This window comes from Canis lupus, chromosome 13 (assembly GCF_003254725.2).
Source record: "Canis lupus dingo isolate Sandy chromosome 13, ASM325472v2, whole genome shotgun sequence".
Classification (NCBI taxonomy): Eukaryota; Metazoa; Chordata; class Mammalia; order Carnivora; family Canidae; genus Canis; species Canis lupus.
In genome coordinates, this window is record NC_064255.1 from 52,484,641 (window position 1) to 52,556,729 (window position 72,089).

The 72,089-nt window shown below is 34.0% G+C and overlaps 1 long non-coding RNA gene and 1 other non-coding gene across 3 annotated transcripts; one reads left to right on the forward strand and one right to left on the reverse strand.

Annotated features, from left to right (window-relative positions):
* Positions 1 to 15,979: 15,979 nt before the first annotated feature.
* Positions 15,980 to 31,691, forward strand: LOC112652316 (uncharacterized). Of its 2 annotated transcripts, none has more exons than XR_007401716.1 (3): positions 15,980 to 16,142; positions 26,410 to 26,481; positions 31,497 to 31,691. It is a non-coding gene; the product is annotated as an uncharacterized LOC112652316 (long non-coding RNA). The 2 variants fall into 2 exon arrangements; XR_007401717.1 differs by lacking the exon at positions 31,497 to 31,691 and adding an exon at positions 30,258 to 30,392.
* Positions 31,692 to 62,287: 30,596 nt separating this feature from the next.
* LOC112652383 (U6 spliceosomal RNA) lies at positions 62,288 to 62,392 on the reverse strand. Its single transcript, XR_003131409.1, has one exon. It is a non-coding gene; the product is annotated as a U6 spliceosomal RNA (small nuclear RNA).
* Positions 62,393 to 72,089: the final 9,697 nt, after the last annotated feature.

The window sequence follows — 72,089 nt, forward strand, 5'->3', positions numbered from 1 at the left end:
GCCATATGATGTTAATGTAGCCATAAAAGATTTCCTCCCTATTCAGCAGTAGATGCAGAACCACATCCATGAAGAAAATACGAGATAGGAATTCTTTTACTGAATAAAAAGGAGCAAAACACAGAAATACACGAAAACCCTATATATATTTTTTTACATATCTTTCTGGTTACTAAGCGTTCATACCAATATATTAATAAGTGAGTTTCTTGAAAAAAATACAAAATGATTAAAATAACGACTAACTGATAATACATTTTCTGTGTCTGTCACTGCATATGCTATTGACTTATTCAATCACCACAGCAAACCTTTAAGGAGTATGTAAATGACTCTTCTCCATATTTCTAAAATGTGAAAACAGCTAATACATTATTCGCCTAAAGTCATATTTCTGCAAGTGAAAAAGCCAGATTTGTCCTATCATATTTTTGGTTTTGTTAATTTATTGTTGTTTTGTTTCTTGCTATTTTTACTGGACATTGTCTCAAGATATTTCACTGTTGTACTGACTTGGCAATATATCACTTACATACTTTTTTCCTCTTTAAAAATTCGTTATTGAAGTACAGTTGATATACACTGTATAGTATAGTGTCAGTATAGTGATTCTGCAATTTTATGCAGTACTAGTGCTCACTATAAATGTAGTCACCATCTGTCCCTATACATCGTTTGACCATATTCCCATATCCTATACTTTTCACCGCTATCACTTACCTATTTTATAACTGTAAGTTTGTACCTCTTAATCCCCGTCACCTACTTCACCTATTTTTCTCACCTATCTCCCTTCTGGCAACTACTAGTTCTCTATATTTAACAGTTTCCTTGTTTGTTAATTTGTTTCTTCTTTTATATTCCACATATAAGTGAAATCATATGGTATTCATCTTTCTCTGATTTATTTCACTTAGCATAATCGGTCCATCCGTGTAGTCACAAATGACAACATTTCTTTCTTTTTCATGGTTGAGTAATACTCTGGTGTACATGTGTGTATACACACCACTTCTTTATCCATTTATCTATCAATGGATACTTGAACTGCTCCCTTATCTCTGCTATTGTAAATAATGCTGCAATAAACATAGGGATACATATATCTTTTTGAATTAGTGTTTTTTTTTTCTCTTTGGGTAAAAATATGTAGTAGTGGAATTATTGGATCATGTGGTATTTGCTTTTAATTTTTTACAAAACTTCATATTATTCTCCAAGGTGGCTGTACCAATATACTTTCCCACCAGTAGTGCACAAATAATTCATTTTCTTCACATTCTTACCAATATTTGGTATTTCTTGTCTTTTTGAAATTAGTCATTCTGACTGATGCCAGACGATATCTGAAATTGTGGTTTTTGGTTTGGATTGCCCTCATGGTTAGTTATGTTGAACTTGTTTTCATGGGTCTGTTGGCCATCTATATGTCTTCTTTGGAAAAATGTCTATTCAGGTCATCTGCCCATTTTTTAACTAAATTGTTGGGAGTATTTTGGTGTAGAGTTATGTAAGGTCTTTATATATTGTGAATATTAACCCCTTACAGATATCATTTCAAATATCTTCTCCCATTGAGTAGGTTGCCTTTTCGTTTTATTGATGGTTTCCTTCACCGTGAAAAAGCTTTTTCTTTTGGTACAGTTCCAGTAGTTTATTTTTTATTTGTATTTCATGCTTGAGGAGATATATCCACAAATATGTTGGTAAGGCTGAGGTCTATAAGATAACTGCCTATGTTTTCTTTCAGGAGTTTTATAGCTTCTGCTCCTACACTTAGGTCTTTAATCCACTTTGAGTTCCAAGCGCAAGGATGAAACTGGACCACTTGAAGTTTCATTCTTTTGCATGTAGCTGTCCAGTTTTCCTACAACCATTTATTTAAAACACTGTCTTTTCCCCATTGCATATATCTTGCCTCCTCTATCACAGATTAATTGACCATATATGTTGGTGGGGTTCTCTATTCTGTTTCACTGATCTATGGGTATATCTTTGTGCTAGTTCTCTTACCTATTTGATGTAAGTGAGAAAGTTTGCAGAAAATTGGTACATTTAGGCCTCTAACTTCTTTAAAATTTAAATTGTATTAATTAACATAATGTAATACTACTTTTAAAGATGAAGTTTAGTGATTTGTCAGCTGCATAAAACACCCAGTGCTCATTACATCAAGTGCCCTTCTTAATGTCTATCACTCAATTACCCCATCCCTCTACCCACCTACCCTACAGCAACCCTCAATTTGTTTCCTATAGTTAAGTGTTTTAAAGCTTGTCTCGCTCTCTGATTTTGTCTGATTTTATTCTACCCTCCCTTTCCCTATGACCCTCTGTCTTATTTCTTAACTTCTACACATGAGTGAAATCATATATAACTGTCTTTCTCTAATTGACTTATTTTGCTGAGCATAATACCCTCTCTTTCTATCCACATTATTACAAATGATTAGATTTCAATTTTTTGATGGCTGAGTAATGTTCCATTGTGTGTGTATATGGAAGACAAGTCTTTTGTCAGTACTCAGGCAACGTGTCTGGCAAATTCCAGTGTATCACATCTTCTTACTCACACACAAACACACACATCACATCACATCTTCTTTTTCCATTTATGTGTCAAAGGACACCTGGGTTCTTTCCATATTTTGGATATTGTGGAAATTGCTGCTATAAATATTGGGATGCAGGTGCCCTTTCAGATCACTATGTTCGTATCCTTTGGGTAAATACCCAGTAGTACAATTGCTGGTTCATAGGGTAGCTCTATTTTTAACTTTTTGAGGCACAATGATTGTACCAGCCAGCATTCCCACCAGCAGTGTAAGAGGGTTCCCTTTCTCTGCATCCTCACCAACATCTGTTGTTTCTTGACTTAATTTTAGCCATTCTGACTGATGTGAGGTGGTATCTCACTGTGGTTTTGATTTTTATTTCCCTGATGCTGAGCTATGTTGAATTTTTTTTTTTTCATGTGTCTGTTGGCCATTTCCATGTCTTCTTTGGAGAAATGTCTGTTCATGACTTCTGTTTATTTCCTGACTGGATTATTTTTTTCGTTTTATGCTACTAGCTTCTTAGACTTGTGTTCCTGTTTCATCTACCAGAGATAGAGGAAGAAGAAAAGCTACTAATTTAGACTAAATCATGGGCATCAAGGACATTGTTTGGAAATGTGGAGGAAACCTGAAACTTGGTAGAAAATGAGGGATGGCTGGGTGGCTCAGTGATTGAGTGTCTGCCTTCAGCTCAAGGCGTGATCCTGGGGTCTTGGGATCGAGTCCCGCATCGGGCTCCCCCACAGGGTGCCTGCTTCTCCTTCTGCCTATGTGTCTGCCTCTCTCTCTGTGTTTCTCATGAGTGGATAATATCTTTTGAAGAAAAGAAAATGAGCCCATCATCTCGGGATTTGTAAACTGTTTCAGCAGTGATACACTGGAAGTTGCCAGACATGTAGCCTTGAGTACTGACAATAGACTTGTCTTCTTGTACAAGACTGAGCTGAGATGGGGGGAGAGGGAACTGGCTTCATTGATAAATTTAACAACTGATGTATACCTTACACATTGTCCCTCCACTCTAAGATAGCAGTCTAAGATGAGTATTGCCTAAAATGGTAGTTCCTTGGAAAAGTTGAAGGACTTTGTTCATGTAATTTTCATTATATTCCCCTCTGGTTTTCCAGTTTTTTTCCTTCTTTTAATGGAAATATAGTTGACATATAACATGATGAAGTTTAAGGTATACAACATATTGATTTAATACATTTATATTGCAACATAATTGCCATTGTAGTGTTAGTTAATACATTTGTTGTGTCATAGAATTACCATTTCTTTTAACAGTGGGAATAACCAAGATTCAGTGTCTTGCAAGTTTAATGTTTATATTAGTTAATTGTCACTTACACCTTTTTAAAAAAAATTAATTCCAGTGTAGCTAACATACAGTGTTATGTGAGTTTTGGGTATCCCATATAGTGATTGAACACTTCCATATCTTACTCAGTGCTCATTAGTATGAGTGTACTGCTCTTAATTCCCTTCACCAGTTTCACTCATCCCCCACCCATCTTCCCTCTGGTAACCATCCACTTGTTCTCTGTAGTTAATAGTCCACCTTTTGGTTTGTCTCTCTTTTTTTTCCTTTTTGTTTCTTAAATTCCCTATATGAATGAAATAATATGAGTTGGATCATACGGTTTGTCTTTCTGTGACTTATTTCACTTAGTATTATACTCTCTAGATCCATCCATGTTGTTGCCAGTGATAAAAATGATATATATCACAATAAAATATATATTTATGTATAATTTATATAAATATATAAATATTTATATAAAATAATAACATATAAAAATAACATATATAAAATACACCATATGTTCTTTATCTATTTCATCTATAAATGGATACTTAGGCCACTTCCATAGTTAGTTTGGCTATTGTAAATAGTGGTCCAATAAGCATAGGATGCATATATTGCATATTTTGAATTAGTATTTTTGTATTATTTGGGTAAATACCCAGTAGTGGGATTACTGCATAAATCGTAGTTCTATTTTTTATTTTTTTTGAAGAATCACCATACTATCTTCCACAGTAGCTATGCTATTTTATATTTTATAATTGATTATATTCAATGCAGTTTAGTTAAATAGCCAATTAACCTCCAAAATTTTCCTTTGAGGTTATGCTGTTTAGATGCTGCTTATACATTATGTGCAGTCTACAATTACTGTGTAAGCAAAGTTATGGAGAGAAAACAAGTAAAAATTTCAATGAAGTAGTGTTGGTATATCATTTCATATACTTGCTGAATTCAAAGAACAAACAGAAAATTGTTATTGATCTCTCACCCTGAATACCTACAAGAAAGATTTAACCTTGATTTAGTTAGCTATATAATGATAACACTTTTTTTTTTTTCTGTTGCTGTTAACCAGAAAAGAAACTATAATGCATTATAGGGAAAAAAATAATTTAAAAGTGAATGTGTGCTTTTTCTTTAAGATATCAACTGAAATTAAAATGAAGAAATGTAACTGAGAAATGAAAATTTCCCTGTTGAAATATCAAAGCCTAATTTTCAGAACCCTGACCTTTGTTTTAACGTATTAAATCTTGAATAGCTATTATAATTCTTAATGAAATTTAGATGATGGATCTTGCTTTGTTGCTTCTGTTTATTATTCTTGTTGGCAAATAGAAAAATAGGAGAAAAACTTTGAAATATATGAAATATTTAAAAAGCCTATTCCCCAAGTTATTCCAGATGAAGTCTCAAAATTGGTAACCTGGAATATTAATACTTTTTTTTTTCAAAATATTTGGGTCTCTATCACTATGGGCTGAGTCTCTCCCTAAATATTTTAGTCATGACATAAGAATAGCATATATCCTCTAGGTTTAAAAATTATTACAATTTAGATAAATATTTAATGTTTGTAAACGTGTTTCTGAAAATACTTTGAAAAATATAGTCTACAAATATGTGATACTGTAAAAGTTGTTGAGATTTAGATTATCAATTATAAACAGGAAGGAGATGCTACCTTGGGGATCTAGTTAGGTAATATCAATGGTCTTTGAAATCACTGAAGGTGAAGGTACAATGAAGCTGAAATAGATCACCTAGATTGTCCGCACTGAAATTTTGTCATACTATGATATTGTCAGAGGAATGTAAATTGAAACACGTGGAGAAATAAAAATTACACACTACGGTATCCAGGATTGTGGAGACAGTAAACATATCACAAAAAGAAATGTGATATTTTAAGCACATTGTATTGGAAGTCTACAATCCTGGTCTGTATTACTAGCAAGGTCACCCTCTTATAGTTTTGGGTGACATTTTCCCACATATACAAATGGATTAGACTTTAACTTAGATTAGAAACACCATTAAGAGGTAAACTAGAAAAGAAATGTAAAATACCTACTTTTGGACAGGAATTGTATGTGTGTACACATGTTTAAGTGCAATTTTTCAAGGTTTAATATATCCACAAACACACATTTCTTTAGACATGGTTTCCCCTAGATCTTAATATATTTAAAATAGATTATCTAAAGTCTTTATAAGGATGTATGCGCCTCCTTACAGATCATCTCTATTGGTAACTTTCTTTCCTTGTATATGGACCATATATTCTGCTTCTTTGTGTGACACATAATTTTTTTGTTGAGAACTTGACATCCTGAATTTTATAACGTGGACACTCTGAAAATAAGATTCTTCCCCAGGATTTGTTTTTGTTGCTGTTTGTTGTTCATTCTTTAGTTCAGAAGTGGCATAAAAGAATTTTACAAAGTCTGTGTTCTTTGTCATGTGGCCACTGAGATCTTTGCTCCATTAGCTTAGTGGTTGGCTAGTGATTGGATAGAGATTTTCTCACGTGCCTGGAACCAAAAAATTTCCCAGTCTTTGCAGAGGGTTTTGTGAATGTTTGGTGGCACACTTTTCACACTCGGACAAGTAGTTTACAACTCTGCCTCAGTCTTAGATTTTTGCTTGCAGAGGGCCTCAAGATTAGCCAGAAGTAAAAGCTTAACATTGACTTATGTCTTTCCTGAGGATGCCCCAAACGCTGAGCATGCATGCAGCCTTCTAGATTCTCAGAAATGTGTCTGGGCTTTTGAAAGCCTTTATCCTCCTAAAGCATCTCATTCCCTCAGGTCTTCTATTGTTTGCCCAATTTCTGTTTATTGCCTCAGTAACTAAAACATCTACCTGCAGGTGTTTTTGACAAATACCTCCCAGATAATGGTTTTAGTGCAGGCTAAATTGTGAACCAAGGAAGACAAAGATAAGCATTTTGACTAAACTTCCCTAGGAGTTATGAGAGAGATGAAGTAAGGATAATTATCTGGGAAGAAGATCAATTCTCTTCCTTTCAGTACTGGTACTGGAAATGTTTTGTTATTTTCAAATGGACCACTGGGCTGGGAAGTTGGGGGAAGGACTAGTGTAAGGTAAAATGGTAATAAGACTCTATTCTTACAGATTTTCAGCCATTTTTCTTGAATAAGCATTTCTATAATTGCTATAAGCTTTTGGTTAGTTTCCAGAGTTACAAAAAAAGTTGATTCTTAACAGTTATTATCACTTTGTTCATCGCTTTTATGGAGGAGCAGATATTTGCATTTCCTTATTCTGCCTTAATCACTGATATCTTCCATTCCTATTTTTTCCCCTCTATTTGATCATTTTTAAAAAAACCTTGGAGTTTGCCAATGGACAAGTTGTATGGCATGTTCTTCATCCTCACTGTGTTTTTAATCATTTGATAAAAGCTTTACTCAAATAACTTACTTACTTGAATGTTTATTTTAACTTATTTCTTAATAACTTGTCATGGTTCTAATGCCTAGAAGTTTTTCATCTGATGTAGGAGTATTGACTCCACGTGTGATAGTAACATTCTCTTAATTTCATAGTAGAGTTTTTGATATAAAGATTTTATTTTCAGAATTGCTATGAAAATCCATCCAATTTCTTTTACATTCACCAGTTAACCTGTTTTCAACTTAATATGTAGTTAATGTAAGTTTTCCAAGATACAATATATTACCACCTACAATCCCTGACCACCATTCAATACCTCTTTATTTGCCAAATTTTGAAGTTTCTGAATAAATTAAAAGACGCAGGGGTATGTTACAAGAAAAATTCTGTTGTCATCCAAAAAAGTAACACAGAGGAGCATACAACAAAATAATTTATTTTTGTCTATTTCTTTTTGTTTTTCCTTTTCTTTTTGTAATCTCTATTTCATTAAGAAGAGGATGTATGCATCCTTGATTGTAACTTTCCATCCAGTTCCAATATTTTTCTGCATTTTGCTTAAATTTTATAAAGATTTTGTTAATAGATTAGTTTCAGGCATTATATATTTTCTATGAATGTTAGGCACTTTAGGAAGGAGCTGAAGAGCCTGTTAGCCACATAAAATTTTCTAATAAGTTTGAAAATGGAAAATAGCCTGGCAGATCTGTAATCAGTATAGAACTTGGAAGAGAAAGGAAAAAAGCAAAAGGAACAAAACTTGGTAGGAAATTATGATAGTTGTTTGAAAGGAAGATTGTTAAGGATGGTATACTTTAGAGCCCAGGGTCCTAGAAGACATGTGAGACAAAATTTAGGGATGCACTTACTGACATTATTTGCTGATTAATTGTAAGTAGAAAGATGGATGAGCCAAAGATCATGTCACAATTTATAATCTGAATAACTGGATAAATGACATTTGTATTTGTCAAGGAAGGAAATAAGAAATGAAATGTAAAATGCTTGAATGGTAGAGAAGCAGAAACAGTCCAGATCTAGAGATCAATGTGTGGCTGTTGAGGTAATGGTGGAATATAGTCCATTGACCAAGGGAGCTAAGGGAGGAAAACAGAAATCCCTAATGCTGGTCACATTGTTAGCATACGTAGCATCAAATTACTAATTCCCCTAGAATAAGCCACCCTAGTTTCTTTCTCCATTATTAAATAATAACTCCAATTCTTCCAGTTAATATGAACTTATCCATGACTTATTTTTTCTCACATTCCACAATCTGTTGGGAAATCCTGTCCTGTTTAACTCTTTGCTGTCCTGATCTCATCATTTTGCCCATATAATAATCTCACTTGAATTATTATAAAACAGCCTATTAATTGATTCCCTAATAGTGTATTTACCCTCTTCAAACTAGAGTATTTTCAATATAGCACCTAGATCATGATACCTTGCTACCCTGTGAATGATCCAAGAATGCCCACTCATTGGGTAAACCATTACCTATAGGATGCCTTATGAAGCAGTCACAGGCTTCAGCTATGTTGCTAATCATTTTCCCTGTCTGCCTTCACTCCTACTGGCCCACCCACATTGTTCTCTTTGCTGCTCCTTTAGTGCATAGCCATGCTCTGCTCCCTTGTTCTCTGACCTTGAAAATGCCTTCCCCTGGATTCCCACATTGTTCAATCCCTTACCTCTTTCAGATCTTTAGCCAAATGTGTTATATACTTTAACTTTGCAACCTCTTACATACCTTCACAATTTCTAACTTTCTTCTTTTATTCAATACTACTTCTCAGCATCTTGACCCTATCCATTTTCTAGGGCTACGATAACAAATTACCACAAACTCTGTGGCTAGAAACAACAGAAAATTGTTCTTTCATGGTTCTGGAGGTCATAAATCCAAAATCAATGTGTTGGAAGAATTGGTTCTCTTAGGAGGCTCTAAGGGAGAGTCTGTACAGTGCCTCATTCCTAGCTTCTGATGGCTGCTGCTAACCTTGGCTTGAGGCTCCTTAACTTGTCTCTGCTTCTGTGTTCACATAGCCTTTCTTCAGTATTTCTTTGTCCTTTCCTCTTCTTATAAAGACAACTGTCACTACTCTAGCACCTTTGCCCCCAATTCACAATGATCTCATTTCAGAATTCTTTTTTTTTTTAATTTTTTTTTTTTTTAATGATAGTCACAGAGAGAGAGAGAGAGAGAGGCAGAGACACAGGCAGAGGGAGAAGCAGGCTCCATGCACCAGGAGCCCAAAGTGGGATTCGATCCCGGGTCTCCAGGATCACGCCCTGGGCCAAAGGCAGGCACCAAACCGCTGCACCACCCAAGGATCCCTCAGAATTCTTAAGTTAAAAAAATATGCAGACTATTTTTCCAAATTATGTCACATCTATAGGTAACAGGGATTAGGACTTGGACATATCTTTTGAAGGGATACAAGTCAACCTACTACATTAACTTAGTATTAATTAATTAACATTATTTATTCATTCTGAGTCTCCCCTCCCCACTAGAATGTCAAATCCCTGACAAAGATTAAATATATTGTTTATAATTGCCTTGACCAATTTCTGGCACACAGTGGGAACTTAATAAGTACATGTTAAATAAATGAGAACAGAAAATGTGAACAAGACATAGGAGTTATTAATATCATTGGAATCAAAAGCAGAAGAAAAAGGGACACTGAGGGGCTCAGTGGTTGAGGGTCTGCCTTTGGATCAGGTCTTGATCCTGGAGTCCTGGGATTGAATCCATAACAGGTTCCCTGCAGGGAACCTGCTTCTCCCTCTGCCTTTGTCTCTGCCTCTCTCTGTGTCTCTCAGGAATAAGTAAAATCTTAAAAAAAAAAAAAAAAAAGTAGAAGAAAGAAAAACAGGGAAGGAGAATTTGAAAAAGAGGTCAGATTTGTATGAAAGTATACAAAAAAGAGTGAGGCCCCCTGAAGTCAAGAATGTGTTTGCATAATTAGGGAGTGGTTGGGACGCCTGGGTGGCTCAACGGTTGAGCATCCGCCTTGACTCAGGACATGATCTTGGATTCCCAGCATCGAGTCCCACATTGGACTCCCTGCATGGAGCCTGCTTCTCCCTCTGCCTGTGTCTCTGCCTCTCTTTTTGTGTCTCTCTTGAATAAATAAATAAAACCTTTTAATAGCATTTGGAAATATGTTCAAGTCTGAGAAATGTTTGTACTCTGGAATCCTAGTGGTTATGTTATTACCTCTTTAAAAATGACAGAATAATAAAGATCAAGAAGGAAATAATCTCTGTTACTAATTAGAACTTTAAAAAAAGATGTATTTACTTATTCATGAGAGACATTGAGAGAGAGAGGCAGAGACACAGGCAGAGGGAGAAGCAGGCTCCCTCTGGGAGCCGATGTGGGACTCGATCCCAGGACCTTGGGATCACACCCTGAACCGAAGGCAGATGCTCAACCACTGAGCCACCCAGACATCCCTGATTAGAATTCTTTGACCATGTTTTTTGGTACTATTCTTATAGAATTTTTTACCTCCTACACCCATTGGATTTCCAGTCTACTATACTGTATATGTTTGGTGTTTGATGAATAATGAATCCTATCAATATGTGTATTATCTCCAGACTCTTCCATTTAAACTGGACACAAGTTTTCAATCTTACTAGCTATATTCTGCTGATTTCAACCCACCTGTCCTGTTGTGATAATTTGTAACATTTTTCCCATTGACAGTAAGCAACAGAATTTAATAATTAAAAAAATTAAATTCAGCCTATTCTTAATAGAAGTATAAGTTATTTTCAGTATATATAAACAATCGCACTTCTTCAGGATGAAAAGCAAATGTAGATGTATGTCTTTTATTCAGAAGAAACTATTAAATATTGAACAATAATACAACATGACCTTAGAGTATCATTTGCCATTATATGTTTGCTTTTCTAGTAAAAAGAAACACTACAATATAATGTAACCAATTCAACTTTGACCATATGGATATGGGTTTATTATGTATAAATATTTCAAGTATGTTACCTTAAAACATTTCTGATTATTATAGTTTAAATATACCACGGTATGTAACTTACATACCTCACATTTTCCCTTGTACAACTTAACAAATGCAAGATTATCCAATATTTGAAAATAGTTTCATTCAATAATATACAGACATTGTATATTTAGAAAAGTAAATTACTTAAACTTTGCTGAAATTGTTGTTTCTTATTTAATATCCATTTACTGGTAATTTATAACAATTTATCATTACAAGAATATGATCCTAAAAGCAATCAATCTAGAAATATATGATTTTCTTTTTTCTCCTCAATTCAGATTCTATATCTCTTCAGAAAGTATTCCAATCTTCCCATGAAAATGTAGGTAGAAATTGTTTTGTGCCATCCTATTGGTCTAGAGAACTTCAGTGCCTAATCTGATACTGAAGGACAAAGTCACTATAAAAGAGAAAAGCAATTAAAATAATATAAGAGTTGAAAAATTGCTTCAGACGCTTGTTGATTTAAGTCAATATAATTTTACTGTAGGGTTTGGAATTTGATTAGAGGGGACATAATTCTTATTTAATTATAAAGGCCTTGGCAGAAAAGAGAAAGGAACTCAAAAACTGATAGCAGTAAGAGGTTGAACTCTCAAACTCAACTAAAGACAGTAGTATATTATGAGGAAAGAAAAGTAAACTGTAACAAAAAGTTCAAGCAGACAGTGAAAAATGAGATAAGAGACAGAAAACTTACACTGGACACAAAAACCTTCAACTATATGAATATAAAATTTTAAACTATTAATTTTACAATGCTTATAGACCCATCTAAAAAATTACTTAAAATAGAAAAAAAATACCAAAAAATGATCAGAATACTATTAATTTTTTTCCCTTTCTATAACATTTATTGATCTTGGATAAAACTAATACCAATAGAGCTATTGAAGTATACACATAAGCTATTTGTACCTAATATAACTGGGTATCTTTCTGAATACCAATTTTGTAAATATATTTTTATTTATTTATTTATTTATTTATTTATTTATTTATTTATTTATATTTGTATTCATCTTGTTCCAGAAATGACTGGAGAGGGAGTTAATATCATTTATATGTTATGCTCTTCTTTAAATGAAGTATTACAATATTTCATTAGCCTTCTGGTAGATCAGCACATCATTATAGAAGCTACCAGTCTTAAATCCATAAATACCAAGATTCTACTGGATTTGGTTCAAAACGTGCTCTTAATGCCTAACTTACATAGAGATTTTGGCTTACAGTTCATCTACCCTGAAACCTGACAATTCATAAATATGAGAACAAGCTAAAAACTGAGTTCACCAATAAATAAATTTGAAGGAGATAAAACCAGGGCAGTTTAGGAAAGCTGTAATTCATTCAATCAAAGAACATTAATTCAGCATCTACTTTAGGTTTGGGGCACTAAGGATATGATAACCAACATCTAGGGAGCGGCACCTGGATAACTCAGCATCTGACTCTCTGTTTCAGCTCAGGTCATGATCTCATGGGTAGTGAAATCAAGCCCTACATCTGGCTCCCTGCTAAATGGGGAGTCTGCTTAAAGATTCTCTCCCTCTCCCCCCCCTCAAATAAATAAATCTTGAATATTTAAAAAAACAAGGTTTAGGGAAAGATTCTGTAATGTAAATGGGGAATTAAAAATAATGAGGAATGGGCAGTCCGGGTGGCTCAGTGGTTTAGTGCCATTTTCAACCCAGGATGTAGTCCTGGAGTCCCAGGATCGAGTCCCACATCCAAGTCCCTGCATGGTGCCTGCTTCTCCCTCTGCCTGTGTCTCTCATAAATAAATAAATAAATAAATAATCTTTAAAAAATAATGAGGAAAAAATACCATGATAAAGAGGTATAGTCTTATGGGAGCCCATTGAAAAACTACCTAGCTTGCATTTAAGTTAAGTGGTCATCAAGCAAGAACTCCCAGAAGAAATTATATATAAACGAGACCTGAAGAGTCCAGTCATGGAAATGAGTAGGAACATCACCTCTGCACCAAAGGAAACATTATATGGAGAAATCTGGATGCTATAAAAGCATGTATATCAAAGAAATGAAAATATTTAGTGTGTGACAGTATGCTCACTTGGGGGCTACATGAGAGAGGAAAGTGGAGAAGTAATCTGGAGCCTTGTGCTAAGGAGTTTGGATCATCTGAGAGCAAAGATGTGTGAAACAGGGAAGTGACTTGATCAGATGGAAGATTTAGTAAGATTATTCTGGCTATGGTAACAAATTCATATGGTAGTTAATAAGGGTAAAATCCTTTTCTCCGAGAGTTAAATAAGTCAAAGGTAAAATACGTCCCCAAATAATAAGATGCATAGAGTAGAAACATTGAATTGGGGATCTGAAAATATAGATTAAGTCCAAATTCTGCCATTTACTAATTGTGAGTTTAACCAAGTTGTTTTCTATTACTTTAAATGTAAATCCATAAATGAAAAACATATACATTTTAATAACCTCATTCACAAAGTGGTTTTGAATAACAACACCTTAAATGTACTTTGGAAATCATTAACAAAATATTGAATATTTTTAGGAATATTATTATGAATAAAATATCCAAAATGCCTTTCAAAAAGGACAAGAGAAGTATGTTAAAACCCAAACGCTATAAATCTAAAGAGAAAAAGGAAAATATTTTTATACTTGAAGTTCTTTGAAATAAAACTATATAAGTGAAAAGAATTTATAAATCATACAAGTTAGAAGCTATCTATTACATAGACTATAAATATTGGCAATTTTCATTTATTGATAATTTTATATAACATTGAGACAAGGGGGCCCTCAACTATAGTTTTAATGTAGCTATTATATCAAGCATTTGGTTATAAGGGCATGTATGTAACAAAATTAGGTTATAATGAGATTAGTACCATGGGCATGATTTAACCAGCATGACAATTTGATTCATTTTTCCTATTTTTAAAATTAATTTAATCTTATTCTATCACATGATTTTGTAGGTTCCTTTAAATATTTTAAGAATAAGCAGATGATAAATAAAACCATTGTTTTGCATTATCATTTATTGAATAACCAAATAGAAGGAATTATATATTTTAAGAAAGGTTTAAACAGTTGTGGCTTTTAAGAATATATGAGATAAAAAGTAAGAATAAAATGGCATTAAGTAATATTGAAAATTATGGAATAGGATAAATTAGAAGATGGATTGGAAAATACATTGAGTCCTATTTGGATAAATCGAGCTTGAAATGCTTGCATGATATGTATGAAATCTACAAGGAAATCTTTAACAGGCATTTAGAAAGAGGTCTTTGGTGAAGAGATGGGGAAAGGAGGGCATAGATTTTGGCATCAGCTACCTAAAGGTGATATTTGGATTAAATGAGTTTGCAAATGAAGGAAACCCTACTTTCAAAACTTGGGAAGAAAAAAAAGTAGAGTAAATATGTCAAGTTGCAAAGGAGTATCTGACAGATAAAAACACAAAGGAAATCCAGTGTCATAGAAAACAATGGCAACGAAAATTTGAGGAAGAATGAAGAAACTTAGTATGGAAAGTAGATAAAATGAAAAATTAAAAATGACCATAAAATTTCAACAAATGCTTTTCTAAAAGAGGAAATTTTAGAGGTTCATTTCAACAGAAAAGTAACAAATGTACCAAAAGGAGAATAAGTAATTTTGGAATGTGCAGAGCAAAAGTGTCATAAAAAGAAATCGTCTTTCATATCAAAACAGCAGAAAAATCCACAAGTTTAGTGACATTTTATAGAAAGTACTGAAAGGGGATGCCTAGGTGACTTAGTGGTTGAGCATCTGCCTTTGGCTCAGGGAGTGATCCCAGAGTCCCACATAAGGCCCTCTGCAAGGTTAGGGTTAGGAAAGCCTGCTTCTTCCTCTGCCTGTGTCTCTGCCTTTCTCTCTGTGTCCCTCATGAATAAATAAAATCTTAAAAAAAAAAAAAAGTATTGAAGGAAGACAAAGAAGATTCTAGAGAAGTTTGGCTAAAAGACTATTCCAAGAACAAGAAATAGCATGAGATAAGCGCTCATCCTGTGTAATTTTTTAAAGATTTTATTTATTTATACACGAGAAACCCATAGAGGCAGAGACATAGAGGAGAGGCAGGCTCCCTGCAGGGAGCTTGATGTGGGACTTGATCCCAGGACTCCGGGATCATGCCGTGAGCCAAAGACAGACGCTTAACCGCTGAGCCACATCCTATATTTTTGTATATCTCTGTGAATATATCTATAAAATCACAATCTTCCCCTAGTAAAAATAATAGCTAATTTTCTGAAAGATTATTGTCTTTTCTAAGCACTTCATGAATGTGAGAGTTATTATTGTAGGTCCTTTTCTGGAAGCATAACAGGTTTTCTCATTTAGTCATCACAAAAGCTCTCTGGGGGATAGTACTAATGTCATCCTGATTTCATGGATGAAGAAACTGAGGCTCGAAGAGTTCAGTATGGTCCAACAATCAGCAGTGGAGGCATCCCAGAATCAGGGCTTGGACTATTAGTGGATAGTTCCGGGCTGCCTTCCTGATAGATTCCTTAAGGAGTTTACTGAGCTTTTTTTTTTTTTTTTTTTAAATCTTATCACAAAACTTTGGAATTAAGAAGCATTGATGGTTCTCTATTCTATCCTTGTTTTATAGACAAAGAAACCAAGACCTAGAGTGGCTTTAACTTACCCAGAGCAGCAAACACCTCACCTGGGAGCACAGGGCTGCTGCTCCTAATTTGGTTTTCTTTAACTACTATTTGAACGTCTCATAATTTTTGAACTTTGAATCTTACTTGAAGATTCCACTGTTAAAGAGAAGGTAAGAAAACCTTTTATGTCTAATAACACTGCAATATGTATGTAGTATGTAATATGTATGTAGCTTATAACTATCCTAAATATTTCATTTACCATTTGCATTTTGCTGCTGCCTACATTTGTTTTTTCCCCAGTGTGTCTAGATTTTGTGTGTATGCTTTATCTATATCAACACCAGCATGGAGAACCTTAGATCTTCAATTTTTGAGAAGACAGAGTCATACAGAGTAATCGAACTTTGAGTTATTATCTCATTTAGTTCCAAGTTTATAGAAAGAGTACATTAATATGGTTTTTAAACATTTAAAACAAATGACCTAGATTCAACACTGTGTTCTAATTCTGGCTATTAATGGTGAAACTTTAGGCAATTCACTTACATTTTCATTTCATTGACTTTCATAGGAAGAATGATAAAATAATACTTAAAATAATTAAATATCATTATACTAATATTTTCTATATATTTTTTAGGCTTTGCTGTAGGAAAATAAGCAAATGGATATGAATACTAAAGTTTTGTGGAACAGAAAACACATTTCAATTTAAAGTGTCAGAATGGGAGAATCGAAGAGTGACAGGCAGCAAATAGGAGGTCTATTTATTTATATATTTATTTTGAGTTTCTAATTTTTATTTAAATTCCAGTTAACATGTAGTGTAATATTAGTCTCAGGTGTAGAATTTAGTGATTCATCAGTTACATACAACACCAAGTGCTCATCACAATTTCCCTCCTTAGTAAGATGAGAGGCATTTAAATACGGTGCTTTCTGTTAAAAAAAAAAAAAAAAACATGTAAGTTATAAGTTAACAATCTTGTCTTAATGTTAAAGGCAAAGAAGATCATAGACTCTTAGCAATCAAAGGGTCTCAGAGATTAGTTTGTCAGCTTCTCTATTTTATAATTCTAGGAACTTTGAGAAATAAGGCCACCAGCCACGGTCTCACAAAATTAGAACTAAAAGTCTAGTTTTCTGATTTTTGATATATATGCATGCATGTATATATATTTCTTCGAGTGTATCCTATTGTCTCAGAGAGACAACACATTTAGTCTCAGTATCTAAAAGATAAATGACTGGTGACTATCCCATTTGGTCATCAACTCAGATGATTGACATGTTCAAAACTTCCCCAGGCAATACACTAGCAATGTCAGATAAGAGACACATCCACAGTACACATTAAATTGCTGAGGACTGTGGATTCCCTTAATAATGCAACATACAGTAATGTGAATGCTTGGTCAAAGTTCCAGTAACCTGAAACACTGAAGTCCATCCTGTGATTAACCAGCATCTACCTTCCAAGTGCCCTCAGCAGCTTAAGAAACATCAGTTGACACTTTGCCAGAGTTGATAGCATCCTCTCATCTGACAGAAAACAAAGAAAAATGTGTTTCCCAGATGTATTAATAGCAACATCTGGTTCTATCAATGGAGGAAAAAAAACATAATCCTCTGAAAAGCAAATGCGTAATATGTACTCCAAGGCCAGTACATATCTTGCATTTCAATATGACACAAGTTTCAGGTCTCTTATGATTTGGCTTTAGTCTCCCATCTAAAGGTTGCCAGCTGCAATAAGTGTTTAGAGTCAACCTGGGACCACAGATAAGTCATTCTAGTATGAATGTTTGCTCTTGCTGAACATCAGGATCCTACAAGCCAATTCAAAATGAGAGATGTCATTTTGCTTAAAGAAATTCAATTATAGATTCAAATGCATCTGCTGTTCATCACTTTTAATCATTGTCATTGTCTGATAAGAGAATGAAAGAAGGAAAGCTCAGTGTGGTGCTGACAGATCTCAGTCTCCAAAAGCATTCAATTTGTCAACTCTTTTCAGAGGGGAAAAAAAAAAATAGATCAAATGGCATCTTATGTGCCTTTTAATGACTTCGGCTTGCTGAGACATTTATATTACATAGTGCTAAAAATAAAAGAAATTTTACCTTTTTAATTTAAAAAAATGCTAAAGGAATGTACAAATCTTCAAAATGATCACCTGTGAATTTTAGGTTAAAGACCAACATAAGCATTGTAAATTTTATATATAATTAAGTAGTGACCGAAGAAATCTCTCAGAAGTGCAATGCCTGATTAGTAACCCATTTTTATCTTGAAGAGCTGGTGAAGGGATGAAAAAGAATAAGGTAAACATGTTAGGTTTTCTAAAAAAATTTCCCACAGATACCTTTCATCAGTTTTTAGATTTAAATTATTTTTCCTCCTAATATGTATTCACCTGGGTAGGGGAGGACTTAATATCTTCACATATCTTACTTTAATTATTTGCACAGGTTACTGTCTACTTTACATCTATGTGGAATCATGTTTACAACAGAAATAAAAATTTTAATTGGGTAATAGAAAAAAAGTTAGTATATGTCTGATGTGGAGTATCTGAAACAATAGCAAATTATTCACCAAACAACTATAGGAGCATATGTTAAAACAAAATCACTGAACCAAAAATGTTATTTTACTCACCATTTTAATTATTCCACGTCATTAAGACCATGAAGTTTACCCAAAACCTTGATTATAATTTTGAGCTTAATCCCAACAAAAAGAAATATGAAAATCCCAGAAGAATATTTGCCACATTAGTAAACAAAGCATCAGTTTCAACAATGTATATGCCAGGTCATTCATGTACACATACTAAAGGCTCACACAATAACAAGAGGGTAGTGGCTGTGAAAAATAGGTTTTAAAAATATATATATTTTTTTCTAATAGCTTTTGCAGATTCTGCAAAACCTGATCTGTAAACCTATCTGCAAAATAGAGTGCTGCATAATCCCAACAGAATATTAAATTGTAGTTAAGATCACAATTCTGGAAAAGAAATTACAAGTAAGATCAAAATCACTAAATGACTTGCTTGAAGCAGTGGTGATCAGTTTTAGAATAGAAAGCAGTTTGAGCTTCACATGTCAATGTGAAATCTAGGAAAAAAGAGATCTTATTGTAATATATTTTTACAATATTAATAGCTGCTGATTATTGAGTACATGTTATATTTCAGGTACTGTATTAGATCTTTCTCATTTATATGTGAGGGAATTAGAATAAAATATGTTCAATAACTTGGTTACTTATATAGCTAATAAGTACCATAAGAGGGATTTAAATAATTGTCTGGAATCTAAATCTCTACTCTACTTGTCCTCATTAGAGATCATATTGGAGTATTATACATAAAGCAGTTTTTTTTTTAGGTATTTCACAGAGCATTGTTTTGCCAACAAGGTAATGTTCACACCAACAAGATTTTATTCTTTCATTCACAATGTTGTCCCTGGACTGAGTATTTGGTGCAATGGTAAAGCCAAAACCCATGAAAATTGTCCATGTGGACTTTTTTTCTGTTTCATTGGATTTTTTTTTTTTTTTTTAGTAAAATGGATTCCAACTAAATAGTTGAATGCACAATTATAAATGGTGTAAGTGATATGAAGGAAATAGCATGTTAATTGAGGGGGAATAGTAGGAGAAATTTGATTCAGATTGAGAACCCAGGGAAAGTTGCTCTGAGGAAGTGACATTTAACCAAACACCCATTGGCAGAGCAGAAAAAGAGCCAAAGGAGGACTGAAGAAAGGAGTCTAGACAGAGAAAACAATGTCTGCGATGTCCCTGAATTTGAAAAAAGTGGGCTAGAACACAAAACAAAAAAAGAAGGGGACCTTAGTTCACCTTGATGGAGGAGCGTTTATCAGGTGATGAGACTCAAATAATTGGAACAGAAGACCGTTGTTATGACTATGAGTGAGAGGCTTATTTGTATCAACCTCTATGAGAAAGGTATTGGACGAAAGGGCAGAAAATACAGAGTGAAAGACCATACACGTGATTGTTTAATATTTAAACCATTTTGACAAACTAGGACCATCCAGCTATTTTTACTTAGTATTCACACAATTTTACAATGAGGCAGTTAAAAATTCAAGCACCATTAGAAAACTAAGTACACGCTTGCCTTAGATAGTGCCATCTATGTCAAACATACGCTACCAAATTTTGTGTGTGTGTGTGTAAATTGATTTTCAATGTGTCAAAGCACCTTGGTTTGAAATACTTTTAATGAGGAGCATAATTACAATGTTTTTGCTTAAATATGTTGACTTTTGCAGCATGTGTCATATGCACATGAAATTAGTCAAAAATTATTTAAAATATCACAAAGCCCATTCATAACCAATTCTAATAAAACAAGTGCAGTTTTAGTACTTATCACACCATTAATTATACATAGATTCAGATACACAAAACAAATAGAGAAAATACATATTAGTACTTAAAGTTATTACAATATATTTAAAATTTATTGGCTGAAAGAATAAGCACTTTGCTGTTTGCTTTAGGTAGTATGTTTTGTTGTTTGATGTACACCAATCTACACATTCAATGCAATCCCTATCAAAATCAGCATTTTTCACAGAGCTAGAACAAACAATCCTGAAATTTGTATGAAATCACAAAAGACCTCGAATAGCCAAAGAAATCTTGTAAAAGAAAAGCAAAGCTGGAGGCATCACTTCAAACTATTTAACAAAGCTATTGTGATCAAGACTGTATGAGATGGTATGGTACTGATTACAAAAAGAGACACATAGATCAATGGAACAGAATAGAGAACACAGACATTGATCCACGCTATATGGTCATCTAATCTCCAACAAAGCAGGAAAGAATATCTAATGGAAAAAACTCTCTTCAACAAATGATGTTGGAAAAACTGGACAGCAACATGCAGAAGAATGAAACTGGATCACTTTCTTATACACATAAAGAAATTCAAGATGGGTGGAAAACAAAAACCTGAGACAGGAAACCATCAAAATCCTAGAGGACAACACAGACAGTAACCATCTGACATCAGCTATAGCAACTTCTTTGAAGATATGTCTCCTGAGGCCAGAGAAACAGAAGCAAATATAAACTAATTGAAACTTCATCAAGATAAAAAGCTTCTGCACAGGAAAGGAAACAATCAACAAAACTAAAAGGCAGTCTATGGAATAAGAGATGTTTGCAAAAAAATTAAGAAAAAATAAAAAAAGAGATGTTTGCGAGTGACGTATCTGATAAAGGATTAGTTTCCAAAATATATAAAGAACTTATAAAACTCAATACCCAAAAAAACAAATAATCCACAAGAGTGGGCACAAGCCATGAAGAGACATTTTTTTCAAAGAAGACATACAGATGGCTAACAGAAACATGAAAATGTGCTTAACATCACTTATCATCAGGGAAATACAAATGAAAACTATAGTGAGCTATCACATCACACCTGTCAGAATGGCTAAAATTAATAGTACAGGAAACAACAGTTGTTGGCAAAAATGTGGAGAAAGGGGAGCCCTCTTAAACTGTTGGTGGGAATGCAAACTGGTGCAGCCACTCTGGAAACAGTCTGGAGGTTCTTCAAGAAGTTAAAAATAGAACTACCCTATAACCCAGCAATTGTACTACTAGGTACTTACCCAAAGGATACAAAAATACTGATTGGAAGGGATAATATGCACTGCAATATTCGTAGCAGCATTATTATCAATGACTGAATTATGGAAAGAACACAAATGTCCTTGGGTTGATAAATGGATAAAGAAAGATGTGGTATATGTATACAATGGAATATTACTTGGCCATAAAAAAGAATGAAATTTTGCCATTTGCAGTGACATGGATAGAGGTAGAGAGTATTATACTATGAGAAATAGTCAGTCAGAAAAGACAAATACCATGTGATTTATCTCATGTGGAATTTAAGAAATATAACAGATGAACATAGAGGGGAAAAGAGGCAAACCATAAAACAGACTCTTAGCTATGGGAAACACAGGGTTGCTGGAGGGGAGGTGGACAGGGGTTAAATGGCTGATGGCTATTAAGGAGGGCACTTGTGATGACCACAGGGTACTTTATGTAAGTGATGAATCACTAAATTCTACACTTGAAACTAATATGACACTGTAACTGGGATTTAAGTAAAAAGTTAAAAAAAAAAAAACAACAAAGCACAAAACTGTGCTCAGTAACCAAGATTTCCTATTTAGTAGAAATGTCACAAAAAGCTGTTCAGAGGATAATGTATGATTCTAGCAGAGGAAATAAGGTAAATGCAAAATTGAACAAAAATAATTAGCATCTTAATTGCTGGACAGAGATTTAGGGACCAAGACCTTTATGTCTATACAAATTCAGAAAGCTATATCTTGAGGCAGCTATCATCTATCTGAAAAAGATCTATTTTAGCATAGATCAATTATGTAGGGATGTCAATAAAGCCCATACAAGTGTCATTGTGAAGACTACATATATCTCCATTTTAAATCATTACCAGCATTCTGATACTTAGCAATCATTCCTAGGATATTTTGAAATAATGTTTCATTTTTTTTCAAATGCTAAAAAAATCTAAGTGGGTATAAATTTCTTATATTTATTCATTATAATCCCTTACAAAATAGCATATATTTTTCAGATCTGTATTTGTAACGGGAATCGCAATTTGTCATAACATGACTTTCTTAGTTTTACGGCCTTTAGCGTTCTCACTTATAACACATTCATAGCCTGATTCTCCTTGAGCCCTCATGAATCTTGATTTTACAGCATAAGCACAAATGCAATAGAACACGGTTCTCATTTAAATTATGTGAAATTGATATTGTGCTGCTTTCAAATGCCATAAGAAAGAATATATCCGGTCATGGCAAGGGTGTCAGAGGCAATGGAGACTGAAGCCCGTAAGAGAAAATGCTCTCTACTTTACCTTCTCAGGAACTTCAGTATCCTTTCCAATGAGCATTCTGATACTGTTTGGGTACTTCTAACACTGGATTTTATTACAAGTCATAATGCAGCCTTCTTAATAGAAGTTCACATAATCCACTGAAAGTACAGATGTTTTTAAATTGTCTACTCTTGCTAGAGAGCAAAAGTTTATTTGGAAGGGTCATAAAGCTTCCTTCTTCTGGTTCTCAGGATACCCAATTGCTTCCAACTTATTCTCCAATGACGTGAATATATCATATCTATCATTTCACAAGATAGAGAATCCGACTGTGTAAATAAGAACTTTCAGGAGATTAACAATGTGTATAGTTAAATCGGGGCAGCGGGGAATGCCTGTCAGGATCATCTCTTAAAGTTGTTCACAATATTGCAAAAGAACTGGAATCTACATTGCTGTTTCTCTTTTACCAGAAAATGAGATAGGAATGTTTCACACACACACACACACACACACACACACACACACACACACACAAGGAATGTTTTTCACTTAGAAGGACAAGTTTTGGTATTTGTAAGATTAAGGCTGAAACTGTACTCTGAAGTATCTAGCGATTTCTTCTTCGAGACTATCCAAATTATATTTAGTTGCTAAAATATTACTCCTATCATTTTACTGATGTTTAACCCTAGCTGGGTATGTTTTCATTCCTCTTATAAGTAATCCATCCAAAACTTCTTTTAATGTGATGGGAATTTAGGAATCACTGGAATCCAACCAAAGTTTATCATCAGAATTAAAACATGACCAAAAATATGATCGATTATACGGTTATACAAAAAATACACTATGTCATGTCTATATTTGTCAAGTGCAAAACAATGCTCTGAAAAATCAGATACCTTGTTTTTACCAATACTGTCTCTAGTGAGGGAGAGTGAATTATAAGGATTTGAATTTTAAGCAGATGAGTGTCTGAATCCTAGTTATAGTACTCATTACCTATGTGCCAACAACCAAGTTATTGAATCTATTTCATTCCAAATACCTCATCTATAAAATGAGAGTAAGAGATAATCAATAAAAAGGACTAACACAGCACCTGATAAGTGAAGTAGATCTATCAGGTTCATCTAAGTCTCCCTGTGTAAGCTTAGTACCTGCCTATCTGGCAGACATGAGTATGACTTTTCAAGCATAGAATGTTCTCCAACACAATATGGATAGTTCATCGGGCTTTCCCATGGCCTGGAAGAAATGTCTCTCAAAAACTGGTAGTTCTCAAACTGTGTATGAGGACCACCTAAGGAATTTTTTCAAACTTCCCATGCTGGTTAGGGTATACTTATTTTTGTAAAAACTGAATGTGCTTTACTACCCCTGAATTTCTATCAGGGTGAGAATAAGGTAGACTTGTTATCTCCCCAGGTAAATCTGAAGACTGACTCACTCCTACACTAGCACCATTTAAGACCACCTGCTCACAGTGGTCTATATCTCTTTACCTGGATGCTATGTTAAAACACAACTGACAGATTCTGATTATGAATTTGTTTCCTTGTGACCTGGATAATATAAAAGGTTACGGGTTGGAAGAACATGAGTTTTCTGGGTAAAGTTCTATCTTTCACAGCTAAGCAATGAATAAGAATTTGCTTTGTAATCTGTATCTAGTATAGTTAGTTCCCCAAGGCCCCTGAGTGGCTCTGTCATTTAAGCCCCACATTGGGCTTCATGCTCAGTGAGGAGCCTGCTTCTCCCCCCGCCCCCCGCTTGTGCTCTCCCTCTCAAATACATGATGAAAATCTTTAAAAATAATAATAATAAATCAGTCTCCTCAGACCAGATTCAAATCAAGTGTCAAGCCTAGAAACATTGAGGACCAGACCCTGGCTAGTAATGATTCCACAAGTGTTACCACACATTACCTTGCTTTGCCAAGTTGAGTTTTCAATCTGTCTTCCTGAGCTTTCTACTATTTCTGCATTTAATGAAGAGTGGATATAGTTATAGGGAGGTACCAAATCATTTGCATAATATTTTGATTTTCCAGTAAAAACAAAACAACTGAGTTTTATATTTCACCCAACATAAGCATTTAGGATAGTTAATATATTTTCTGAGGGGTGTGTGTACTTATCTAGTTGAATTAAACAGATTTTTAGATCTCAGACATGCTGATTGATGGGTGGCTTTGGAAGTCTATTTATTTGGAGTTTATTCTACTTTTAACTTCAGTATTGACAGAGTCTTAACACAAATATGAATCTTCTCGGGTCCATATCTTTAATCTAATTCTAAAGTTATTTCTGCTTTTAAAATGATAAGGCCAGTTAACACCCATTTAAAGAGATGGTCCATTGTCAAATTTATCCAAGATTACATTAATTCATTTAACCAGAGCATTAGAATTGTTTATATTTCACATATAATTTGCTCATATTAAATTTATATATACTATTTTGATTACAGTAATATAGCAAATACATTTTAAGCTATAATATTGCATAGTAAAATACTCCATATCTAGAATTTGGACAAAAATATATATTATCATAAATAAGATTGTGCATAATTGGTTGGGTATAGGGTAGAGTGGCGTAGATAGAAAAACTCTCCTATGCTTGTTAATTTTTTTCTAAATGTGTTAATTTTTTTCTAAATGTGTTTGGAACCACCAGTTAAGGAGAATAATTTCATTTCTTGGTGTGTGTGTGTGTGTGTGTGTGTGTTTAATTTCTGATAATCCCTTTTTATTTTAGTTAACCCCTTACACACTAAAGATTCTAGCCCCTTCCCTTATACTGGACACAGTATAAGGCATAGGAAAAATATCCAGCTCTCCTCTCATTCTATAATTCTGAGTTGAGAGCCACAGTTAGATCTGTTATTTTTCTTTCATACCCCTTGTCAGCAGAGAGCTCAACATTAGAAGGGAAATAGATGAAAATGGTACTGAGTGTGAAAGACTGGGATTCAAGGTCTGATTTTGCTTTTAATGCCACTTGAGTAAGTTTGGATATGTGATTTTATCTCTCCATGCTTCCATTTTTTCATTTGAATGAATAGAAAAAATAACATGGAATAAATAATAGTTACTAAGTACTTATTATATGCTAGTGAAATGCTAAACAATTAACATATGCATTTTTTATTTAATTCATTCTAAGGAATACAGAGGATGGGTAATATCTGATTTTAAAGAAGGGAAAGCTGAAAATCAATGATATTGATGAGCTTTTCAGATACCATAGAACTCAAAAACTGCAGTGCTGATTTTAACCAGGTCTGCTTCTTCCCTAAATGTATACAGTTCTGTTACTAATATCTACCTCAGAAATGTAATAGTGGTTGTATTTTTCTATAAAATATAAAGTTATAAAAAGTGGTAGCTATTATTGGAGCTTATAGACTCTGACCTGGTTAGTCTCTCAAGGCTGATGCTTGTGAATTGAACAATTATCAGCACCCAAGTTTAGGGTATAAAAATAAGATGAAAATTCTCTTTCCAGAACACAGCGCCTTTGGAAGATTCGAATTTTGGTAATAAGGAGACTGTAAACTGTGAAAGTCATTTAGACTAGGTAAGAGGATGCTATGATCAGTTATGTAGTTTAAAACATATGAAACTAACAGATCATGTACATGTGTTTGCTGTGCCTTATCAAAGTATTAAGAGAACAGTTGCATGAACTGTATCTCCAGTATATATGTATGTATATGTGTATATTTTAAAACAAATTACAAATTAGATATTGTCTGAGTTATGGAATTTGTGTGATGTAGGTATTTCTGTACATTTGTTATATATATTTGTTATATTTATTTGTTAATTATATATTTTAGATAATTTACCTATGTCAGAGAAAAAGTTTAGAATTATCCACTCCAAGACATTATTCTTTTGGATATTGGTATTTTAGGCCATTTTTGTTTCTATCATTGAAATTTTCTCCATTTTCTTTGCATTCTGATTCTAATAGAATTACTTCATTAAATAGCAAAGTACTCTCTTATTAATAAAAAGCTCTAGCAGGGGTCCCTAGATGGCTCAGTGGTTTGGCGCCTGCCTGCAACCCAGGGCGTGATCCTGGAGACCCTGGATCGATTCCCACGTCGGGCTCCCTGCATGGAGCCTGCTTCTCCCTCTGCCTGTGCCTCTGCCTCTCTCTCTCTCTCTGTGTCTCTCATGAATAAATAAATAAAATATTTTTTAAAAATTAAAACTAAAGAGCTGTATTAGCTAAGTGTGCAGAATTTTTTATACTTAACATAAACAAGGAAACAGCAATCAATGAAAATGAGCCTTTTAATCTAACATTAAAAGTAATTTATAGCCTCTTAAAAGACAAGAATGTACATTTCTTTGTTCACTTGTTATTTTGTTTTTATATTGGTCCTATGCTGAACTTCTGCAAATATAGGATTATATGTTTTACTTGTGAAGAGCGGTAAAGAGGTTGTTTAGTTAGTTAATAACAGCGTTAGTTCAGTTAAATTCAAGGTGGCCTTTAGAAAATATTTTCTAAAAGGGTGTGTTTTGTTAGCACATGATATATCAGAATATCAAAATCAGACTTAGAAGGCAGAAAAATAACCTCCCTGTGCGTCTAAGTAATAATTCTTACATTTGATATTGTGTGTGTATAAGATTAGCAGATCCAGAAAACACTCTAAAATGTCTTTTATAATAAATAAATAAATAAATAAATAAATAAATAAATAAATAAATAAAATGTATTTTATAGTGTTCACTGAAAAATGAGTTTTAGTACTACAGGGAATTTCTCTAACTAATGTCTCCAATGGAATTTTGGTAAGAAATCTTTTTTGTACAAAATTATTTTCATGTTAAATTTAACAAATAGCATTCTGTAAATGGTTTGAAATAGATTTTTTGTGTGTGTTCTTTAATTTTACTTGCTTTTATGCTTTTCTTGCATATGGTGAAATTATTTCTCTCACACCAAATTATTTAACTGAAATTAACTATAAACACCGGGAGATAGGACTCAGCATTATTTTTTTTTTCAATTAAAAAGAGGGGCTTGAGGATGCTATTTACATTCTTAGTCACCCTGTGCACTCAATTAATTATTTCAGATATACCACTTGGAGCCTGCCTAAATCCTCATGACTGTGATAGTTTAAAACAAATGTATTAAATAAAATTCACAACATCCAGTATATGTGCTAATTATTATGTTTGATATTCAGATAGGGAGAGATAAACAAGATACTTGGGATTAATTTACTATAAAAGGAGGGAAGTTTCCTTAGGGAATCCAACATATGAGGTCATGTGACCTCAAGAAGGGAATTTAGTTTAAAATCATTAAAAGTTGGAAGTGCTCCCACATATTTTTAAAGTAAAGCAAATACATTTTTCTTGAAGGCTTTCACCTTCTGTGGAATACCTAGAGCTAAAGCTTGAGGATAATAAGATTATAGTGGCAAAAGCAAAGCAACAAAAACAACAGTATATCATGAATGAGGGAAGAAAAAAGCCAAGGCTGAGATGCACAGAGATTTCAGATATTGAAATTATAAAACACATTGTTAAAATAGGTTTAAAACAACAAAAAGAAATTCGAATTATGAGCAAAGGTCTAGGAATTAAAAATCGGCAGGGATATATGAGTAAAACAAATATATATATAAATATTCAAAAAATTATAATATACTTTATAAAAATGTAATTATTTTTAGCAATGGACTAGGAGAAGGTATAGGAAATTTGTACCCTAAAAAATTGAGGTAAAGAAATTATCCAAAAAGCAACAGAGAGGGACACCTGGGTGGCTCAGTGGTTGAGCATCTGCCATTGGCTCAGGTCATGATACCGGGGTGCTGGGATCAAGTCCCACATTGGGCTCCATACAGAGAGCCTGCTTCTCCCTCTGCCTATGTCTCTACCTCTCTAGATTTGTCTCTCATGAGTAAATAAATAAAATATTTTTTAAAAAAGTAACAGAGAAACAGTTTTAAAAATATGAAAACATTGAGTAGAGACCTTAAGAAAAAAGAATATCTAAAGTACATCCAACTTAAGCTTCTGAAAGAGATGAGGAAACAAAACAAATACAATATTCAATAAGCAAATGAATGAGGATTTTTCGTGATTTATTAAATATAACATTCTACAGATTTGAGAAGGCTGCTGAATCCTCAAAAAAATAGAAAGAGAAAATATACACCCAGACACAACAAATTAAAATATAAAACATATAAGACACAAGGAAAATCCTGAAAGCAGTCAGAAAAAGACAATTAACTTCAGTGACATTGATATTAGGGTGACTCCTGAACTTTCCATCAGAAATAATGGAAGCCAGAATATAGCTGATGCATAAACAATGCAGGGGTTAGGGATGCTGATCCGCGTATAAGTTTTGACTTCACCAAAACTTAGCTACTAATAGCCTAATACTGACTGAAAGATTCACCAATGACATAAACTGTTCTTTAACACATATTTTGTATGTAATATATTTTATATACTGTATTTTTATAATAAGCCAGAGAAAAGAAAATATTAAGATCATGAGGAATATAAAACATATTTACAGTACTGTGCTGTATTCATTTTAAAAATTAGGTATAAGTGGACCCATGTAGTTCAAACTTGTATTGTTCAAGGGTCAACTGTCTAGTGGAATAACATCAATGCACTAAGAGAAAATTGACAGTCTTAAATATTACATGAAGCCAAAATACTTTTTAAAAGTTATGATAAAAGGATGTTTTAAACAAAGTAAACATTTTAAAACTAGCAAAAACTGAGAAAAGAAGAGTCTAAAGGATATACATAAAAGTATAAAGGAAATTACCTTAAACAGTCTGAAATGCATTAAGTAATATTTGGTAAAGAAATTGAGAGATGTGAGGATTAATCCAAGCTCCTAGTTTTGTTTTTGTTTTGTTTGTTTTTACAAATACTATTGCCATTTGGTTGGACTTGAAACAATCAAAGTGTGGGAACTGGTTTTGAGACCTGTTGAGTTTTGAGTACCTTTGAATGACCCATGTGCATGCCAAGTACACAGCTGTATCCGTAGATCAAAAACTCATCAAAGGCACTGATGCCTGGGCTGGAGATAAAATATGTGGTTAGTGTACATATAACTAGTTATTGGAATAATAGTCATGTATGAGATTACTCCAGAAGATGCAAAATGAAAAAGAAATAGTCTATGAATTGACATTGAGGAACTCCAACATTTAATAAAGAATCTTCCCTGTGAGGTAAAAAAAAAAAAAAAAAAAAAGTAATTTAGTTCTTTTTTACTTCAGTGAAATTCAGGTCATATTAATATATTTCTTTACCTAAAAGTTAATTCCAGTTTCTTTCCTTCAACAGGATTTGGAGCCAAACAATGCTCTAGAGTCCACACAGCTCCCTAAATTAGACACAAATATGAAGTATTACATTATTGGAAATCATTAGTCAAATCAATGAGCCTTAATTGTATTAATAAAATACATTAAAGAACTGATCCCTGGCTCATTTATCACTTCTCCAAGGAAAATTGCCAAGTCTACATTTCAGGATCTTATCAAAAGTTACTGATAAGCATTGGCACCTCTGGAATTCCCAACTTGGCATTCTAGGGAGGGAAAAGAAGTTCTTTGTCAGTTTAAGAGCATTTTGTAGGCCTCACCACCCAAGCTTAATGGGTGTGAGCTACAAGATGATCTACCTAGAAAGTCTACAACAGGATATCTGATTTGTAGACTATGCAGATGTAATTTTTTTTTCTTTATAAGAATTGGCATGCTCTTGTTATATTTTGCATCTTTCAAGTGCATGCCATCAGCTTCTTATTACCCTCCCTCATCTATTACACTTATCTTTCATTACTGGCTGTGCAGAATTTCTATTCCAGACTGCCTAATGTGATTGTTTTGCTATTGAGACATTTTGAATATTTTGTTCATGAACTTTGTGTAAATCTTTCTCCAGACTGGAATCAACACTACTACTATTTCAAACATCTAAACTTTAAAATATTTATTTAAATATCTCTGGTTAGTGCACTCATTTTAACAATTACTAGACTTTGGGACATATAGTTATCTCAATGAACTCAATTTCTCTTTCAGAGCTAAAGTACTTAATTTCTTCTTCAAGTATTTGGCAAATTTTATGTTCTACACTTTAACATATTTGCACTGTATTTCCCATTTATGTATGTATTTCAATTACTATTAATAGTCTTCTTGATAGGACCTAATGCGCTGCTATTCACAAATCAGGAAACAGCAAACCATCAATTATTAACTCTTCTGGTCAATTGGTGTATTTTGTTTTTGTTACCAATCAATTCACTTTTGGCAGCCATCAGATATCTAAAATTTGATAGCAATAGATAGATAGATTGATTGATTTCCTAACTGTCATATGGGGAAAAGCTACATTTACACAATCTATATATTTCATCTGTGATACTGCCAAACAGGCACACTAAATATTTGCTATCCTGAAGTCTTAAAATGTATAACAAGGTAGAAGCTAATTTGGTTGAAAACACTTCAGTATCTCACTTCAGAGTGATAGCCCTGAATACATGCAAACTGTTTTTATTTCTTTATTTGAAAGACAGAGACAGAGATAGCAACAGAGAATGGGGAGGAGAGGGAGAAGCAGACTTCTGCTGAGCAGTGAGCCCACATGGGGCTCAATCCCAGGGCCTGGAATCGTGACCTGGAGCTGAAGGCAGACACTTAACCTACTAAGCTACCCAGCTGCCCCCATACAAACTATTAAGAAAGGTAAATAAATATAATAATATAAATAAAGGTATGTCTTCTTAACCTATCAATGACTATTTCCACTCCTTCTTTTGAATAATATATTATGTTGGAAAAACACATGTAAGTTGTGTTAAAACATAGTTTGGGATGACAGAAGATTGTCAGCACATTTATAGATGGCATTATTAGAGTAAGTGGATGGTTGGTGAAGATAAGCACTGCCCTAATGTTTAAAAAACTTTGAGAAGTTGTGCTACGTAACCTCCTCTTCATAAAGGCATCACTTTCAGGAGCAGGAGATGTTGCTGGCATTTCTAACACAGAGAAGGCAGATACTTTGACAAAATGCAAGGTCAGAGGAATTTATCCCAAACGAAAGAACAAGATAAGCCCACGTCCAGAGACCTAAGTGAAACAGATATCATGACATGACTGATGGGGAATTCAAAGCAATAGTCCAAACCAGGCTTGAGAAAGGAATAGAAAATATCAGTGAGACTTACAACAGAAATAAGAGTTAAAAAAGTATCAGAGATGAAGAATACAAGAAGTGATATTGGAAACAGGTAATGAACACAAGACTGGAAGAAGCAGAGGAATGAGTTAGTAACCCAAAGACACAATAATGGAAAATAATGAAGCTGAAAAAAGAGAAAAAGAAGAATTGGAATGAGAATAGACTTAGGCAACTCTGTGACTCCATCAAACATTGTAACATTTGTATTACAGGTGTTCCAAAAGAAAAGAGAGAAAAGGGAGCAGAAAATATATTTCAGAAATAACAGCAGAAAACTTCCCTAATCTGGGAAAATAAACATCCAGATCCAGGAGGGGGAATTATCTGGTTTTGGCTTTTCTAAGTTATCAGATTTGTTAGTATACAATTGTTTATAGTAATATGTTGTCGTACCAGGCATTTCTATGGTTATCTGTTATTGTTTTCCATTTTCCATTTTAGTTTTTGAGACTTCTTTTTTTTTTCTTAATGTATTAAAGAATTGCCAGTTTTGCTTTTTTCTTTTTTTTTTTGGAAAAACTGGTCATTATTTTCAATGTTATGTTTATTCTAGTCTCTATATTATTTCTGATTTTTCCTTGTTATTTACCTCCTCTACTAAATTTCAGCTAAGTTTCTTCTTTTTCTAGTTCCTTGTGCTGTAATGTTATTTGCACTTAAAAAAAATACATTTATAGCTTAAATTTCACTCTAGCACCTGCTTTTTGCTGTATCCCATAGCTTATTGTATTTTCTTTTTCTTTTGAGACATATTTTGATCTGCCATTTTATTTCTTATTTGGCCCATTGCTTGTGCAGTAGTGTGTTGTTTAATATTTACATATCACATATTTAATATTTAAAATTTAAAAATTAAAGAAATTGTGCCAACTCCAGGCAATTATACTCAGTATTCATAGGCTCACTATGGTTAGGTGCTATTTTTATTTACACAGTGTCATGGCATTTAATAGATGTCATAATATTATTACACATTAGCAACATTGATAAGGGAATTTACAATTAATAGCTTTAAAAAGTTATTAACAGCTAAATTTAAAATATCACTAATTACAACTCTCTGGTGGTATTGAAGTGAGGCATGGTCATCTGGAAAGTACTTTATGTTGCTCTAAAGAAAGATATTATACATTTCTAAATATCCCATATTTAGAAATCCCATGTCCTGAGTGGCTCAGTCAGTTAAACATCTGACTTGATTGGGCTCAGCTCATGATTTCAGGGTGGAGAGATCAAGCCCTGCATGGGCCCCACACTCAGCATGGAATCTGCTTAAGATTCTCTCCCTCTGCCCTCCCCTCCCGCCCCCACTCACGTGTGCGTGCTCTCTCTCATTCTAAATAACTATATAGATAAAAATAAAATAAAAATCCCATATCAAAGACATTGAAGGTGTTGTTTCCTAAAAAGGTAAAAACAACAAGCAGATAGAGTACAAACAAAATAAAACTGTAAAATAAATTAACCATGTCCACTAATTATTAAATTTGAATAACTTGGTATTAAATGGGTACTTCCTTTAACTCATGTTCAAAACTCTTCAGGAACACAATATATAAATATTCTCAACACAGATACAATGAAGTGTACAAATGTATACTACCCGTATAGAGCAGAGAGACTTTGTGGTAGACTAATAATTCTTTGCAACTAATTAAGAGAGAAAATAGGGAAATGTAATTCCACTAGGGCTAATAGCTGCTGCTATCGCCTATTTTCATATTTAATTTTCTTTGCTCCTGAATGGCAATGAGCTTTTGACATTGTACTAAAAATAGATTTTCCTTTTGACAGGAATAATCTTCCCCCCTCCCAAAATAGAATGCTATTTAAAAAGAAGAAATAGTTCCTGAATTTTGGGTTGTATTTGTGTGTTAAGAGGGACTAATCTAGGCCTACTCTTGTTTCTTTCATATTTTGCCTTTTCTGTTTATTTTTTTAATTAGTTTTATGTTTGAGAATGCATTCCTGCATGTATATGCATTAGTAAGAAGAAGGACAGGCTCTGACTGGCAGAAAAGCATCTTTTATTCTCTACATCATTGTCCTTCTTCTCACCAGTGAAAACTATTATTTCCTATGGATCTCTCAACCATTTTCTATAAAATATTTGTAGTATTCATTCTGTGCTTCAAGTAACTGAGTGTGTAGAAACTTAATCACTGCCCAGTAAGATCACTACGTTAACATTTAAGGCTTCTGATGTTAAATGCATGTTTTAAAGCTGTTATCGCAGGCATCTTGATCTGTATCTTAATTCATTCCATGTTGCCTCAATGATTTGATTTTTCTTGTGAAATAATGTCTGGAAGTTTTTTTTAGAATGCTTGCAAATGATTTACTTCTTTCTCTTTTATCTATTAAATGTATATTGCATTCTGAAGGCTACCTAACAACATGACTGATACAGTAATTAATTTTCATGATGAACTCATTTTATGCAAGAAAAAAGAAGCTACATAGTAATATATTTAAACATTATATGAAATAAGGGGAGAGAACTCAGGCTAAAAGAAGAATTTAAGGTTCTTACTCTATTGAAATTTTGGGATTTATATTAGCAAATTGCAAAATGCCAATTAAAAACCTAAAATCTTACACCTAAAGATCTAGCAGAGTGTTATAAACACACTAGATGTTTTTTTTTTTACACAAGATGTTTAATAACTGTTTTACTAATGATTGTGCCTATGTATTCTTCCAAATGTTTTTAATATTAAAAGATGTTTTCTGTACCACCTGCGAAATTGTCTTATTTCCAGTATACTGTAGATAAAAAAAATAATTCTTTAGTGTTGATACCCTGAATTTATCTTCAGAAAGCCTTTCCATACAGAGGAAAATCTTTATTGATTTTGTGATTTAAGCAAAGGCCAATGTACTCAATACAATTTCCCACTGGCTTTGTTGAATTGTATAATATATTATGTCTTTTTACATTGTTACTACATATTACTTTTCCTAGAGGAATACATCAGCTTCTAGACTTTCAATTACTTTATATTATCTATAAAATACCTCTACAAGACTTTTTTTATTCCTTTTAAGAAAAACTACTAAAGGAAACCTCAATAATTTTCCTCCAACTTTCTCAAACTTCTTATTGGCCCACTTTGCCTCTGTGGGTTGCCTCCTTATGTTCCCAATCTCAAGAGTTCATAATTTTTTAAATCTATCCTACATTTTTCATTTTAGTCAAATAGCAAATTCCACTGATATCAACATAAGTCTATTTATAGGAGCAAACGCCCTTGAAAGGAGAATATCATTCAATGTGTTTGAAAGTTCCATGCAATAATTTATCAGAATCTTCTTTTTACTATTTTATTTTTTTAAAGATTTATTTATTTATTTATTTTAATTTTATTTTTTTAATGATAGACATAGAGAAAGAGAGAGAGAGAGAGACAGAGACACAGGAGAAGGGAGAAGCAGGCTCCATGCCGGGAGCCCGATGCGGGACTGGATCCCAGGCCCCAGGATCTCGCCCTGGGCCAAAGGCAGGCGCCAAACCGCCGAGCCACCCAGGGATCCCCCTTTTACTATTTTAAATAACTTTATTAAAAATCAGGAAATAAGAGTATTTTATTGATATTTTTCCTAAATGAACTCAAGAATATTTCAAAAAGTGCATGCAGGAGATGTCTATATCATTTTAGTAATAAGTACATGAGTCTTAGCTCTTAGCATTTTAAGAGCACATTAGAAGAGAATAAGAATAAAACTTGTAGAAACTGATGAATTTTAAAAATGATAATTGGTAATAGTCTTTTCCATTGGATAGAAACTTTCAAAAAAAGTCTGCAAAAGCGGTAAGACAATATTTTTTTTTGTTTTTTTGACATATAATCGACATACATCACTTTTTAAGTTTATGGTATACAGTATAATGACTTAACATATATATTGTGAAAGGATCACACAATAAGTTTAGTTAACATTCATCATCTTACATAGATACCAAGAAAAGATCAAGGAAAAATGTGTTTTTTTTCCTTGCGACAATAATTGTTTAGATTTAGTCTCATAACAACAACTTTCAAATATACCACAAAGCTGTGTCATATTATAGTCATCACGTTGTAGATAACATCCCTAGTACTTATTTGATGTATAACTGGAAGTTTGTACCGTTTGACCATCTTCATCCCATTAACCCACCCATCCCCACCTCCAATAAACATGAATCTGATCTCATTTTCTATGAGTTTTTGTTTTTGTTTTTACATTGCACATATAAGTGAGATCACTCAATGTTTGTCTCTCTCTCTCTGACATATTTGATTTAGGATAATGCTCTCAAAAGCCCATCTGTGTTGTTGAAATGGCAGGTTTTTAGTTTTTCCTTTTTCAATGCTGGGAATATTGCTGGGTATGTGTGTGTACATGTGTACCAATTTTTCTTTATCCACTTATCTATTTTTGGACATTTAGATTCTTTCCATGTCTTGGCTACTATAAATAATGCTATATGAACATGGAGGTGCAAGTATCTTCTTGACATAGTATTTTTGTTTCCTTTAGATATATCCTCAAAAGTAATATTTCTGGTCATAGAGTAGTTCTATTTTTAATTTTTTTGAGGAACCTTCATACTTTTTTTCCATCCTGGCTGCAGCCATTTACATTCCCACCAGTGTGTACAGGGTTCCTTGTTCTTCACATCCTTGCCAACATTTCTTATCTCTTGTCCTTTTGAATATAGCCATTCTGACAGGCATGAGATGATATCTCATGGTTTTAATTTGCATTTCCCTAATGATTAATGACATTGAGCACCTTTTCTATCGGCCATTTATATAGCTTGTTGGAAAACTGTCTATTCAGATTCTTTGCCCATATTTTCATTGAATTATTTGGGTTTTTCATTTGTTTGCTAGTGAGTTCTAGGAGTTCTTCATATGTTTCAGATATTAGTCCCTTATCGGATATATGGTTTCTAATTATTTTTTTCCCATTTCATAGATTATCTTTTCATCTTGTTGGTCATTTCTTTTGCTGTGCAGGAGTTTTTTAGTTCAATTTAGTACCACTTGTTTATTTTTTATTTTATTGCTTGTGCTTTATGTGTCATGTTCATAATATCACTGTCGAGATCCATGTCAAGGCACTTTTTTCCTGAAAAGAATATTTAGAAAATATGAACATATTCAAGAAAAAAAGTCCACAATTTTGAAATTTTCAAAATAGGTAAAGAGAATACATAAGAGTGTCCATTTTCAAAGTAACTAGTGGCTGATATCCAGGGAGTACTAGACTTGACACAATTGCTAGTATCTTCAAGTAACTGGACATGATCATAATAATAATCTAGATAATACTATTTGGAACCAACTATCAGACTTAAAAATCTAGCACATCCTTTTTTTTCTTCAGTAAAAAACAAACACATATTTAAATTTCTTTAGTATCAGTGTTTCAGGCTTGTTATGGACTGAGTATGTCTGTCCACCTCCCCCTACTCAATTCCTATGTTAAAAGCATAAACCTCAATGTGGTAGTATTTTAGGTTAATTAAGGCCTTTGGGATTTGATTAGATCATGATGATTGGGCACTCCTGAGTGAAATTAGTGTCCTTAAAAAAAGGAATCCAGAAACCTCTCACTCCTCTCTGCCATGTGAGGACACAGTGAAAAGATCACTTATGAACCAGAAGTGGGCCTCATACATGAATCTGCCTCCACCTTGACCTTGGACTTTCCAGTCTCCAGAATTGTGACAAATATATGTTTGTTATTTAAGGCTGAGTCTGTGGTATTTTTGTTAAAGCAGCTTATACAGACTGAAATAAGGCTTAAGCTCCCCCCGATTGATTCATTTTCATACTTTACCATTTTTGCATTTAGTAAATATTTACTAAGACCCATTATGTGTTGAAGGGAGAGAATGCACTGATTTTACCATGCTTTGTGCATAAACCAGATCCACCGCAACCATTAAATCCTCTATCTTTGTTCTTCATTGCTATTTCTACAGAGATTGAACCATTCTACATTCTTACCAGTAGTCCACTAGAGTTCTCTATAATCGTACCAACACTTGGTTTATTTACCTATTTATCCATTTATTTTTATTTTTATTTTTTTAGTAAGGGCCATCTTAACAGCTGTGAGGTGATTTCTTGTGGTTTTTATTTGCATTTCCTTCATAATTAAAGATTTTGAGATTCTTCATATACTTGTTGGCCATATGTATCATTCTTGGAGAAATGTCTATTCAAGTCCTTTGCCTACTTTTCAGTTGGGTTAGTGTGTGTGTGTGTGTGTGTGTGTGTGTGTGTGTGTGTGTTGCTATTGAGTCATAGGAGCTTCTTATATATTTTGAATATTAATCTTTATCAGATATATGGCTTGCAAATATTCTCTCCCACTCTGTAGATTATTTTGTCATTGCTAATTCCTTCCTTTATTATGTAGAAGCTTTTGAGTTTGATGTAGTCTCACTTGTCTATTTTTGCCTTTGTTGTCTGTGCTTTTGGTGTCACAAGAAATCATTGCCAAGCCTAATATTGTGAAGTTTTCTTCTGTGTTTTCCACTAGGAATTTTAGAGTCTTGGGCCTTACATTTAAGTCTTTAATATATATTTTGAGTTGATTTTCTAGTGTATATTGTAAGATAAAGATCCAATTTCATTCTTTTGTGTCTGGATATGTGCTTTGCCAAAACTGCTGCCTGATGAGACTATCCATTCCCCTTTGCTGTATTCTTGATAACATTGTCTAAGATCAGTTGACCATATGTACTTGGGTTTATTTCTGGGATCTGTATTCTTATATTCTTTCATTGTATTCTATATTCTTTCATTAGTCTGTATACCTTCCTTAGGTCAATGCTATGCTATTTTAATTACTATAGCTTTATAATCTATTTTGAAATTAGGATGTGTGATGCCTCCAGCTTTGTTCTTTCTCAGTATTGTTTTGGCTACTCAGAGTCATTTGTGACTCCATATGTGTTTTGGGATTTTCAATTTCTGTAAAAACAAATGCCAATGTGACTTTTATAGAGATACATGGAATCTGTAGATAACTTTGGGTAATATGAATATTTTAATAATATTAAGTCTTCCGATCTATGAACATGGGATGTCTTCCCATTTATTTGTGTTTTAATTTCTTTCATCAGTGTCGTGTAGTTTACTGTTTATAAGTCTTACATATCCTTAGTTTGAAATTTATTGTTAAATATTTTATACTCTTATGTTATTATAAATGGTATTATTTTCTTTAATATATATAATATATATATATATATATATATTTTATTGAAGTTCTATTTGCCAACATATAGTATAACAGTCAGTGCTCATTCTATCCAGTGCCCTCCTCAGTGTCTGTCACTCAGTCACCCATCCTCTGCTCACCTCTCCTTTCCCTTCCCCTTGTTCATTTCCCAGGGTTAGGAGTCTCTCATGTTTTGTCACCCTCTCTAATTTTTCCCACTCATTTTCCCTATAATCCATTTCACTATTTCTTATATTCCCCCTATGAGTGAAACCATATAATGATTGTCCTTCTCCAATTGACTAACTTCACTCAGCATAATAACCTCCAGTTCCATCCACGTTGAAGCAAATGGTACATATTTTTGTTTCTAATGGCTGAATAATATTCCATTGTATTCTAGACCACAACTTTATCCATTCGTCTTTCAATGGACATCGAGGCTCCTTCCACAGTTTAGCTATTGTGGACATTGCTGCTAGAAACATTGGGGTGCAGGTGTCCCGACATTTCAATGCATCTGTATCTTTGGGGTAAATCCCCAGTAGTGCAATTGTTGGGTCATAGGGTAGCTCTATTTTTAACTCTTTGAAGAACCTCCACACAGTTTTCCAGAGTGACTGTACCAGTTCACATTCAATGGGATTATTTTCATAATTTCTTTCATTTAATTCTTTGTTAGTGCACAAAAATGTAACTGATTTTCCATTTATATGATTATGTATCCTGCAACTTTACTGAATTTATTAGTTCTAATCAGAATTTTGTTGCATCCTTAGAATTTTCTACATGTAAGATTACGTCCTCTACAAACAGAATTTTCCTTTCTCATTTGGATGCCTTTTTTTTCTTGACTAATTGTTCTAGCAAGGATCTCCAGTATTTTATTGAATACACATGGTGAAGGTGGGCATCCTTGCCTACTTTTTCTGATCACAAATAGAGGCTTTGATTTCATGGTCTCTGATGATAAATTGCCATGATAAAATGAAATATATGTTCTCAAAAAGTCACAAAAATAATTTAACAGGTGGTACTAATATCAGTACACACAATGTGTAGCAGCAGTCCCAGAGTTTGAAGTTTGATTCTCTAAAGAAAATATCTGTATCCTCACTAAAAGAATTAAGTTTTCTCTCCTTCTCTTGTCCCTCCCCACTTTGGGGCACTTCAGTGTTTATCAACTATGAGTAAGTATGCTATTTAGACTTGGAGATATATACATAAGTTTATAGGTCATAGGCATATAGATAATCATACATTCTTATGTGAACTCTTAATTGAAATAATTAATTCCCCTAACCACAGCAGCATGCTAATTCCTTACCACACCTGTGAAATAATTTATCCCTAAAACACATGTATTCTACTAGAGGAGAATAAATAGGCTTGAAATAGGAATAAGCTCCTGAAAGTCCTAGGAACCACTTAACATGAGGCTTTGCTACTGAAATGAATTAAGTAACTTCTTCCATGTACCACTTGTTCTAGTTTCTCTGTGAAGAGAATAAGTCTATTGCGTGAACATTCTTTGGTGATAACAACATGAATCTAGTGGGAAAATCTACAAGTGTACTTTGATTTTTGTAGTGAGAGAGTAGAAAACTTTGTTCAACAATTCCACCAATGCATAACTTGAAAGTATTCATTTTCCAAAAGAATATAAATTTGCTGCTAAGAAAGGGAAATAACCATTGGATATCCAAAGTAATATGTGCCTAAAAATACTCTAAATTCTTTTATCTTTAGATAGATGCAGAATTTTACATTTAGCAAGCATACATTTATATTTCATATTTTAAATCTATTTCTGTAAAATATCCTTGAGCAATGTATTTAGTAAAAGTTGAATACTAGTCTTATTATAGCAATTATAGCAATAGTCTTATTATAGCAATATAGTCTTATTTTAGCAATTATTAAGAAAATCTTTCAGAAGGTTGTTGTAAAAGTGAAAAGGAATCATACTGGGGTCAAGTCATATTAGAGTTGGAATAATCATCCATATTGGTGAGAACTTTTTTCACACTCCTCAGTTTCTGTATAGAAATTTCAACTGGGCCATCTGGCTATTTGGGGATCATACTATATATTAGAAATCAATCAATAACATGTAGCACTGTGTTCCTGATTGTCACCATATAATATAACTTCAAATTTTCTGCAGTTCACATCACTCATCAATAACTAGTTAAGGAAAGCAATATTTATGGAATATTTTAGAAAATCTTACTATTCATTTTTTTCTTTAATATTGGCATTCTTAAAGTTTTCCATTCATAATAACTACAATATGAGACAAGTCTAAATATATACATTCCCAGGTACAAATCTAAGATATTTTTATTTAGTAGGTCTGAGAATGGATCTGAAAAACACCCTTTATATCAAACATCCTCACTGATAGTGAGGTAGGCCATTTACATACTATTTTTAAGAAACACTCTTTTGGTTTATTACTCCTTATCAAATAATCGGTTACTATGTTTATATTCTTATTCATTATTTTTATGTATTTATGAGAACAATTGACACATATTAGTTTCAAATATACAGCAAAATGATTCAGTTAACATCCATCAGATAGAATTAAACACTTTTTTTTCTTGTAATGGGAACTTTTAAGATCTACTATTGTAGCAACTCTCAAAGTTCATTGCAGTATTATTAACTATGTCAACATGCTATATATTACATTCTTATGATTTATTTATTTTATAACTAGAAGTTTGTATCTTTGACTACATTTTGATCACACCTTGCCTCTGGCAACACCATCAATCTGTTCTCTGTATCTATAAGTTTGCAGCTTATTTATTTTTTTGAATCCACATATAAGTAAAGTCATTACAGTGTTTGTCTTTCACTTTCTGACTCATTTCTAATAGCATAATACCCTCAAGGGCCATCCATATCGTCACAAAAGTCAGGATTTTCTTATTTTGATGACTATACTGTACTATTTTGTACATGTATGTATAATGGAATATTACAACTTTTTACAAATTAATTTGCAACTTTTGTATCCATTTATCTTTTGATTGACACAAGTTATTACCATGTCTTGGCTATTGTAAATAATATTGCAGTGAATATTAAGGTGCAGAAATAGTTTTGAGTCAGTGTTACCGTTTTCTTTGGATAAATTCTAGGAAGTGGAATGGCCGTATTACATAGTAGTTTTAATTATTTGAGGAACTTCTGCACTGCTTTCTTTGGTGACTTCATCCAATTTCATTTCCACCAGAAATGCCCAAGGATTCCCTATTCTCCACATCCTTACCAGCACTTGTTATTTCTTGTCTTTTGATAATGGTCATCCTAAGATATGTGAAATGATATTTCACTGTGCTTTTGATTATCATTTCTCTGAATATTAATGACGTTGGGTACCTTTCACATACCTGTTGGCAATTGATATGTCTTCTTTGGAAAAGTGTCTATTCAGATCCTCTACTTTTTAATTAGATGATGTTCTTTTGCTTTTGAGTTGTAAGAGGTTTTTTTACGTATTTAGATATTAACCCTTTATCAGATATATGGTTTGCAAATATTTTCTCCATTCAGTAGGTTGCCTTTTCCTTTGAATGATGGTTTCCTTTGCTGGGATAGTTTCCTTTGAAGAAGATTTCTGGTTTGAAATGATCTCATTTATTGATTTTTGTTTTTTTGTTTTTTTGTTTTTTTGGTTTTTTTTGGCTTTCACTTCTGGTGTCAAATCCAAAAAATCACTGCCAAGATCAATGTCAAGGAGTTTACTGCTTATGTTTTCTTCTAGGAGTTTTATGGTGTCAGATCTTACATTTGCATATTTAATCCATTTTGAGTTCATTTTTTTGTATGGTGTAAGATAATGATCCAGTTTCATTGTTTTGCATATAGCTGTTCAGTTTTCTCAACACCATTTATTGCTGAGACTGTTTTTTTCCCCACTGTATATTCCTGGCTCCTTTATCATAAATTAGTTGACAGCATATCATTTGGTTTATGTATATGCTTTCCATTCTGTTTCTTCCATCTATGTTTCTGTTTTTATGCCAATACCATAGTTCTGATTACTATAGCTTTGTAATACAGTTTCAAATCAGGAAGTATGATGCCTCCAGTTTTGTTCTCCTTTCTCAATATTGTTTTGGCTATTCAGAGTCTTTCATGGTTCAATGCAAATTTTAGGATTGTTTGTTCCATTTCTATGAAAAATGTCTACATTTAATCTGTAGATTATTTTGGCTAGGATGAATATTTTTAAAATATTAATTGTTCCAAATTATGAGCATAGAATAATACATTTCAGTTTATTTCTGTCATCTTCAATTTCTTTTACCAAGTGTTACAGTTTTCAGTGTATGATCTTTTACCTCTTTGGTTAAATTTATTTCTAGGTTTTTTATTATTTTTGATGCAATTGTAAATGAAATTGGTTTTTTATTTCTCTTTCTGATGGTTTGCTATTAGTGCATAGAAATGTAATAGGTTTTTGTGTATTGATTTTTGTGTTTCAAAATTTACTGAATCTACTTATTCTATTTTTTCTGGTGAAGTCTTCAGGGTTTTCTGTCTATAATACAATGTCATCTGCAAAGAGTGACAGTTTTACTTCTTCCATTCTCTTTGGATGATTTTTTTTCTTTTTCTTGAATAGTATCTCTATGACTTCCGTTACTATATTGAATAAAAGTGATGAGAGTGGGTATCCTTGTCTTGTTCCTGAACTTACAGTAAAATCTTTAAGTTTTTCACTGTTTTGAGTATGATATTAGCTGTGGACTTGTCATATATGGCCTTTATTATGCTGAGTAACATTTTCTCTCTATTCATTTTGTTGAGAGTTTTTATCATAAATAGATGCTAAATTTTGTCAAATGCTTTTTCTTCATATATTGAAATTATTGTATTTTTTATTCTCATCTTTGTTAATATGATTTATCACATGGATTAACTTGGGATGTTGAACCATTTTGCATCCCTGGAATAAATCCCACTTGATCATGTTATATTAACCTTTTGATATATTGTGAATTTGGTTTGCTAATATTTAGTTGAGTATTTTACATCTATGTTCATTAGGAATATTGGCTTTTTTTTTTTTCTTGTGGTTCTTCAGGTTTTGGTATCAAGTATACTGGCCTCATAAAACATATAGAAATGTTCCCCCATCTATTTTTTGGAAGAGTTTGAGAAAAACTGGTATTAAATCTTTTTTAAATGCTTCATAGATTTCACCAGCAAAGCTGTCTGGTCCTAGGTTTTTTTAATTTTTGTTTTGTTTTGTTTTTTGTTTTGTTTTGTTTTGTTTTATTCCTAGTATCATCTCATTACTAGGAATTACTCTATTCAATTTTCTGTTTTCATAATTCAGTCTTGGTAGGTTTTATGTTCCTAGGAACTTACCTGTTTCTTCCAGCCTGTCCAATTTGTTAGCATATAATTATTCATAGAGATCTCTTATGGTCCTTTGTACTTCTGTGGTGTCAGTTATAACATCTCCTGTTTTATTTTTTTATTTTATTTATTTGAGCACTCCCCCTTCTTTTCTTTGTGAGTCTAGCTAAAGGTTTGTCAATTTTGTTTATCTTTTCAGAGACCAGCTCTAGTTTTATTCATCTCTTCTATTACCTTTTTGCCTTTTTAATCTTTATTTTTTTTTTTTCCATTCTGATCTGTTATTTCCTTTCTTCTACTGACTTTGGGCTGTTTTTTCAAGTTCCTTGAGGTGTAAATTTAGGTGGTTTATTTGAGAACTGTCTTTTTATTGATGCAGGCATTTATTGCCATGCACTTCTCTCTTAGAACTGTTTCTGCTGCTTCCTATAAGTTTTGTTATGCTGTATTTCCATTTTCATTTGTCTCAATGTATTTTGTTATTTCTCTTTTGGTTTCTTTTTTGATCCATGGGTTATTTAGTAACATGCTGTTAAGTGGCTATTGGGACATATCAAAAGAACTTATCAGTATCATTTGTGAATCTTTAATGTGTGTGTGACTCTAGCTTTGAGAGAAATCAGAGTAAAGAAAGGAACGGAAGATTGACCTGTACAGTGTTTTTAAAAGCAACACAATTGATTCTAATATACACACTTCACATTTTAAGAACTTCTGTGTGCTAAATAATTTATATTTTTCTGAATATAAAACTGTGTCCATGTAGTTGATTGAAGTTCTTATGGAAATAATGCCCTGTGGCTTCAACAGCTATTACAATAGTATCCTGATGTTTCTCTCCAATTCCAATATGTGTATGTGTCTTTTGTTCTATCCTCTAAACCCAGAGCAATAGTTTAAAAAAAACAATTATACTTATACTTATTTTATTTTATTTTATTGGGAGAAGGCAAGTGTGCATGTGTGGAGTAGGAGGAGGAGAAGAGAGAGAAGGACAGAGAATCCCCTGATTAGGCATGGAGCCTGATGTGGGACTCGATCCCATGACCCTGAGATCATGACCTGAGCCAAAATCAAGAGTCAGATGCTTAATCAACTGAGCACCCAGACACACCCCCCCCAGAGCAATAGCTTCAAAATGCATATTTGGTAATGCCTTTGACCCTGCTTAAAAGCATATTTTCTTTCCATTATATTTAGGATAATGACCAAATTCATTAACATGGTCACTTAATGAAATAGCATTGGCTTCCATGCCTGGGCTGACTACCACACAACTCAGTTTCCTTGTTCTCTGTATTCTTCGGTACTCGCCTTCCATTCTTTAAATTCCCATCTTCCTCAGCCTTTATATGTGTAGTATCTTTTCCCTGGAATGTTTTACCTGCCCTCCTCCCTCTCATACCACACTCTTCCTCTCCATCTGATTAATATTTCCTTCTGACCTGAACTCAAACTCACCTCTTCATGGAATCAAAAGAAGAAGACATTCATTTTAACTCAAGATACTTAACCTATGCAATATCATCCATGACTATGATTTGTAATACCAGAAGTGCTCTATTTATCTTTAGGTATTATATTTCTTCTGACTGCTAGATCAATTATATTTAATTTATTTAATTAACAACTGTTTTGAGGATGTCCTATTCACCAAACATTATGGAAGTATTGGATGTACAGTGCCTACAATGATTACCACAATATATTTAGCTAATATTCATCATCTCACATATATTAAAAAAAGAAGAAAAAGTTGTGTGTGTGTAAGAATTCTTAGAATTTACTCTCTTAACTTTTAAACGTACCATAGAGTAGTGTCAACTATAGTCATCATGTTGTACAGTATATACCTAGTACCTATCTTGAAACTGAAAGTTTGTACCTTTTGGCCACCTTCACCCAATTCTCCTTCCCCCAGACCCCCACCTCTAATAATTACAAATCTGATTGTTTTCTATCAGTCGGGTTTTTTTTTTTTCTTTCTTTTTTTTTTTTTTTTAGATTTCACATACAAGTAAGATCATGTAGCATTTGTTTTTGTCTTATTTCACTTAGCAGAATGGCTTAAAGATTCATCCATTTTGTTGTAAATGGCAGCATTTCCTTCTACTTTGTGGCTGAATAAATACCGTGTGTGTGTATGTTTGTGTGTGTGTGTACAGTTTCTTTATCCACTCGTCTGTTGATGAATACTTACGTTGTTTCCATGTCTTGTCTGTTATAAATAATGCTTCTGTGACCATGGATTGCAGATCTCTCTTGGATATAGTGTTTTTGTTTCCTTCTGATATATTTCAGAAGTGGAATCGCTGGATAATATGGTAGTTCTATTTTTAATTTTTTTTAGGAACCTCCGTACTATTTTCCATAGTGTCTGCTCCCATTTACATTCCCATCAACAGTGCACAAAGGTTACCTTCTCTCCGCATCCTCACCAGCACTTACCTCATCTTTTTTATGATAGTTATTCAACAAGCATGAGATGATATTTCATTTTGGTTTTGATTTGCATTTCCCTGATGATTAGTGATATTGGGCAAATTTTCATGTACCTGTTAACTATTTGTATATCATCTTTGGAAAAATATTCAGGACCTTTGCCCATTTTAATTAGATTATTTTTCCCATTGAGTTGTAAAAGTTTGTATTTTGGATATCAATCTCTTATCAAATAACATGATTTATAAATATTTTTTATTTGTAAATAAAAATGTATTTTGTATATCAGTCTCTTATCAGATAACATGATTCACAAACATTTTCTTTCTCCATTCTGTAGGGTTTTTTTTTTTCATTTTATATTTTTTTTAAAGATTTTATTTATTTATTTATTCATGAGAGGCAGAGACAGAGGCAGAGAGAGGAGAAGCAGGCTCCATGCACGAGCCTATGTGGGACTTGATCCCAGAACTCCGGGACCACATCCTGAGCCAAAGGAAGGCGCTCAACCACTGAGCCACCCAGGCATCCCTGATTTTTGTTTGCTTTTTGCTGTGTAGTAGCTTTTTTGTTTGGTGTAGTCTCATTTGTTTATTACTGATTTTATGGCTTGTGGTCCTCTTGCTCTAATTACTGCTATACCAACTGTGATTTTTGCCCCAAACAGAAATATGTGTTTATTTCCCTTTGTGTCCAAGTTAGTATAAAAATCTTCCTACTACTTCTTCTGAAATGTCCCTCTAATTCCATAACTAGTGTCACTGCTTCTATTCAATCCTTCTGTGTTAATTGAATTATAACTACCGAGAGGCTAAATATATAAACAGGCAATGGCCAGGCCATGTATAAAAACAGAACTCTGTGTACCACAACCTGTAGCAACCTCCCTAGGAAACCAGCTCCTTTATCTATAGCAAATAGCCCAGGAAGCCAGCCTACTACAGGTCAGATTTTTAGGAAGTCAGAACACAGTTTCTAGTAACAGTTCAGGGGCTAAACAATAACCTCTATAATAACTGGCTCCAAATAGGTAAGATCTGGTTAATTGATGCTTTTCTAATTTCTATCCCTGCTTCTGACTTAGGACCAAACAGAGAAAGACAAACATGAACCTTAAACCAATCACACAGGATTCCTTGCTTCCAGTTAAAACACGTTCCATTTCCCCATGCCAATAGCCTTTATAAGGGCATAACTGAAGCTTCCCTTTTTTCCACTGCCCATCCATCTGCCTATCTTTGAGGCTGTGCCAAAATACAGGTGACAGTGGCTGATTCCCTGGTTGTTGACAAGCTCTGAATAAATAGCCATGGCTTGTTCTCATTTGGTTGCTCTTCACTTATTTCCACACAATGAAGTCCTGACAAGTTTGCCCAGAGTCTGGATACTTCCAAAAACTTCATGCAACAAATAGAGTGATATTCCAAAACTCGGAATCTGTATTATTATTGATCTGAATATTTTTCAGCGGCTCCTCACTGCCTTGGGTGGGGATCAAACTAAAATTCTTAAGCTGAGCTCACGAGGCCCCAGTCTCAACTCTTACCATTCTCTCAAGTAAAACACCTTGCTGATCTCATGATATGCCAAACACTATCATTCCTCCAATTGTTTTAACAATCTGGTGTAATTTCTTTTAATGAGTTTTCTACTTATCCACCTGTGAACTCCACTTTTATCCTTTTTGACTGGTTAACTATCTTCTCCTTAAAGAATCTTGTGCTACCTTCAAATCTTATTAATTTTTTTTTCTCTTCTATATTCTGATAGTAACCTATCACTTGCATTGCTCTCCATACTTTCCTGTTTTAACTTCCATTTTCCCTGTCTCTTGTTGCCCTGGGACTGTACTTCCTCAGTCGAATACTAGTGATAACCTTTGCTGTTTCCTAGAGATCTGTTTCCTAGAGATCAAGGTCTAGGGTGAATATAAACATTAGCCTGCGAGAGGAGCTGATAATATAAATAAATGAAAAATGTTGTGTGTAACCAATAGTAACAGAAATCTTGTCTTTGTCAACATGGAGATTTGAGCTGCTTTATGTTGTTACATATAAATTCAATAAGATGCTAAAGTTAAAATCCTAAGAATTTGTATATGTACTTATTATCCTATGGCTAACCTATGCTAAAGAGTGAAAAAAAATCTCAATAGATGTCTGCTAAGAAAAGTAAAGCTAGCAATGTGTTTATATTAACTGCCCAATGTAGAGGTCAATTTTATACCAAATATATTTGGATTGGGTTCAAAGGATAGAAAACTCAGTGATCCCTGATCTGGTGAGCCATGTTAGGGGCTAGACCAGGTCTGAGAATGTAAGCCGTGTGCATATCTCACTTTCCATTTGCCCTTTCCTGTGTTAGTCCTTGAGAACCTCTGACTCAAAGGCTTGGAGGAAAAGCATGAACAAAAGATATAATCAAATACAGAAAAGCAGACATTTGCTGCAATTGATGCCTGACAAAGCTGTAAACCGAACGTGAACATTGAAGACATATGCTTGCCACAGTAGGAGTAAATAGGCCTGCTACTGCAGAGCCCATGAAGGCAGGGATCCTGTGGAGTCTTTTGAAAATTCTATATAGTAAGGGAGGTGTTTGTTGCATCCAAATATGTGCACTGCTTGATTTTTATATATTTTTTTAAAATAGAAAACCATCATCTGTATAAGAGTAGGCTGTTTATCAATATGGGTACTCTGGAGGCACCTTAATCTACTTGAAAATAACATTAAATTTTACATCAGGGGCAGCCCTGGTGGCCCAGTGGTTTGGCACCACCTTCAGCCTAGGGTATGATGCTGGGGTCCCAGGATAGAGTCCCACGTGGGGCTCCCTGCATGGAGCCTGTTTCTCCCTCTGCCTGTCTCTCTGCTTCTCTGTCTCTCTGTGCCTCTCATGAATAAATAAATAAAATCTTTTTAAAAAATTACATCATACAATGTTTCAAAAGTATCTCTGTACATGGAGGAAAGTTGCAGTTTGGTAGTCCTAGCTTCATGGGTCAGGTAGGAAGAACTTAACTGAAGTGTGGGTAAGGGGCTGTGCATGGTTGGTAGAGTTCTCCCTGTTATCAATATGAAGTAGGACAAGAGGAAAGAAGAAACAAGGTTTGATTGCTAGAATGCTAATTAAACTTCAAAGTGGGTAGTAAACTTTTAGCTCTTTAAGGCACTGATCCATGGGATTCTAAGCCATTTTTCAAAGTGAAAAAAAAAATCTAAGAGCTTCTTCTATACAAAATTTAGAATGGTAATTCCAATTCAGTGTTTCCACTTACAGTACTAGTGTCTTTTTAAACTATATTTGAGAGACCAATGGGGCTTTTAAAATTATTTATTTATTTTTACAACTCCCAATAACATGAAATCTAAAGCCCTATTAGGTGAGAGAAAGTAAGAAGGTGTACAGCAAGTATTAAAATGAGTGATGAATATCCATATGCTCATTTTGAAAAAGACCATTTGCTTAGTCTGTCATGGGTCACAGAAATTGGTAGCAAGTTCACGGTTAGTTGCTTCACTAACACAGGTTCTTATGAAGACCTTAATGGGAGGATTTTTAGAATTTGCTCCTGTAAGTCATTTTGTAAGAAACCTAGTAAAGGTACAATATCTGAACAAAAAAATCTCCAGAAATTAGCTGAATGTCAATGGTTTAAAATGATAATAATAATAAAATTCTTTACATATGTTTTTAAAAGCAAAGAGCTTTTTGGTTTTCTGTAACTATTCTTATTTAAACCTCTAATTAAAAGTGATTTTATAAGAAGAAAAAAATTAATTATAAAAATATTTTCTTCTACATAAGGTCATGTTTAGGGCCAATCACCATGCCAAATTCTTAACTTACATAGTCACATTTAATTCTTAAAACAACTGTATGGAAAAGGTACATTCCATTTTAAAGATAAGAAAAATGAGATTCATATCCTTGTTATAACAGCTACTAATTAGCAAATGGGAAATTAAGAGATGTTTGATTACAGAAGCTTGTTTTTCACATCACCATTATAAGACCTATTTTCCCATTACAGGATTTATATACTTTACCTGTTCAAGATGTCAGCAGGCAGGTACTAAGGATGGGAGAAAGTACCCTCTCAGGCTAGCAGAGCTCTAATGAATTAAATCTTCTCAAAACTAGAAATCAAACAAGATTTTTAATTGGCACATCAAGTCATTCAATTTAAAAAAGAATTATTGGTCATCTGTTGTGTCCCTGCATCAATTCAACAATATACCATCGTTCAACATAACCAAGTATGCTTTATTAAATGGATAGAAGGTGTTAAAAATTAGAAAAAAAATGCATTACTAACTTTATTTTTTTTATAAAATAGGGCGAGTAATTGGCAGACGAATTGTTTAATCATTTATTGAGTTATTGCAGATTTTTTGATAGTTTTTTTTTAATTTTTATTTATTTATGATAGTCACAGAGAGAGAGAGAGGCAGAGACATAGGCAGAGGGAGAAGCACGCTCCAGGCACCGGGAGCCCGACGTGGGATTCGATCCCGGGTCTCCAGGATCACGCCCTGGGCCAAAGGCAGGCGCCAAACCGCTGTGCCACCCAGGGATCCCTGCAGATTTTTTGGTAGGACAATTATATGCAAAACATTGAATTGAATATTATGCTATCCATAAAAAAAATTACACAGTTGACCCTCCAAAATCATATTATTTCTACAGGGCATTTTATTCCAAGTATAGATACAGGGTAAAGAATAATTTGTAATTCATTTCAAAAAGGCTATTTAAGGACTGTGACTGGAATGATTTAATGAGAATAATCACAGAAATCAACAATGGACAGAGAGGGGCAACAGGATAAACTATGGTCAAGTGAACAACAAGAATAAAATATTGAGCTTGAGAAGTGACAATAACTTTAAAAATAAAAGGATACTGGCTGAAAGTGGGTAGAGAAATGTTTGGCCTACAATTTGTTCAATTTATCAGAAAAAGATATTGTTATATCCAAATCTTGAAGGAAAAAAGTACATATCCCTAGAATCATATGTTCAGTTATGCTGTCATTTATATGATGAGAACCAAAAATCTTCTCAGAACTAAAAATTTTGGACAGAATCATCTTCAAGTACAAGGAACTATTTTAAAAATAAGAGCTTACTAAACTTTTAGAATATTTACACTAAAGAGACATAATAAAAGCTTATTTTTGTCACTTAAGTAATATTTAATTGCACTGTAATCATGGTAACCCCTGTAGTAGGAGGGGGTATATAAAGATAACCAAGATTCCATTTTTTTTCCATAAAGATCTTAAGAAAAATAATGCAGTAGCAAGTAATACTTTTATTTGGAAGATCAAATAAGAATATAGACAACTAGAAAGCCCTTCTCTTTGCTTTAAAAGAAGGTGCTATATTTTGAAGCATTTGGGCAGAGATTTCTTACAAAACAAGTAGTTTTATTTCTCTACTTGATGGCAGCCCTTTAGGGTAGACTTAAGATGTATTGTAGGGAGTAATCTAAGTTCTTTCAGGAAAGTCCCCCCACCTCCGCAAAAAAAAAAAAAAATTAATAACTTTGTAAATTTCACAGAAATTTAATTGTATTTCTCTGTTTTACTAAATAAACTGTTTGCCTCGCCCATCCTTTGCCATCCTCCCCCATACTTAGGGGCGTTCCTAGTGATTTGGCAATTTGTTCATAATAGGAAGAATAATATATAATCAAAACTTGATTTCATGCCTGATTTGATTATAGGGTAGTGATTAAACTAGTGCTAGAGAATTCTTTTTAATTCAGTGATTAGGAGAAGGGTGTTTTTTCTATACATCTTTGAGAGACCAATCACCGTAAGACACACTCCCTGTCCTTAATGATGGGGAGATCTGAATCAGGCATTAACTAATGTATTCATTCTTTTAAATATAAATTTATTAACAGGCTTTTAGGTTTTCCTCAGACATTGGGACTTCAGGTCCCTGGGCAAATGAAAGTGAAGCGATCTCCTTGTCTTCTGAGTTTAATGACATTTATTACTTCAGAGTCTTGACAAGTCCCATTATTACATTTCATTTTTTGAAAAGTGGCAGTGTGCGAAGCCTAATACCTGACATAGCATTATATATCTTGTCCAGTAGGTTTACAAGTTAATTCATTAAGCCAAATCATTTTCATTAGAACACTGGCTTCATGTGTTACTACCAGCACTAAAATAAATCATTTTATTCTGTCCATTATGGTAAGTGATACATCTGATACATTTATTAAGTTAAAGTGTTCTCTCAAATTCTCATGTTCAATTATTCTTGTCACCACTCACTGTGCTGATGCTTCTCTGAGGAATCATTACCTATAAGGATAAATTCCAACTCTGTTTTCTGATATGTATGTTCCTCCACAGTTTGGCCACAGCCCACTGTTTCAACCTCATCCCCTACTGTCCTGCACCCAGATCTTCAAAGGCAACCAGGCTGCCCTTTTCACAGGGACCCTAAAGCCTGCATAATATTTCTCCCTCCAACTAGAGGCTTCACTCCTCTTTGTTTAGGCAAACTCAACCCTTCCTTTGAGATCAAATCAAACCCACCTCTTTCTGCTTCTTATCTGTACCTCTCTTTTGCGAATTTCAATATATTCTGATGACAGCCCCTTTGCTGCTGTCCTTACAGTGCGCTTGACAGGTATCATATGCTCACGTCTCAGGTGACAACTCCTTGAAATTGTAGTTTGTTATTTATATATTGTATAATTATATAAACTGCTCTGTTACCTTTTTCCCTAACCACCCAACATTTCCCACCCAATGCATAGAGAACAATGTTCACATTAAAAATGTCTCAGGACTTGCATATCATATTATGCCTGGAGTGGAGAGGAGGGGCAAAGCATCTCTAGCAAAGGCACTTTTAGTAAATTAGCTCTAAGTTCCTGCTTTGCATATTGGTGGTCATTCTTCTTATTTCTTTGAATCTACTAAGGAAAATGCATGCCTTAAATCAATGCCCAGAAATCAGTGGCATTTCTATACACTAACAATGAGACTGAAGAAAGAGAAATTAAGGAGTCAATCCTGTTTACAATTGCACCCAAAAGCATAAGATACCTAGGAATAAACCTAACCAAAGAGGTAAAGGATCTATACCCTAAAAACTATAGAACACTTCTGAAAGAAATTGAGGAAGACACAAAGAGATGGAAAAATATTCCATGCTCGTGGATTGGCAGAATTAATATTGTGAAAATGTCAATGTTACCCAGGGCAATATACACGTTTAATGCAATCCCTATCAAAATACCATGGACTTTCTTCAGAGAGTTAGAACAAATTATTTTAAGATTTGTGTGGAATCAGAAAAGACCCCAAATAGCCAGGGGAATTTTAAAAAAGAAAACCATATCTGGGGGCATCACAATGCCAGATTTCAGGTTGTACTACAAAGCTGTGGTCATCAAGACAGTGTGGTACTGGCACAAAAACAGACACATAGATCAATGAAACAGAATAGAGAACCCAGAAGTGGACCCTGAACTTTATGGTCAACTAATATTGGAAAAAGGAGGAAAGACTATTCACTGGAAGAAAAACAGTCTCTTCAATAAATGTTGCTGGGAAAATTGGACATCCACATGCAGAAGAATGAAACTAGACCACTCTCTTGCAGCAGACACAAAGATGAACTCAAAATGGATGAAAGATCTAAATGTGAGACAAGATTCCATCAAAATCCTAGAGGAGAACACAGGCAACACCCTTTTTGAACTCGGCCACAGTAACTTCTTGCAAGATTCATCCATGAAGGCAAAAGAAACAAAAGCAAAAATGAACTATTGGGACTTCATCAAGATAAGAAGCTTTTGCACAGCAAAGGATACAGTCAACAAAACTCAAAGACAACCTACAGAATGGGAGAAGATATTTGCAAATGACATATCAGATAAAGGGCTAGTTTCCAAGATCTATAAAGAACTTCTTAAACTCAACACCAAAGAAACAAACAATCCAATCATGAAATGGGCAAAAGACATGAAGAGAAATCTCACAGAGGAAGACATAGACATGGCCAACAAGCACATGAGGAAATGCTCCACATCACTTGCCATCAGGGAAATACAAATCAAAACCACAGTGAGATACCACCTCACCCCAGTGAGAATGGGGAAAATTAACAAGGCAGGAAACCACAAATGTTGAAGAGGATGTGGAAAAAGGGGAACCCTCTTACACTGTTGGTGGGAACGTGAACTGGTGCAACCACTCTGGAAAACTGTGTGGAGGTTCCTCAAAGAGTTGAAAATACACCTGCCCTACGACCCAGCAATTGCACTGTTGGGGATTTACCCCAAAGGTACAGATGCAGTGAAACACCAGAACACCTGCACCCCGATGTTTCTAGCAGCAATGTCCACAATAGCCAAACTGTGGAAGGAGCCTCGGTGTCCATCGAAAGATGAATGGATAAAGAAGATGTGGTTTATGTATACAATGGAATATTACTCAGCCATTAGAAATGACAAATACCCACCATTTGCTTCAATGTGGATGGAACTGGAGGGTATTATGCTGAGTGAAGTAAGTCAGTCGGAGAAGGACAAACATTATATGTTCTCATTCATTAGGGGAATATAAATAATAGTGAAAGGGAATATAAGGGAAGGGTGAAGAAATGTGTGGGAAATATCAGAAAGGGAGACAGAGCATGCAGACTCCTAACTCTGGGAAACGAACTAGGGGTGGTGGAAGGGGAGGAGGGCGGGGGGGGGGGTGGGGGTGAATGGGTGACGGGCCTGAGGGGGGCACTTGACGGGATGAACACTGGGCGTTATTCTGTATGTTGGTAAATTGAACACCAATAAAAAATAAATGTATTTAAAAAAAAGAAAGAAAATGCATGCCTTAGACCATAGATGCTCCCAGCTACATTTTCTATAATTAATGAGTAATGCTACTGGAAGAAGTGATATTTATTGAATCTCTAGCATGTGTGAGGAATTCTATAAACCCCAATTTCCAATTCAACTTTATCTCTGTGTGTGGTATATATTCCTTAAATCTTTTGAACTTTACTTTTTGGATGCATTAAACTATCACTATGCATTATACTATCACTAGTACACTTTTTTGGGGGGGGCACTAGAGTGCAAAAAATGTTAAATTAGAAAATATTAACTGGAAGCCACAGTAAACAACAGAAACTCCACATCTTACTGAATTTAAGATAACTGAATCTAGCATTCATGGCCTAAGTGTTGGTTGTATGGTGTAAGAAAATTTTTGACCAATAATAGGTACAACAGTTTTGTTTACTAGCTCTCATTGGCTGAGAACATAAGACAGGAATAAAATGTATATTAATAGCTTAAACAGATTGGTACACATATATGTAATATACATATATGAATATACTTACACATACATATATATTAAATATTTCCCAGAAGAATAGCAATGTAATAAAAAAAGTTCCCCCAGGATGCTGAAAAAATTGGTTATGGTTATGTTAAATATTAAAACCACAAAATAAGAGTAAATATGTCTGAATAATTAGTTCAGTTATATAAAACAGATGTTTCATAACTTCAATGATTTTCATGAACATTCAAAAAATCATAATAATACTTATTAATTCATTGTAATTTTTTAGTCTCCAAGGATCCAAAAACTCAATCCTGGATATAGATGCTAACAATATTGAAAAAAAAAGAGATGTGGCATTAAGTAAATATAATGTTGACTCCTAAACTTACATACTATGTGAAATGTTATGATAATTTTTTTTTTTAAGATTTTATTCACTCATTCACGAGAGACACAGAATGAGAGAGAGAGGCAGAGTCACAGGCAGAGGAAGAAGCAGGCCCCATGCAGGGAGCCCGACGTGGGCCTCGATCCTGAGACTCCAGGATCCACCCTGGGCCAAAGGCAGCGTTAAACCGCTGAGCCACCCGGGCTGCCCTGCCCTATGATAATTTTTTAATGTGTGAATTTTGCTAAGCTACGGTCCCTGGTTAGTCAGTCAAACACTAATGTAGGTGTTGCTGTGAAGGTGTTTAATCAAAGATGCGATTAAAATCTACGATTAGTTGATTTTAAGTAAAAAAGATTTTTCCCAGATAATCTGAATGGGCTGGTTTAATCATTTGAAATGCCTTAAGATCAGAGCTGAGGCTTCCCTGATGAAGAAGAAATTGCATCTATGGACAGTAGTTTCAGCCATAGCCAGCAGGGTTCCAGCCTGCCTTTCCTGACCCTGCCTCATGTAATTCCGCCTTTTCTCAACCAACCTCCACAATCCTTCAAAGGAATTCCCTCCAATAGACCTCTTAATTTGTAACTCCTGCTGGTCTGTTTCTATACCTGAAGCTTGACTCTCTGAAATATCCACACTCAGTTTGTGTGCACAAATATGTATGTGTATATATATATATATATATATATATATATATATATATATATTCAGATTCAGATATATTAGTAGAGTGGGCAAATAATCTATCCTCCCCAATAAGTTGACTTTTTTTTTTTTTTTAATGCTGAGAACAAACGAGTGGCCAACAATCAGCTAGGTGAAGGAGAAGGGCTGGACAGAGTGTTGGAAGCATATGAAACATCCTAGAGATCAGTATGAGTAGCTGCTGTCTAGGAACATGAGATGAATATGGAGCCAAGAGTACAAGTTGCAGAGGAGCAAGAAACTACACTGGTACTGGCCAGGTCCCACTGAATTTAGCCTTCCTGAAAGATTTGTATTTTAACTCAGATTAATGTATTTAAATCCTGAAACTACCCTTCTAGGGTCCGTGACCTTGGTCAAGTGCCTCGGCTTTGGTTTATCAGAACGTTATTAGTTTTGCCTTCAGTATTAACTTTCCCTCCAATACTTTTTTAAAAGTACCTAAGGAAGTGACCTGTTCTTCTAAAGGCCTGCACATAGTAGGTACAACCAGGAAAGCTGGTTGGTTGGTGAGTGTCCAGGGCTTTGTAGCGAAGGAGGACAGCATCTCAGGCTTATTATTCAGCATGGCCACAAAAGCTGGCTTAGACCTGTGCCTACCACCTCGTACTGGCAGCTGAGAACACTGCCAAGGCCATTATCAGGATAGAAAATTCCCCTTTCCAAATTCTTGAAACCTGTAACCCAAGGTGGCACCTGATGTGAACTGATGTGACCTACTCTTAAGTTTCAAATATACAGTACAATATTAATTATAATCACCATATGGCACATTGCATCCCCTTGACTTATTTATTTTATAATTGGAAATTTGTACCTTTAGATCCTCTTCACCCATTTTGCCCACCGTCTACTTCCCACTCTCTACATCTGGCAACCACTATTCTCTCTCTATGAGCTCGGGTTTTGCTTTGTTTTGTTTCATTTCTCAGACTCCATATATAAGTGAGATCAAAAGGTATTTGTCTTTATCTTTCAGACTCATTTCAGCTCACATAATACCCTTGAGGTCCATCCATGTTGTCACAAGTGGCAAAATTTCCTTCTTTTTATGGCTGAGTAATATTCTATTTACCTTATCTATTAATCTGTTGATGGACACTTACTGTTATTCCCATGTCTTGGCCACTATAAATAATCCTTTAGTGAACATGGAGGTGAAGATAACTTTTCAAGTTAGTGTTTTTATTTTCTTCTGATAAATACCCAGAGGTGGACTTTCTGGATCATATGGTAGTTATTTTTCTCATCATTCTCTGATGTTCTGTATTCTTATTATGGTTTATAAAACCTCTGAAAATAGAACAGTAGTCTCAATTTGGTTTCTCAAAATAGTATTTTTGTTACAAGGTCTTAACTTTAAAAAAAAATCAATAATCTTTTTCTTTTCTGATCTTTATAAATATACTACCCAGTTGCTGCACATAGATCTCGCCATGTCCTATCTTAAACTGTCATTTTCCATATAGAAAGGTGCCCACGTCAAAAAAAAAAAAAAAGAAAGGTGCCCATGTCCAAATATGACATCTTTCTGTAGATCTATTCTGCTATTGATCTGCTCTCTCAGCATATTCAGCAGATTATGGGGTGTGGTATGTATGTATGTGTGTAGTATTTAATTTTAGCTCCACTAGAGTTAACATATAATGTAATATTAATTTCAAGTGAATAATATAGTGACTTTACAATTATGTGTGTTATTAAGTACTCATCACCCTATTAATCTCCTTTACCTATTTCAGTCATCCCCCCTCCTACCTCCCGTCCCTCTGGTAACCATCAGTTTGTTCTCTGTGTTAAGAGTCTATTTGGAGCAGGGGGTGCCTGGATGGTTCAGTTGGTTGAGTGGCCAACTCTTGTTTTGGCTCAGGTCATGATCTCAGGTCACGGGACTAAGCCCTGTGTCAGGTTCAACACTCATCATGGAGTCTGCTTGAGATTCTCTCCCTCTGCCCCTCTCCCAATTTGTATACTCTCTCTCTCTCAAATAAATAAATCTATTTTTTTTCATTAAAAAGTCTGTTTGGTTTGTCTCCTTTTTTCCTTTGTTTTTTGTTCCATTTGTTTTGTTTCTTAAATTCCATATATAAGTGAAATCTTAAGGTATTTGTCTTTCTTTGACTTATTTCACTTAACATAATACTCTCTAGCTCCATCCATATTTTACGAATAGCAAGATTTCATCCTTCTTAATGGCTGAGTAATATTTCATGCTATTGAGGACATTTAGGGTGCTTCCATAATTTTGCAACTGTAAATAATGCTGCAATAAATATAAAGATATACACATCTTTTTGAGTTAGTGTTTTCATATTATGGGGGTAGATACACAGTAGTAGAATTACTAGATCATATGGTAATTCTATTTTTAATTTTTTGAGGAAGATCCATACTATTTTCCACAGTAGATGCACCAATTTGCATTCCCACCAACAGTGTACATGGGTTCCTTTTTTCCCACAACCTTGCCAACATTTATTTCTTTTGGTTTTGATGTTAGTCATTCTAAAAGATGTGAGATGATATTTCACTGTAGTTTTGATTTGCTATACCCTGGTGATGAGTGATAGTGACCATCTTTTCATATGTCTACTGGCCATGTGTATGTCTTCTTGGGAGAAATTTCTGTTCATGTCTTCCACCCATTTTTCAATTGAATTATTTTTTTTTCATTTTGGTGTTGTATAAGTTCTTTATATATTATGGATACTAACATTTATTGGATTTTTCATTTACAAATACCTTCTCCCATTTGGTCAGCTGTCTTTTTGTTGTGTTGATTTCTTCCTTTGCTGTGCAGAAAGTTTTTATTTTGATGTAGTCTCAATAGTTTATTTTTGCTTTTGCTTCCCTTCCCTAAGGAGATTTATCTAGAAAAATGTCACTATGGATGATGTCAGAGAATTTACTGCCTGTGCTATCTTCTACAAATTTTGTGGTTTCAGGTCTCACATTTAGGTACTTAATCCATTTTAAGTTTATTTTTCCATATGGTGAAAGAAAGTGGTCTGGTTCATCCTTTTGCATGTAGCTATCCAGTTTTCCCAATACCATTTGTTGGAAAAACTGTCTTTTTCCCACTGCATATTCTTGTCTCCTTTGTCAAAGATGAATCGACCATATAATTTTGGGCTTATTTCTGAGCTCTCTATTCTGTTCCATTGATTTTTGTGTCTATGTTTGTGCCAATACCATACTGTTTCAATTACCACAGTTTTGTAGTATATCTGGAAATCTGGGATTGTCATACCTCCAGTTTTGTTCTTCTTTTCAAGAACACTTTGGCTATTACAGGCTTTTGTGATCATATACAAATTTTAGCATTTTCTCCTCAGGTTCTGTGAAAAATGATGTTGGTATTTTAATAGGGATTAAATTAAATATGTAGATTGTTTTAGGTAGAATAGACATTTTAACAATATTTACTCTTCCAATCCATGAGCATGGAATACCTTTCCATTTGTTTGTGTTATCTTCAATTTCTTTTATTAATGTTTAATACTTATCAGAGTATACGTCGTTCACCTCCTTAGTTAAGTTTATTCCCAGATATTTTATTCTTTTTGGTGCAATGGTAAGTGGAATTGTTTTCTTAATTTCTCTTTCTGCTACTTCATTATTAGTGTACAGAAATGCAACTCATTTTTGAGTATTAACTTCTTACTTTGCAACTTTGCTGAATTCATATATAAGTTCTGATAGCTTTTTGGTGGAGATTTTAGGGTTTTCCATGTATAGTATCATGTAATTCAGTATATAGTGAAAGTGTTATTTCTTCCATAACAACTTAAATGTCTTATTTATTTTTCTAGTCTTATTGCTGTGGCTAGGACTTCTGGTACTATGTTGAATAAAAGTGGTAAAAGTGGACAACCTTGTCTTATTTCTGATCTTAGGGGAAAAGTTCTGAGTTTTTCACCATTGATGTTACTTATGGGTTTTTTTCATATATGTCTTTATTAAGTTGAGATGAATCCTTCTAAATCTACTTTGTGGGGATTATTATCATGTATGGATGTTGTACTTTGTCAAATGCATTTTCTGCATCTATAGTAATGATCATAGTGTTTTTATCCTTTTTCTTATTGTTGTTATGTATCACATCAATTGATTTGTGAATATTGAGCCACCTTGCATCCCAGGAATAAATCCCACTTGATTGTGGTAAATAATTTTTTTAATGTATTAGTGGATCCAGTTTGCTAATATTTTTTTGAGGATTTCTGCATCTATTATTCATCAGAGATACTGGCCTGTAGTTCTCTCTCTCTCTCTCTCTCTCTTTCTCATCTGACTAAAGATTTACCAAAGGACCACATCTTGGTTTCTTCATCTGTTCTATTGTTTCCTTAGTTTCTAGTTTACTTATTTCTACTCTAATCTTTATTATTTCCTTCCACTTATTGGTTTTGGGGTTTATTTGATCCTTTGCTAGTCTTTTAGGTATAAGGTTAGGTTGTTTATTGGAAATTTTTCTTGCTTTTTGAGATAGGCTTGCTTTGCTATATTCTTCCCTCTAAGATCTACTTTTGCTGCATCTGAAAGATGTTGACCATTGTGTTTTCATTTGATTTCTTGGTTGACTCATTCATTGTTTACTATTATTTAACCTCCACATATATGTGTTATTTCCAGATTTTTTCTTGTAGTTGATTTCTAGTTTCATAGCATTGTGTCATCCCTGTGTTGGGGCCATGCTAATATTCTCTGTGTCATCACAGTTAGTATATGTGCCACCAAAGCAAGTACTCCAGTTTCATAGTATTGGGATTGGAAGAGATGCATGGTATGACTTTAGTCTTTTTTTAATTCATTGGGGCCTGTTTTGTGACCTAATGTGTTCTACTCTAGAGAATATTCCATGTGCCCTTGAGAAGATTGTGTATTCTGTTGTTTTAGGAGGGAATGTTCTGAATATACTGTTAGATCCATCTGGTCCAATGTGTCATTCAAAGCCACCATTCTTTGTGGGTTTTTTTTACATATTTATTTTTATTACACTTTTACATATTTATTCCAGTTAGTTAACATACAGTGCAATATTACTTTCAGGTGTACAATACAATGAGCCAGCACTTCCATACAACACCCAGTGCTCATCACAAGTACACCCCTTAATCCCCATCACCTATTTGGCCCATTATTCCACCCACCTCCCCTCTGGTAACCATCAGTTTGTTCTCTATAGTTAAGTATATATTTCTTGGTTTGTGTCTCTTTCTCTTTTTTTCCCCCTTTGTTCATTTGTTTTGTTTCTTAAATGAAATCATATGGTATTTACCTTTCTCTGAATGATTCATTTTGTTTAGCATAATACTTTCTAGCTCCACCCATGCTGTTGCAAATGGTAAGGTTTCATTCTTTTTTATGGCTGAGTAATATTCTATTATATATCTGTAGACAATAGATAGATCATATCTTCTTTATCCTTCACGTTCTTTTACTTTGTGACTCCTTTGATTTTTATAGATATAATTATTTTACTACTTTTGTGCTTCTTACTTTTCTTGCTCCTATTTATGGTCTTTTTTTCCCCTTCAAAGAGTCTCCTTTAACATTTCTTATAAGGTTGGTTTAGTAGTCATGAATTCATTTAACTTTGTCTGGGAAACTTAATTTCTCCTATTCTGAATGATGGCTTTGCTGGTTAGAGTATTCTTGACTGCAATTTGTTGTTGTTGTTGTTTTGATTTCAACACTATGAGTATATCATGCCATTCTCTTCTGGCCTATAAAGTTTCTGCTGAAAAATCAATTGATAGCATTTTGGGGTTTCCTCTGTATGTAACTATTTTCTTTTGTCTTGCTGCTTTTAAATTCTCTCTTTATCACTACTTTTTACCATTTTACTTATTATGTGCCTTGATGTGGACCTCTTTGGATTGATTTTGTTAGGGGCTCTCTGTCCCAACTGGATCTGGATTTCTGTCTCCTTTTCCAGATTTGGGAAGTAGCTATTATTTCATCAAACATATTTTTCTCCCTTTTCTCTCTTCTTCTTTTTCTCAGATCCCAGTGGTGGGAATGTTTTTACCCTTGATGGTGTTGCCAATTTGCCTAAGTCTATTTTCATTTTTTAATTTTTTTCTCTCTCTTCTGTTCAACTTGATTGCTTCCTATTACCCTGTCCTTCAGGTTGCTGTTATATTCTTTTGCTTCCTCTAGCCTTCTGTTTGTTTTATCTAATGTATTTTTAACTTCAGTTATTGAGTTCATCTCTGGTTCTTTTTATGTTTTCTATCCCTTCTAATAGTCTCATTGATGTTCTGTACTCTTTTCTCAAATCCAGTGAGTATCTTTATGACCATTGCTTTCTCTAACAAGCATAGGTCTTATCTGTATTTTGTTTGGCTCTCTTGTTTAATTTTGTCCTGTTCTTTCATTTGGGGCATATTCTTCTGTCTCCTCATTTTGTCCAATTCTGTGTCTGTTTTTATGTGTTAGGAAAGTTGGCTATATCTCCTACTCTTGATGGTAATGGCCTTGTGAATAAGAGGTCCCTTAGTGCCCTGAAGTGTGATGTCCCCTGTTCACCAGAACCTGGCACTTCAAGAATGTCTTCTATGTGTTGCATGTGCCCTTATGTTATGACTGAGCTGGGTTTACCTTTAGTCCTGTCATCTCCAATAGCTCTCTTTGCTTATTGCAGGCAGATTTTGTTCCCCGTGTTGTTAGTGGGCTAGTCTGGGGTTTCCTTGGACCTGTATTGATACAGATTAGACATTTGCCAGAGCTACAGTAGCACCAAACTGCAGGGTGCTTTCCCTTTGCTGTGTCCTGAGAAATTTTCATTGGCACTTTGGGGCTTACTATCAGGCAAGATGTCCCTCTCCAGCCCATTTCTAGGACTGAAGTGGGACTAGTGTGTATCATTATCTTCTCTTCTCCCTGGGGAAAGAGTCACCTTTTGGCAGTACTAAACCCTGTCTGGGCTGCTTGCACACAACCAGCTTATGGCACTGCTTTGGATGTACTCTTGCCAAGGGTGTATTGGAATGGACAGGTCTCAGGAAAATGCAGAGGTGGGGTGCAATTTTAAAAAGATTTTAGCAGATCTGCTGTGGGAGAAGACCTGAAACCACTTTAGAAAGCTCTTGTGACAGGGATGGAGAGAGTGGATCTAGAGAAGAATGCTAGTTATGCAGTGACAGCCAAGTTCTACACTGCAGCCACCCAAAATTCCTATCAACATTGGGGGGCTTAGAGGAGACAGAGCCATAGAAGCATGGAATTGGGGTGCTGTTATCAAGCTAGGTGGAAAGTGTGCTATTTTGGTCCCTGCAGATGTCTGTGTACCTAGGCTGTCAGACAGAGAAGGGAAATGGGGTCTACCATCACCTTTGTTCCTGGAGAAGTCTCCCAATGATCCCTGATCCTCCAGCATATGCTTTAAGATTAGTAAACAAATCTCCTTTCAAAATACATCAAGCAGTTTACAAACTTCTACTTCTATGTTGTATTTCTATGTGCTATCTCTTTAAAGGTGGGGACTCCATTTCTCCTTACTCTCCCAAGTCTCCTAGAGCAAGCCTGCTGATTTTTAAAGTTCCAGGTATTAACCCTGCTGATCACAGAATTTGCAAATTTATGCTCCTCTGATTTTCAAAGATGGCGATTCATCTTCCTTGTGTGTTTCCCTGTGCCTGGGATGCCTGGTGTGAGGGACTCTTTCTTTTCTCTTGGGACAGTCCCATGGATCCATTTAGCTCCTGACCATGTCTCTGTCTTTTCTACCCTTTTTGATGTGGCCAGTTCTCTACATTTGGCTATGAACAGTCTGTTCTGCCAGACTTTGGGTCATTTTCTGAGTAATTTACACTGATATAGGTGTTGTCTAGTTGTATCCATGGGAGGAGATGAGCTTAGGTCCTGTTACTCCATCTTCCCCAGATAGCCCATGGTCTTGTATTATCTTTTTTTTTCTTTTTTTTTTTCTCTCTAGATTTTTCTAGAGAAAACCATCAGTTGCATTACAAACATCTATCCACCCATTGCCATTTCCAGAATTACAAAAACATTTCTCTGTGCTCACTTCAGTTTCCCAATTTTAATTACTCATGAATTTGTAGGAGTTGTTTTCCAAAGTAACCTATCAGTATGTTTTAAGTCCTCAAGTTCACTCCACTTCTAGCAATACTTTCACCAAATATAGCCCATAAATCTATGTTATAATTCAAAAATACTTTTATGAAGACCGATGCTAATCTTTTGCCCTTGATATTTAATTGCATATTTAATTAACACCGTAATCATATGACTTAAGAAAGATATGTAGTTTTACTAAATAAAGACGCAGAGTTCTACTAAAAACTCCAAGTTATTACACTCAGGTGTCTTAATTTTAAGCCAATAACATACCAATTTTGGACTACTTAGTGATTCAGCATCTCCCATGCTTCTATAACTTAGCCATTACTATGGTATCTGAACAGTAGAGAGATATATCTTTGGTTTGTCTTGTTTTTAAACTGCTCTGAAAGGAGGTTATGAGGATAAACACAGAAAATAAAACTGTTACTGAATGTAATATTAAATATATACATTATGCATATATATGCATGATATTATACATATATAAAAATGATACATAAACATATGACCTAGAATTATCAAATTTCTCTGGGCAGCAATCATCAATGGCATGGGACTCTTCTATGACTTATGCTGCATAGCCTACGGCAGCATTTTGACAATTTTTTCAGGGAATTGGAGTAAAATAGAATTAAAGTATATAAAGCAATGTGAAATGTGCATAGCAATTTCAGGAAGACAATTTGGCCTTAGAAATGTTTTGATGAAAAAAAAAAGAAATGTTTTTATGGACTTCAGATCACACAATTCAACTTTACATGTCATGCTATAAAAAACAATTCATACTTTAGAACCATCATCTATAAATTCCTTAAGGGAAGGTATGTACCAAGTCAATTTTGTGGTTATTACCTATTTCTTTGTAAACTTAGGATATATTCTTAGTATCATGTAAGTAATTGTACATGAAAAATTATAGCAACTCAAAACAGTAAGTTTTAGGCAATAGTGCTTTAAACATTTTAAGAAAGTTGGTTCTTGGGCAGCCTGGGTGGCTCAGCGGTTTAGCGCCACCTTCAGCCAAGGGCATGATCCTGGAGACCTGGGATCGAGTCCCACGATGGTCTCCCTGCATGGAGCCTGCTTCTCCCTCTGCCTGTGTCTCTGCCTCTCTCTCTCTCTCTCTCTCAGTATCTCTCATGAATAAATAAATAAAATATTAAAAAAAAGATGATTCTGCTAACATAGATTGTCATAATTAATGGGAGCTGTACAATTCGTCCATATCATAATTTTTTATTGTGTCGCTCCTGAGATATTAGAAATTTCATGCATTTTTTGAAAATCCTTGTATAAAGAAATAGTGGATCACATTTTCATAACATGCTGTTTTAGAAAATGTAATTTTTGTAAAAATTATTTTTCTTAGCTGTTTCAAGTTTTTCTTTCTTAAACAGCAAAGCATTATTTTTTGTTTTGTAAGAATGCTATACAAAACCTCTTAAAACAAATCTTAAACAGGAATCTGAACTTTCTTCTGAAGGCTACAGTTTTTGAGGGAAATTATGTGCTTGAGAAGCAAACAAAAACCATAACAAAATCTCTTTAAGCCAAAAGACAAAATAAAAGTTATAAAAAGTATATATGTCTTTCATTTTCCAAAGGACTTAAAATGATTCGTTAGTGTTATATTTCCAAAATTTATAAACTGTCCTTCGTCTATGAAAATGCAACATTCTTGGTTTTGCTTTACTCATTAGTCTTTATTTTCCTCACAGGCTCCTGTTCCTTCCCTCAAAAGAACATATTCTGCAAACTGAAAAGCATTACCATCACTTCTTTAAATTCTATACTCCTTAACAAGACCATTTTCAAATTTTCAAATATTGACCTCTATATTTCAGGCAAACCTACAAATTAAATGATTCCTAAAACTTTATAGCATAATATCAAACTCATCCCTGTCTAAAATGTGCTTTCTCTCTCAGTTTCTCTATCTGTTGGAACAGGATTAAACTAATAATCTAATACCTCATTCTTAGCTGGTACTTAGAAAAAGTAGACTGAATGGTACCACATGTGTTCCTACTACTTACACTAAAAATTCTCATAATTTTTTATGCCCTGTTCTCTCTCTTCAAAGACTGAGATTTGACTTCTTCCAATTTTTCTTGTGATCCTTCTTTTACATTTGCTGCATGAATGAATGAATTATTCCAAATGACAACTAAGAAAAATTAAATATTATATGTTTTCTCACATCCCTAGAGAACATCAACATCAAATTAGTCTAAAGTACAAATTATAAGATACTTTTTATTAAAATTTATCAATGGCAAAGTAGGGGAAAAGGGGATAAACAAGCAAGGCACAGAGGATGTTTTAGAGCAGTGATTATACTCTGTATGACATCATAATGAGAGATATGCATCATGACACATTTGCCCAAACCCACAGAATATAAAATAACAAGAGTTAGCCCTAAGGTAAACTATAGACTTTGGGTAATTATGATTTATCAATGTAGGTTGAACAAATGTACGAAATTATACACATTTGTAACAAATGTACCACTCTCGTGGGGGGGGGGGATGTTGGAAATATAGGAAAATATGAATGGATGGAGGCAGGAGGTATCTGGGAAATTTCTGTATCTTCCTCTCAATTTTGTTGTAAACCTAAAATTGCTATAAACATTTTTTTTAATTTAATGACTTTTAAAGTTATTTTATTAATTTTTTTCAGTGGATACATAAATTAGTCTTCTTGGTTTTCCACCTAGTAATCAAAATATTATAAGCCCTGAACAATGCTCTTGCTTTTCTGTCTGCATCTGCTTGTGTTCCTAATGTGTCACCACAATTCCAACCGCACTATATTCTCACTGCACTTTAAATATCTTATAAAGATTTCATTCCTTTAGGTGCATTATGCTTGCTATTGTTCCAATTCTTAATAATCTCTCTCCTATCTCTTCATAGATCCCAATTTTACTAACGCTTAAAAGCCCAACATATCTCACTCATTTCAGGAGGGTTTCCTGAACAGACTTTCCTACAGTAGTTTCCCCACTTATTGAGGCATTGAAACATGCTGGGCTTTGGTAACAGACAGGACTGATCTAACTGTTAATTCTGTGTCTTGCTATCTTGTGACCTTGGACACATTTCTTGATTTTTTTTTAATTTTCAGATTCCTTAATCATTAGAATGGGACAGTATATCTAATTCACATCATTTTGTAAAGACTGGTTTAAGTCTATATGTATGTAGGTGTGTATACAGATGTGCATTTGCAGTTTCTTGTATATAGACATAACTAGTGTTCAACAAATTGTACCTACAGTTGTTTCTAAAGCACTTTTTATCTTTTCCACTCAATCATCGATCACATATTTAGCAGGTATACCATGTGGTACACCACATACCATATCTTAGTAATAATACCACATTTATTGATGCTGTCCCAGTTCTTTCCACTTCTGTGTGCATAAGTTCATATTTCAGCTATTTTCAATACCTCATAACGCCAACCAGAGAAGTCACTTAATAAATATCTTTTGACTCTAGTGATGTAAAATTTCCCCCTCAACCTCTGTCTAGGACCCTAAAGTTACATGGTAGCAAATCCTGAAACATACATGCCTAGGTTGCAGATTTAGGGAAACTCAGAGATAATATCCTTAAAAATTGATCTCAGTAACACTTCAAGAATAATTTCTGATTAGAATATTGCCCCAATGTAGCATAAAATGCTTTAGCTTGGAGTTACTATAAAGTTCCCATTCATTGGATATATCATCTCAGTGATTTTGGTCAAGTAATATAAACTTTCTAGGTATCCACTTTCTCCTCTAAAAAAATGGAGATAACACCATTTTTACATAGAACCTTGAAAGCCAATTGAGAAATAATAGTTGACATCAAAGTATTTCATGAGGCTACACTGTACGTAAAAAATGTTATCATAAGTATTTGTACACAGACCTGAAGAAAATAAGATTTATTTTCGTTTGCATCACTTTTACCTAGATGTTGATGACTGTGGTCTAAAATGTATGGTAATGTTGCATATCCTATGGAAGGACACAGGCCATTAGAACTGAGGAGGAAGAGAGGGCACAAGGTCCTGGAAGTCTCAAGATGGTAGGAGAAGTCCATAAAAAAAATAATAATAAATAAGGAATAAAAACAGATGTGAATAATCACACTGAGGTGAAAAAAAAAAAAAAACAAAACAAGCTAAGAAGAGAGAAGATTGGGGGATACCCATTAAGGTCATTTAGGTTCCAGACAATCAATAAAGCCTTCAGTTTAAAGAACACTTAGAAGAAGTTCTAGGTGGCCAGAGAATTTTGGGGAAAAGATCTTCCAGATATACAGCTATGCAAATACAATAACAACTTTTTCAAGGCTAGGAACATGGAAACTTAATATATCAAATATGGAAATAATTTAGCATTTTGTTTTGTAGCTGTATAAACTGAATATGTTATTTGTGCAGAGTTCTTAGTATTAAGCATTACCCAAGTATAAAGTAATTCCTTAAAGTAACATTTGTAAAACAAGGGGAAATATTAACAAGTTCCAATCATGCAGCTGCTGTATCCAAAACATAGTATGGAGATCAAGAACAGGTCCCCATATCTGAAGCAATGGCTATTCAACATTTATTTTAAGAAAGCAATCATGAAAATTTGGTAGAAAATAAAACATGAAACCAAAAACTGCTTTATCATGGGTACGTTTTAATATTCATCAACTAGTAGATGTCAAATACTACTACTTTTTTACCTGGAAAAGTAGAAATATTTCTTTAAAAAAATGGGGATCCCTGGGTGGCTCAGTTATTTAGTGCCTGCTTTCAGCCCAGGGTATGATCCTGGAGTCCTGGGATCGAGTCCCACCTCAGGCTCCCTGCATGGAGGGAGTTCCTTCTCTCTCTGCCTGTGTCTCTACCTCTCTGTCTCTGTCTCTGTCTCTGTCTCTCTCTCTCTGTGTGTCTCTCATGAATAAATAAATAAAATCTTCAAAAAATCTGTCGGTATTAATTTATGTTTATTCAGCATTGCTCTAGTTTTGGATATGTAGAAAACTTTCATAATTACTAAAATTAATTTCTAAAAGATCCACCAGTTTTTGTCTTTTTCCCCATGGCATGGGTCTTCCATTAAAGTACATTGGATGGCTTAACTTTCATTATTATGACTCTAAGTAAAATACCAACAACAAATAACCAAATAGGTTAACCAGAGGCTGACCGAAGTAAGAGGATACTATGAAAAGTGTGTATAAAATGCACGCCATGATTCATCAAAGTTTTCGGGTTTTGGTTGGTAAATTTCTGTGATTGAATAAGAAGTTTGGAAAAACTGTTGTAACAATAAAGCAAGAAACCAGCTTGACCAGACTCATAAACAACTTATAAGATAACAAGGAGGAATGACACTAAATCAACATTTGACAAACAGAAATGTGAACTTGTCCATAGAGTTCTGGCAAACACTCTTATAAATAATTATAAGTGAAAATTTGAACTGAAGTTGATTAAAAAGCTATTTGGGGAAATGTATTGATATTTATTAGGCATTGAATACCATCTTATACAGAAATCACTTAAAAATCAACTAAAGGAAAAAAATCAAACAAAGGACTTCAATATAGGAAGGGAGCGATGTGTTGCAATTTTCCTAGAAACAGTAGCAGAAAATGGTAGACATTAAAATACTGAGATCACATTTTGTTGGCAATACCAAATACCCAGAATAGTTTCCATGCATTTAGTAAATGCTAATATTAGTAGATTATTTTCTTACTAAAACACATAACCATTTCTACCTAAGTTGTATGTCAAATACTTAAAAAATAGTTCATAGGGATGTCTAGGTGGCTCAGTTCGTTGAACATCCGACTCTTAATTTTGACTCAGGTCATGATCTCAAGGTTGTGAGATGGAACCCAGAGTCAGGCTCTGAGCTCAAAGAGAGTCTGCTTGGGATTTACTGTCTCCTTTTGCCCATCCCCTGGCTCGCTCTCTCTCTTTCTCTCAAATAAATAAATAAAATCTTCTAAGAAAATAGTGTGTAGCTCTTTTTTTACATAAAGGAAAGCTGAAGATCATGTTGCCCAGTGATGATGTTCCATACTGCTATAAACTTCTCATTTTCCTGAACAATGTATCCAAATTATATTAGCGGAAGTATAAAATAAGTAAATTTTCTTGCCAGATCATAATCTAATTATCTTCCATAATATATCAATAACAGTCTTTGTAGAAATTAAAGTAATGATTTGCCCTCTACATCAATAAGGTGAAGTATAATGACTGAAGTGTCAGAACAGTGCTTACAGGTTTATGTATTTCAGTTCTAAATAGTATTAGTTAGAACTCTCAAATTCACACCTCAAAATCAAAG